Source organism: Orcinus orca, chromosome X (genome assembly GCF_937001465.1).
Source record: "Orcinus orca chromosome X, mOrcOrc1.1, whole genome shotgun sequence".
Taxonomy (NCBI): domain Eukaryota; kingdom Metazoa; phylum Chordata; class Mammalia; order Artiodactyla; family Delphinidae; genus Orcinus; species Orcinus orca.
The window spans coordinates 48,975,598-49,047,686 of record NC_064580.1 but is presented as its reverse complement, the minus strand read 5'-3'; the positions used below and the strand labels follow the sequence as shown (position 1 = coordinate 49,047,686).

Below are 72,089 nucleotides of genomic sequence, written 5' to 3'. Positions count from 1 at the left end.
ATATGTTCTGACCCGTTTTGTAGACTCAGTTCCATGGGCTGTCGGACTGTATATTTCTTGCTTGTGGTGTCTGCCCTCTGGTGAATGAGGCTGTTCTAGAGGCTTGTGTAGGCTTCCTGGTGGGAGGGGCCACTGCCTGCCGACTGGTGGCTGGAGTTGTGTCTTGGCTTTCCGGTGGATAAGGACACATGATGGGTCAAGTCTAGAGGTGGCTGTAGACTCAGGAATTCTTTAGGTAGCCTGTCTATTGATTAGTGGGACTGTGTTCCTGCCCTGTTGGTTTTATGACCTGATGCATTCCAACACTGCAGCCTGCAGGCTTTTGGGTGAGGCCAGATATTGGTGCTAATGTCCCAAGCAAGATGTCAGCCTTCAGATGAGTACTCCTGTATATGTTCACCAGCCACCTTTATGTCCCAAGAGAGAGCCACAGCTGCACCCACCCCTTCCATCGGAGACCCTTGAAGACCAGAAGGTAGGTCTGGGCCAGGCTCGTTTGAAGTCACTAATTTTGCCCTGGGTCGTGGTGCACATGAGAACCTGTATGCATCCTCCCAGTGTGGAATCTCTGTTTCCCCCTCTCCTGTGGAGCTCCTACAATTAAGATCTGCTGCCCTTCAAAGCCAAATGCTTTGGAGGCTCCTCCTTCTGATGCCAGACCCCCAGATTGGTGAGCCTGATGTGGGGCTCAGAACTCTCACTTCCATGGGAGAAGTTACACAATATAATTATTCTCCAGTTTGTTGGTTGCCCATTACAGGATATGGGATTTAATTATATCAAGAGTGCACCTCTCCTACAATATAATTTAATTTCTTCTTTGTCTTTTTATGTAGAATATCTTTTCCGATACATTCCAGTTCTTTTTCTTTTAATTGACGGTTGTTTAGCAGTTAGTTGTGATTTTGGTGTTCTCATGGGAAGAGGTGAGCTCAAGGTCTTCTACTCCACCATTTTGCCTTCTCTCCTCCTCCCCCATTTTTTTAAGAAAAGTTTTGTCAAATATAGAATTCTTGGTTAACAGTTTTATGTTTTAGAACTTTAAATACATCATCTCACTGGCTTCTAGCCACCATGGTTTCTGATGAGAAACTGGTTCTTATTCTTATTGGGAATCACTTCTACATTATGACTCACTTTGCTCTTGATACTTTAAACATTTTCTCATTGTCTTTGGCTAGAGTCAATATTAATGTGTATGAGGGTAGATCCGTGGGTATATCTATTTGGGTTCATCCTATTTTGAGTTTGTTGAGCTTTTAGATGTGCATCAAATCTGGGAAGTTTTTGACCATTATTTCTTTAAATATTTTATCTACCCCTTTCCCTTTCTTCTGTCCCTCTGTGACTCCCCATTATGTATATATTGGTATTCTTGATGATGTCCCATAGGTCTTAGCCTTGCTCATATTTTTTCCTCTCTGATTCTCAGACTGGATAATTTCAACTGTCCTATCATAAGGGTGTTTTTCCTTTTCAAATCTGCCGTTGAAACACTCTAGTGAAATTTTCACTGAAGTTATGATGCTTTTCTACTCAAAAATTTCTATTTAGCTCATTTTTATAATTAACATCTTACTATTAACATTCTATATTATTTCATATATATTTTCTTACTTCCTCTTAGTTGTTTTTCCATGGATCTACTTAGCTCTTTGAGCATATTTAGGACAGTTGATTTAAAGTCCTCATCTAGCAGGAGATATTTAAGATGGTGGAGGAGTAAGACATGGAGATCACCTTCCTCCCCACAAATACATCAAAAATACATCTACATGTGGAAAAACTCCTACAGAACACCTACTAATGTTGGCAGAAGACCTCAGACTTCCAAAAAGGCAGGAAAATGCCCACGTACCTGGGTAGGGCAAAAGAAGAAAGAAAAAGCAGAGACAAAAGAATAGGGATGGGACACACACCTCTGGGAAGGAGCTGTGAAGGAGGAAAATTCTCCACACACTAGAAAGCCCCTTCACTGGCCGAGATGGGGGGTGGGTGGGAGGGAAGCTTTGGAGCCATGGAGGAGAGTCCAGCAACAGGGTTGGAGAGAGCAAAGTGGAGAGATTCCTGCACAGAGGATCAGTGCCAACCAGCCTGAGACACTTGTCTGCTCACCCGCCAGGGTGGGTGGGGGCTGGGAGCTGAGGCTCGGGATTCAGAGGTGAGATCCTAGGGAGAGGACTGAGGTTGGCTGCATGAACAAAGCCTGAAGGAGGCTAGTGTGCCACATCTAGCCCGGAAGGAGTCCAGGAAAAAGTCTGGAACTGCCTAACAGGCAAGAGACCATTGTCTCACAGTGCAAGAGGAGAGGGGATTCAGAGCACTGCCTAAAGGAGCTCCAAAGAGAGGCACAAGCCACAGCTATCAGTGCAGATCCCAGAGACGAGCATGAAACTCTAAGGCTGCTGCTGCAGCCAACAAGAAGCCTGTGTGCAAGCACAGGTCACTATCCACACCTCCCCTCCCAGGAGCCTGTGCAGCCAACCACTGCCAGGGGCCCGTGATCCAGAGACAATTTCCCCGTGAGAACAGAGTGCACCTCAGGCTGTTGCAACGTCATGCCAGCCTCTAGCACCACAGGCTCACCCCATATTCCGTATACCTCCCTCCCCCCAGCCTGAGTGAGCAAGACCCCCCTAATCAGCTGCTACTTTAACTCCATCCTGTCTGAAAGAAGAACAGACGCCCTCGGGTGACTTACATGAAGAGACAGGGCCAAATCCAAACCTGAATATCAGGAGCAGTGCAAACAAAGAACAGAAAGGGAAATTTCTCCATGCAGCCTCAGGAGCAGGGGATTAAATCCCCACAATCGGAGCCGAGGGGAAGATGGCGGAAGAGTAAGACACAGAGATCACCTTGCTCTCCACAGATACACTGGAAATACATCTACACGTCGAACAACTTCTACAGAACACCTACTGAATGCTGGCAGAAGACCTCAGACCTCCCAAAAGGCAAGAAAGTCCCCATGTACCTGGGTAGGGAAAAAGAAAAAAGAATAAACAGAGACAAAAGGATAGGGATGGGACCTGCACCAGTGGGAGGGAGCTGTGAAGGAGGAAAGGTTTCCACACACTAGGAAGCCCCTTCACGGGTGGAGACTGCAGGTGGCGAAGGGGGAAAGCTTCGGAGCCGCAGAGGAGAGCACTGCAACAGGGGTGCAGAGGGCAAAGTGGAGAGATTCCCGCACAGAGGATCGGTGCCAACTGGGACTGACCAGCCCGAGAAGATTGTCTGCTCACCCGCCAGGGCTGGCGGGGCTGGGAGCTGAAGCTCAGGCTTCGGTTGGAGCGCAGGGAGAGGACTGGGGTTGGCGGCGTGAACACAGCCTGCAGGGGGTTAGTGCAGCATGGCTAGCCGGGACGGAGACCGGGGAAAAGTCTGGACCGGATGAAGAGGCAAGAGACATTTTCTTCCCTCTTTGTTTCCAGGTGCACGAGGAGAGGGGATTAAGACCTCTACTTAAAGGAGCTCCAGAGATGGGCGTGAGCCGCAGCTAACAGCGCAGACCACAGAGACGGGCATGAGACACTAAGGCTGCTGCTGCCGCCACCAAGAAGCCTGTGTGCGAGCACAGGTCACTATCCACAATCCCCTCCCAGGGAGCCTGTGCAGCCCGCCACTGGCAGGGTCCCGGGATCCAGGGACAACTTCCCCGGGAGAACGCTCGGTGCGCCACGGGCTGGTGCAACGTCACGTCGGCATCTGCTGCCACAGGCTCACCCCACACTCCGTACTGCTCCGTCCCCCGACCTGAGTGAGCCAGAGTCCCCAAAGCAGCTGCTCCTTTAATCATGTCCTGTCTGAGCGAAGAATAGATGTCCTCTGCTGACCTACATGCAGAGGCGGAGCCAGATCCAAAGCTGAGCCCCGGGAACTGTGAGAACAAAGAAGAGAAAGGAACTCACTCCCAGCAGCCTCAGAAGCAGCGGATTAAAACTCCACAAACAACTTGATCTACCTTGCATCTGTGGAATATATGAATAGACAACGAATCATCCCAAAATGAGGAGGTGGACTTTGAGAGCAAGATTTATGATTTTTTCCCCTTTTCCTCTTTTAGTGAGTGTGTATGTGTATGCGTCTGTGTGAGATTTTGTCCATATAGCTTTGCTTCCACCATTTTTCCTAGGGTTCTATCCATCCATTTTTGTTTTCTATTTTTTTAAAACAATTCTTTTTCTTAATAATTTTTTTTAATTTTAATAGCTTTATTTTATTTTATATTATCTTCTTTCTTTCTTTCTTTCTTTCCTTCCTTCCCCCCTTCCTTCCTTCTTCCCTCCCTCTCTCCCTCCCTCTCTCCTTTCCTTCCTTCTTTCTTTCTTTCTTTCTTTCTTTCTTTCTTTCTTTCTTTCTTTCCTTCCTTCCTTCCTTCCTTCCTTCTTTCTTTCTTTCTTTCTTTCTTTCTTTCTTTCTTTCTTTCTTTCTTTCTTTCTTTCTTTCTTTCTTTCTTTCTTTCTTTCTAATTTTCCTCCCTTTTATTCTGAGCCGTGTGGATGAAAGGATCTTGGTGCTGCAGCCAGGAGTCAGTGCTGTGCCTCTGAGGTGGGAGAGCCAACTTCAGGACACTGCTCCACAAGAGACCTCCCAGCTCCACATAATATCAAATGGCGAAAATCTCCCAGAGATATCCATCTCAACACCAGCACTCAGCTTCACTCAAGGACCAGCAAGCTACAATGCTGGACGCCCTATGCCAAACAACTAGCAAGACAGGAACACAACCACACACATTAGCAGAGAAGCTGCTTAAAATCATAAAAAGGCCACAGACACCCCAAGACACACCACCAGATGTACACCTGCCCACCAGAAAGACAAGGTCCAGCCTCATTCATCAGAACTCAGGCACTAGTCCCCTCCACCAGGAAGCCCACACAACCCATGGAACCAACCTTAGCCACTGGGGACAGACACCAAAAACAACGGGAACTACGAACCAGCAGCCTGCAAAAAGGAGACTGCAAACACAGTAAGATAAACAAAATGAGAAGACAGAAAAACACACAGCAGATGAAGGAGCAAGATAAAAACCGACCAGACCTAACAAACGAAGAGGAAATAGGCAGTCTACCTGAAAAAGATTTCAGAATAATGATAGTAAAGATGATCCAAAATCTTGGAAATAGAATAGACAAAATGCAAGAAACATTTAACAAGGACCTAGAAGAATGAAAGATGAAAGAAGTAACAATGAACAACACGCCACTGACATTTTTCACAGTAGTAGAACAAAAAAATTTCACAAAAGACCCCGAATAGTAAAAGCATTCTTGAGAACGAAAATCGGAGCTGGAGGAATCAGGCTTCCTGACTTTAGACTATGCTACAAAGCTACAGTAATCAAGACAGTATGGTACTGGCACAAAAATACTCTAAAAGGGATCAATAGCAGAATAACTGAGGCAGAAGAATGGATAAGTGTCCTGGCAGATAAAATAGTGGAAATAACTACTGCAGAGCACATTAAAGAAAAAAGAATAAAAAGAACTGAGGACACTCTCAGAGACCTCTGGGACAACATTAAATGCACCAACATTTGAATTATAGGGGTTCCAGAAGAAGAAGAGATAAAGAAAGGGACTGGGAAAATATCTGAAGAGATTATAGTTGAAAGCTTCCCTAATATGGGAAAGGAAATAGTTAATCAAGCCCAGGAAGCACAGAGAGTCTCATACAGGATAAATCCTAGGAGAAACACACCAGGACACATACTAATCAAACTGTTAAAAATTAAATACAAAGAAAACATATTAAAAGCAGCAAGGAAAAAACAATAATTAACACACAAGGGAATCCCCATAAGGTTAACAGCTGATCATTCAGCAGAAAATCTGCAAGCCAGAAGGGAGTCGCAGGACATATTTAAAGTGATGAAGGAGAAAAACCTGCAACCAAGATTACTGTACCCAGCAAGGATCTCATTCAGATTTGATGGAGAAATTAAAACCTTTACAGACAAGCAAAAGCTGAGAGAGTTTAGCACCACCAAACCAGCTTTACAACAAATACTAAAGGAATTTCTCTAGGCAAGAAACACAAGAGAAGGAAATGACCTACAATAATGAACCCAAAACAATTAAGAAAATGGGAATAGTAACATACATATCGATAGTTACCTTAAATGTAAATGGACTAAATGCTCCCACCAAAAGACACAGATTGGCTGAATGGATACAAAAACAAGACCCATATATATGCTGTCTACAAGAGACCCACTGCAGACCTAGAGACACATACAAACTGAAAGTAAGGGGATGGAAAAAGATATTCCATGCAAATGGAAACCAAAAGAAAGCTGGAGTAGCAATTCTCATATCAGAAAAAATAGACTTTAAAATAAAGACTATTAGAAGAGATAAAGAAGGACACTACATAATGATCAAGGGATAGATCCAAGAAGAAGATATAACAACTGTAAATATTTATGCACCCAACATAGGAACACCTCAATACATAAAGCAAATACTAACAGCCATAAAAGAGGAAATCGACAGTAACACATTCATAGTAGGGGCTATAACACCCCACTTTCACCAATGGACAGATCATCCAAAATGAAAATAAATAAGGAAACACAAGCTTTAAATGATACATTAAAAAAGATGGACTTCATTGATATTTATAGGACACTCCATCCAAAAACAACAGAATACACATTTTTCTCAAGTGCTCATGGAACATTCTCAAGGATAGATCATATATTCTTTCACAAATCAGGAAATGGTAAATTTAAGAAAACTGAAATTGTATCAAGTATCTTTTCTGACCACAGTGCTATGAGACTAGATATCAATTACAGGAAAAGATCTGTAAAAAATACAAACACATGGAGGCTAAACAATACACTACTTGATAAAGAAGTGATCACTGAAGAAATCAATGAGGAAATTAAAAAATACTTAGAAACAAATGACAATGGAGACACCATGACCCAAAATCAATGGGATGCAGCCAAAGCAGTTCTAAGAGGGATGGTTATAGCAATACAATCCTACCTTAAGAAAAAGGAAACATCTCGAATAAACAACCTAACCTTGCACCTAAAGCAATTAGTAAAGAAGAACAAAAAATTCCCAAAGTTAGCAGAAGGAAAGAAATCATAAAGATCAGATCAGAAATAAATGAAAAATAAATGAAGGAAATGATAGCAAAGATCAGTAAAACTAAAAACTGGTTTTTTGAGGAGATAAGCAAAATTGAGAAACCGTTAGCCAGACTCATCAAGAAAAAAAGGGAGAAGACTCACATCAATAGAACTAGAAATGAAAAAGGAGAAGTAACAACTGACACTGCAGAAATATAAAGGAACATGAGAGATTACTACAAGCAACTCTATGCCAATAAAATGGAAAACCTTGAAGAAATGGACAAATTCTTAGAAATGCACAACCTGACAAGACTGAATCAGGAAGCAATAAAAATATGAACAGACCAATCACAAGCACTGATATTGAAACTGTGATTAAAAATCTTCCAACAAGAAAAAGCCCAGACCAGATGGCTTCACAGGGGAATTCTATCAAATATTTATAGAAGAGCTAACACCTATCCTTCTCAAAGTCTTCCAAAATACAGCAGAGGGAGGAACACTCCCAAACTCATTCTACAATGGCACCATCACCCTAATACCAAAACCAGACAAGGATGTCACAAAGAAAGTAAATTACAGGCCAATATCACTGATGAACATAGATGCAAAAATCCTCAACAAAATACTAGCAAACAGAATCCAACAGCACATTAAAAGGATCATACACCATGATCAAGTGGGATTTACTCCAGGAATGCAAGGATTCTTCAATATACGCAAATCAATAAACGTGATAAACCATATTAACAAATTGAAGGAGAAAAACCAAATGATCATTTCAATAACTGCAGAGAAAGCTTTTGACAAAATTCAACACGGATTTATGATAAAATCCCTGCAGAAAGTAGGCATAGAGGGAATTTTCCTCAACATAATAAAGTCCATATATGACAAACCCACAGTCAACATCATCCTCAATGATGAAAAACTGAAAACATTTCCACTAAGATTAGGAACAAAACATGGTTGCCCACTCTCACCACTCTTATTCAACATAGTTTTGGAAGTTTTAGCCACAGCAAGCAGAGTCGAAAAAAAATAAAAGGAATCCAAATCAGAAAAGAAGTAAAGCTGTCACTGTTTGCAGATGACATGATACTCTACATAGAGAATCCTAAAGATGCTACCAGAAAACTACTAGAGCTAATCAATGAATTTGGAAAAGTAGCAGGATACAAAATTAATGCACAGAAACCTCTGGCATTCCTATCAGAAACCTCTGGCATTCCTATCACACTAATGATGAAAAATCTGAAAGTGAAATGAAAAAACACTGCCATTTACCATTGCAACAAAAAGAATAAAATATCTAGGAATAAACTTACCTAAGGAGACAAAAGACCTCTATGCACAAAATTATAAGACACTGATGAAAGAAATTAAAGATGATGCAAATAGATAGAGAGATATACAATGTTCCTGGATTGGAATAATCAACATTGTGAAAATGACTCTACTACGCAAAGCAATCCACACATTCAATGCAATCCCTGTCAAACTACCACTGGCATTTTTCACAGAACTAGAACAAAAAATTTCACAAAAGACCCCGAATAGTAAAAGCATTCTTGAGAACGAAAATCAGAGCTGGAGGAATCAGGCTTCCTGACTTTAGACTATGCTACAAAGCTACAGTAATCAAGAGAGTATGGTACTGGCACAAAAACAGAAAGATAGATCAAAGGAACAGAACAGAAAGCCCAGAGATAAACCCACGCACATATGGTCACCTTATCTTTGATAAAGGAGGCAGGAATTGTAGAGTGAAGAAAGGACAGCCTCTTCAATAAGTGGTTCTGGGAAAACTGGACAGGTACATGTAAAAGTATGATATTAGATCACTCCCTAACACCATACACAAAAATAAGCTCAAAATGGATTAAAGACCTAAATGGAAGGCCAGAACCTGTCAAACTCTCTGAGGAAAACATAGGCAGAACACTCTATGACATAAATCACAGCAAGATCCTTTTTGAACCACCTCCAAGATAAATGGAAATAAAAACAAAAATAAACAAATGGGACCTATGAAAGTTCAAAGTTTTTGCACAGCAAAGGAAACCATGAACAAGACCGAAAGACAACCCTGAGAATTGAAGAAATAATATTTGCAAATGAAGCAACTGACAAAGGACTAATCTCCAATAATTATAAGCAGCTCATGCAGCTCAATAACAAAAAAACAAACAACCCAATCCAAATATGGGCAGAAGACCTAAATAGACATTTCTCCTAAGAAGATATACAGACTGCCAACAAACACATGAAAGAATGCTCAACATCATTAATCATTAGAGAAATGCAAATCAAAACTACAATGAGATATCATCTCACACCAGTCGGAATGGCGATCATTAAAAATCTAGAAGCAATGAATGCTGGAGAGGGTGTGGAGAAAAGGGAACACTCTTGCACTGCTGGTGGGAATGTGAATTGTTACAGCCACTATGGAGAACAGTATGGAGGTTCCTTAAAAAAACTACAAATAGAACTACCATATGACCCAGCAATCCCACTACTGGACATATACCCTGAGAAAACCATAATTCAAAAAGAGTCATGTACCAAAATGTTCATTGCAGCTCTATTTACAATAGCCCGGAGATGGAAACAACGTAAGTGCCCATCATCGGATGAATGGATAAAGAAGATGTGGCACATATATACAATGGAATATTACTCAGCCATAAAAAGAAATGAAATTGAGCTATTTGTAATGAGGTGTATGCACCTAGAATCTGTCATACAGAGTGAAGTAATTCAGAAAGAGAAAGACAAATACCGTATGCTAACACATATATATGGAATTTAAGAAAAAAATGTCATGAAGAACCTAGGGGTAAGACAGGAATAAAGACACAGACCTACTAGAGAATGGACTTGAGGATATGGGGAGAGGGAAAGGTAAGCTATGACAAAGCGAAAGCATGGCATGGGCATATATACACTACAAAACATAAAATAGATAGCTAGTGGGAAGCAGCCGCATAGCACAGGGAGATCAGCTCGGTGCTTTGTGACCAACTAGAGGGGTGGGATAGGGAGGGTGGCAGGGTGGGAGGGAGATGCAAGAGGGAAGAGATATGGGAACATATGTATATGTATAACTGATTCACTTTGTTATAAAGCAGAAAGTAACACCATTTTAAAGCAATTATACTCCAATAAAGATGTAAAAAAAAAAACAACCCACATTCATCTTTATGAACCCTGCATCTGTGGAGAACCTGAATAGAAAATGAATGTTCCCAAACTTTAGACAGTGGGCTTTGGTAGCAACTGTAGAGTTGAGGTTTCCTGTCTGGGACTGATATATATCTGATTTTATGTTTATCTTAGTTTAGTGTTTAGCACTTGTTATCATTGGTGGATTTGTTTATTTGTTTGGCTGCTCTCTTCTTTTTATTGTTATTTTAATTTTTATTTTAATAGTTTCTTTATTTTTCCTCCCTCCTCTACTGAGCCGTGTGGCTAACAGTGTCTTGGTGCTCTGGCCTGGTGTCAGGACTAGCCTCTGTGGTGGGAGAGCAGAGTTCAGGACATTGGACCACAAGACACCTCCCAGCCCCAAACAATATCAATTGGCAAGAACCCTCCCAGAGATCTCTATCTCAACACTAAGAACCCTCTACCCAATGGCCAGCAAACTCCATTCCTGGTTGCCCCATGCCAGACAAGAACAAAACAAAACCCATTAGAAAAGAGGCCATCTAAAATCATACTAAGTTCACAGACACCACAAAACTTACCACTGGAAGTGGGCCTGCACACCAGAAAGACAAGATCAAGCCCCACCCACCAAAATACAGGAACCAGTCCCCTACACCAGTAATCCTACACAATACACTGAAACAACCTCACCCACTGAGGTAAGACACCAAAAAAAAAAAAAAAAAAAAAAACCAGGAACTACAAACTTGCAGTCTGTGAAAAGGAGACCCCACACAGTAGGTTAAACAAAATGAGAAGAGGGAAAAATATGCGGCACATGAGGGAGCAAGGTAAAAACCCACAAAAACAAACAAATGAGGAGGAAATAGGCAGTCTACCTGAAAAGGAATTCAGAGTAATGATAGTAAAGATGATCCAAAATCTCGGAAGTAGAATGGAGAAAATACAAGAAATGTATAACAAGGACCTAGAAGAACTAAAGAGAAAACAATGATGGACAACACAATAAATGAAATTTTAAATTCTCTGGAAGGAATCAATAGCAGAATAACTGAGGCAGAAGAACGGAAAAGTGACCTGGAAGATAAAATAGTGGAAATAACTCCCAAGAGCAGAATAAAGAAAGATGAATGAAAAGAATTGAGGACAGTCTCAGAGACTTCTTGGACAACATTAACCGCACCAATATTCGAATTATAGAGGTCACAAAAGAAGAGAAAAAGAAAGGGAATGAGAAAATATTTAAAGAGATTATGGTTGAAAACTTCTCTAACATGGGAAAGGAATGAGTCAATCAAGTCCAGGAAGTGCAGACCATCCCATATAGGATAAATCCAAGGTGAAACACACCAAGACACATATTAATGAAACTTTGAAAAATTAAATGCAAATAAAAAATATTAAAAGCAGCAAAGGAAAAGCAACAATTAACATAAAAGGGAATCCCCATAAGGTTAACAGCTGATCTTTCTGCAGAAACACTGCAAGCCAGAAGGGAGTGGCAGGACATATTTAAAGTGATGAAAGGGAAAAATCTACAATCAAGATTACTCTAACCAGTAAGGATCTCATTCAGATTCGATGGAGAAGTAAAAACCTTTACAAACAAGCAAAAGTTAAGAGAATTCAACACCACCAAACCAGCATTACAACAAATGCTAAAGGAACTTCTCTAGGTAGGAAACACAAGAGAAGGAAAAGACCAACAAAAACAAACACAAAATAATTAAGAAAATGGTAATAGGAACATACATATTGATAATTACCTTAAATGTAAATGGATAAAATGTCCCAACCAAAAGATACAGACTGGCTGAATGGATACAAAAACAAAACCCGTATGTATGCTGTCTACAAGAGACCAACTTCAGAACTATGGAAACATACAGAGTAAAAACGACGGGATGCAAAAAGATATTCCATGCAAATAGAAATCAAAAGAAAGCAGGAATACCAATACTCATATCAGAAAAAAATATATGTTAAAATAAAGACTATTACAAGAGACAAAGAAGAACATTACATAATGATCAAGGGATCAATCCAAGAAGATATAACAATTGTAAATATTTATGTACCCAAATAAGAGCACTTCAATACCTAAGGCAAATGCCAACAGCCATAAAAGGGGACATTGACAGTAACACAATCATAGTAGGGGACTTTAACACCCCACTTTCACCAATGGAGAGATCAACCAAAATGAAAATAAATAAGGAAACACAAGGTTTAAATGACATATTAGACAAGATGGACTTAATTGATATTTATAGGACATTACATCCAAACACAATACACTTTCTACTCGAGTACTCATGGAACATTCTCTAGGATAAATCATATACTGGGTCACAAATCAAGCCTATCTTAAGAAAATTGAAATCATACCAAGTATCTTTACTGGCCACAACGCCATGAGACTAGATATCAATTACAGGAAAAAATCTGTAAGAAATACAAACACATGGAGGCTAAACAACACACTACTTAATAACCAACAGATCACTGAAGAAATCAAAGAGGAAATCAAAAAATACCTAGAAACAAATGACAATTAAAACACAGTCACCCAAAACGTATGGGATGCAAGAAAAGCAGTTCTAAGAAGGACGTTTATAGCAATACAACCCTACCTAAAGAAACAAGAAACATCTCAAATAAACAACCTAACCTTACACCTAAAGCAATTAGATAAAATAGAACAAAAAGCCCCAAAGTTAGTGGAAGGAAAGAAATCATAAAGATGTGATCAGAAATAAATAAAAAGAAATGAAGTAAACAATAGTAAAGATCAATAAAACTAAAACCTGGTTCTTGAGAAGATAAATACAACTCATAAACAATTAGCCAGACACATCAAGAAATAAAGGGAGAAGACTCAAATTAACAATATTAGATATGAAAAAGGAGAAGTAACAACTGACACTGCAAATATAAAAAGGATCATGAAAGATTACTACAAGCAACTATATGACAATAAAATGGACAATCTGGAAGAAACGGACAAATTCCTTGAAAAGCACAACCTTCTGTGACTGAACCAGGAAGATATACAAATGATAAACAGACCATTCACAATCACTGAAATTGAAACTCTGATTAAAAATCTTCCAACAAACAGAAGTCCAGGACTAGATGGCTTCACAGGAGAATTGTATCAAACATTCAGAGAACAGCTAACACCTATCCTTCTCAAACTCTTCCAAAATATAGGAGAGGGAGGAACACTCCCAAACTCATTCTATGAGGCCAGCATCACCCTGATACCAAAAACAGATAAAGATATCACAAAAAAAGAAAATTACAGGCCAATCTCACTGATGAACATAGATGCAAACATCCTCAACAAAATACTAGGAAACAGAATCCAACAGCACATTACAAGGATCGTACACTATGATCAAGTGGGGTTTATCCCAGGAATGAAAGGATTCTTCAATATATGCAAATCACTCAGTGTGATACACCATAATAACAACTTGAATGATACAAGCGATATGACAATATCAATAGATGCAGAAAAATCTTTTGAAAAGTTCAACACCCATTTTTTAAACTCTCCAGAAAGTAGGCATAGACAGAACATCCCCCAACATAATAAAAGACATATATGACAAACCCAGAGCCAACATCATTCTTAATGGTGAAAAACTGAAACCATTTCCTCTAAGATCAGGAACAAGAAAAGGTTGCTCACTCTCACCACTGTTATTCAACATAGTTTTGGAAGTTTTAGATAGGGCAATCAGAGAAGAAAAAGAATTAAAAGGAATTCAAATTGGGAAAAGAAGAAGTAAAACTGTCACTTTTTGCAGATGACATGATACTACACATAAAGAATCCTAAGGATGCTACCAAAAACTACTAGAGCTAATCAATGAATTTAGTATAGTAGCAGGATAGAAAATTAATGCACAGAAATCTCTTGCATTCCTATACACTAACAAGGAAAAATCTGAAAGAGAAATTAAGGAAATACCCCCATTTACCATTGCAACAAAAAGAATGAAATACCTAGGAATAAACCTATCTAAGGAGACAAGAAACCTGTATGCAGAAAACTATAAGACACTGATGAAAGAAATTAAAGATGATACAGAGGGAGTGATATACGATGTTCTTGGATTGAAAGAATCAATATTGTGAAAAAGACTGTACTACCCAAAGCAATCTACAGATTCAATGCAATCCCTATCAAACTACCAATGACATTTTTCACAGAACTAGAACAAAAAAGTTCACAATTTGTATGGAAACACAAAAGACCCCAAATAGCCAAAGCAAACTTGAGAAAGAAAAAAGGAGCTGGAGGAGTCAGGTTCCCTCACTTCAGACTATACTACAAACTACAGTAATCAAGACAGTATTCTACTGCCACAAAAACAGAAATATAGATCAGTGGAACAGGATAGAAAGCCCAGAGATAGCCCCATGCACATATGGTCACCTTATTTTTGATAAAGGAAGGAAGAATATACAATGGAGAAAAGACAGCCTTTTCAATAAGTGGTTCAGGGAAAACTGGACAGCTACATGTAGAAGAATGAAATTAGAACATTCTGTAACACCATACACAAAAAATAAACTCTAAATGGATTAAAGACCTAAATATATGCCAAACACTACAACACTCTTTGAGGAAAACACTCTATGACATAAATCACAGCAGGAACTTTTTGACCCAACTCCTAGAGAAATGGAAATAAAAACAAATGGGACCTAATGAAACTTAAATATTTTGCGCAGTAAAGGAAAATATAAACAAGACGAAAAGACAACACTTAGAATGGGAGAAAATATTTGCAAATGAATCAACAGTCACAGGATTAGTCTCCAAAATGGATAAACAGCTCATGCAGCTCAATATTAAAAAAACAACACAATCAAAAAATGGGCAGAAGACCTAAACAGACATTCCTCTAAAGAAGACATACAGATGGCCAACAAACACACGAAAATATGCTCAACATCACTAATCATTTGAGAAATGCAAATCAAAACCACAATGAGGTATCACCTGACACTGGTCAGAACGGCCATCATCAAAAAATCTACAAACAATAAGTGCTGGACAGGGTGTGGAGAAAAGGGAACACTCTTGCACTGTTGGTGGGAATGTAAATTGATACAGCCACTATGGAGAACAGTATGGAGGTTCCTTAAAATCCAAAAATAGAACTACCATACGACCCAGCAATCCCACTACTGGTCATATACCCTGAGAAAACCATAATTCAAAAAGAGTCATGTACCACAATGTTCATTGCAGCTCTATTTACAATAGCCAGGACTTGGAAGCAACCTAGGTGTCCATCGACAGATGAATGGATAAAGAAGATGTGGCACATATATACAATGGAATATTTCTCATCCATAAAAACAAATAAATTGAGTTATTTGTGGTGAGGTGGATAGATCTAGAATCTGTCATACAGAGTGAAGTAAGTCAGAAATTGAAAAACAAATACTGTATGCTAACACATGTCTGTGGATTCTAAAAAAAAAAAAAAAAAGGTCTGATGAACGTAGGGACAGGACAAGAGTAAAGATGCCGTTGTAGAGAATGGACTTGAGGATATGGTGATGGAGAAGGGTATGCTGGGACGAAGTAAGAGAGTGACATGGACATATATACACTACCAAATGTAAAATAGATAGCTAGTGGGAAGCAGCTGCATATCACAGCAGATGATCTCAGTGCTTTGTTACCACTTAGATGGGTGGGATAGGGAGGGTGGGAGGGAGATTCTAGATGGAGGGGATATGGGAATATATGTATACATATAGCTGATTCACCTTGTTTTACAGCAGAAACTAACTCAACTTTTTAAAGCAATTATACTCTAATAAAGATGTTAAATAAATAAAAAATAATAAATAAAAAACAGTTGCATTAAGGAAAAAAATAATAATAAATCCTCATCTAATAAGTTGAATGTTTTGTTTTCAGCAATGAATTTTATGTATTTTTTTGTGTGTATGGATCAAACATACTTTCCTGTGTCTTTGTAATCTTGTGTTTTTTTCCATTGAAAGTTGGAATTTTTAATATTATAATGTGGGAACTCGGGAAATAAGTTTCTCCTCCTTTCCAAGGTTTGCCATTGCTGAGGGCTGCAGTCATCCATTTGTTTAGTGACTTGTACAAGCTGTATTTGCAAAGATTGTGGGGATTTTTGTCATGTATTTTGCCTAAAGTGTTTCTTCTATTATCTTAGCAGTCATCTAGCGACCTGACAGATAATTACCTAAATGCTTGGGACCCCCCTCCACAAAAGAAATAGTTCTTCTTGTTTTGAAGATTGGCTCTGAACTGAGGCACTCCTTCAGTGTTAAGCAAGGCTGCCTATGATTTTGTCTTGGCATTTACCTCCTGCTTGTGTGGAGCTCACAGAGTTGCAAACCTAGGATCCTCTCATGATTTTTCTAGACATTCATCCCAGCCCTGGAAATGACTGTTGCTCTCAAGGTACCTCAGTATACATGGTAACAATTTTCTTTTTGTTAGCTCCTGGTGCCATAGCAAATACCATAGACTGGGTGGCAGAAATTCATTTCTCCCAAGTCTGGAGGCTGAGAAGACCAAAATCAAGGTGCCTGCTGATTTGGTTCCTGATGAGAACCATCTTCCTAATTAGCAGATAGATGCCTTCTTGCTGTATCCAAACATCATGGAGAAATAATCTGTCTCATGTCTTTATCATAAGGGCACTAAGCCTATTCATGAGGGCTCCATCCTCATGTCCTAATGACGTCCCAAAATCTCCACCTCTAAATACCATCACAATTGGATTAAATATAAAACATATAAACTTTGAGAGAACACATTCAGTCCATAGCACACTTCAAATCTCTTCAAAATTTCCCCCAAATCTTCCTCCTCATTTCCTCCTTCCCAGTCTTTTGGATATGTCTGCTGCCTCCCCCATCTACTCTCCCTTGCCCCATGCAGCTACACGTAATATGTCCTTAAAGGTTTTTGACAGATGTCACTGCCATCTGGAAAGCCACTCCAGCCCTGGGTGGGAGAGAGGGGCGTAGGAGGTGTAGGAACAATGTCAGCCTCTGAGCCAGTCCCTTAGGGAACTTTCAGACAGATCAAAATACACAACCACAAGCTTTTGATAGCAAGGTTCTTATTGCTCCACTGACACCAACAACCTGCACCAGGAATGCAGGCCTCCATCCTCCCAGCTACTGATTAACTGGAAACTGAGGATGTTAAATGGGTAAGCCCAAATGCCACAATACTTTCTTACCAAAATTTGTCAACCCCCCCCGAAATGGTGTAGTTTTGTTTGTTTTTATTTTTTTTGATTCCAGAGTTCTGGGAAAAAAATTGATTCTGTCATTTTTGCCAGGTTAATGATTGCTTCAGTGGAGGGCCTGGTTTTTGAGTTCCCTACTTTTCCATTTTCCATAATATTACTCTATTATCCTTGTCCTAAATTTTTTACTGTAATTAACTGGAATTCTTACCATCTGTGCTGCTGTGGACAGAGATTAGTTGACACCTGTGACTGTATTTGTTCCCTGATATATAAACAAGAGTTAGGAAACACTTGCATCAGATTTCCAGAAACTTGAGACTTCACAAGAAAATGGTCAACCCACTCTTGGACCTCACAAGGATTTAGCTTGTCTAGACAAACCAGGGTTCAGGTATCATTAGCTTCCACAAAGAGGTGAGTGTTATTAAGCAATAATGCCATACATTTCATCATATTCTTCCAGGTGTCTTGCCAGCCTGGACAAGATAAATCATTTCTGGGTTATAGACAACTTACCTGGGAATGTTACTGAACCTTTGACACCCCACTGGTTTATCTCTGCCTCTCTTGCCACCAGGAATGAGTGTTAGAAGCCTAGGGTGCCACATTGGATGGCACTGGTGAAGGAAAGAAGAAAATGATGCTCCTTATAAGATGAGCATTCATTCAACTGGTCTTTGGGTCCTCTGAGAGACACAGAGAGGCTGTAAATTATTGTTATGGGCACACTTAAGTGAGAGGGATTGGGCTTTGACTCTTTCCAGGTTCTAACTCTCATGAACTGTGTGCCTTTTGTTACCGAACCATGTTTGTTTTGCCCAATACACAGTAAGCCAAAATGCTGAGACTCTGATGTTTGCAGCAAAGAGAGTATTTGTTTGCAAGGTAGCCAAGGGAGGAGACTGGAGAACATATCTCAAATCTGCCTCCCTAAAGGTAAGGGCTTGGGTTATTAGTGGGATAAAGTATAAAGGAGCAGGACAGTCAGAGGCATGGGGAGTGTGAGGAAAGCTGATTTGAAAAAGATGTGGTAATCGCTGTTCTGTGCATACATACCTGGGATACCGGCCTCCGCACGTTCTGAGGGTGGCCCTTTGATATCATAAACTGACCAAGCTGACCCTCATGCATGACCAGTTGAAGGGTCAGTGGTCCTGTAACCAAGCAGGACTCTATAGGGTCTTCTGCAGTCAGACCTCTCCACCTGACTCTTGTTTGTGGAGAAATTCTAGCCTTCTAGACCCTCCCTTAGTTCCAAAGTGCAGATTAAATCAGAGAAGCGAGGAAATGCAGAAACAAAGGAAAACAGTCAAGTAAGACAAAATAATTGTTTAGCCATTAAACAAAGTCAAAGACCTTTAGTTCCCCCTCAAGGGCTATAGATAATATCCTGAGTCATATCCTTGAGCTGTTTTGCAGATACTGAAAACCCCACCAGGTGGAAAAAGCTAACTGCATATTGAGCACAAACTCATAGTCCACAGACCAATTGGAAACAGAGGGTTGGTGATGTTGACTCCCGAATACCTCACCACCAACCAATCAGAAGAATGTCCACAAGCTCATCATGCACCCCACTACCCTTCCCTTACCCTGTCTTTTAAAACCTTTCTCTGAAAGCCAGCAGGAAGATCAGGTCTTTAAAGCATTATCTACCAGTACTCTTTGTTTGGCCTTTCAATAACTGTTACACTTTCCCTCACCACATCCCGGTGTCAGTAGATTGGCTTTAGTGCATGTGGGTGAGCAGACACAAGTTTGGTTCGGTAGCAGTCCTATCCAGTCTTTACAAGCCCAGCTCAAGCTAGATGCAGCTGACCCCAAATTCCTGAAAAATAACCTGGGCAAATATTTTATTGTTTAGGTGACTTGCCACTTGGAGAACGTGCAAGTCTTAAAATGACCTTGATTAGAGAAGGCAAGTGAAATGGATTTAACCTGCGCTTTCACCTTGGGCAAGTCTCCTAACCTCTCTGAGTCTCCAATTCTCTCATCCATTGACTGTGGCTACTTTTCTGCCTCACCGGGCTACTGTGAGAATAAATGCAAAAAATTAGGTAACAAATATGAATATTTACTATAGATTCAGAGCCTTCCTATGGCCAGGCTCTTTGATCAAACAATTTCTATTCTTGAGGTTATTTCATCCTCATGAAAACCCATGAAGCAAGTGGTGTTGTCCCTCTTGCAAACTAAAGATCAGACAACTGAAGTAACTTGCCTAGTGTTACACAGTAAGTATAGAGCCTAGACTAAAACCCAGGCCAATCTGTTGAAAGGTTTAAAAATGAGATGGTGAACATGAAGACTGTTGATCTCATGAGCCTCAGGAGGCCTCCCAGCCTATGTTCCAGGATCTATGAGAAAGTCCCCCACCCAGTTAATGCTAACACTGACTGGGGTTGGCTTTATGCTGCATATTATTTTATATCACCTCACCCCTCCCCTGCGTGGTAGATATTACTATCATTATCCTCATTTTAGAGACAAGAGAACTGAGGCACAGAGAGATCTAGTGACTCACCCATGGTTACATAGCTGGCAAACAGCAGTTCTAGGAAGTGGACTCAGACTCCAGGAAAAGGTGTCTCATCTTTACAACATGCTGTTTCATCTTCATGCAACGTGTTTTCTTACCCAGGATCTGGGGTAGGTACATTTCCTGCCTGCCAAGTTCTCCCAGTCATAAGCACTCAGCCCAATCCCTGACATGTGGTGATGCTTCTCTGCTCTACCAGGCCAAGACATTGTGATTCAACTCAGGTTCTCCCCTATGCCTCTGCCTTCTTCCTCTCCCTGCTACTTCCCTGTGAAAAGGCCAATGACAAAAATAATTCACAGGGCTTCCCTCTGTCTTTGGTAACTACCCTGTGACAAGTCAAGAGTGCTAGTGCCTGACAAACACCACTGTTTGATAAGGAAACAAATATGGAAGAAAGGGACAGGGCAAATCCTTCCAAGGTTTGGGTGAATACTCCAAGTCTCCCAGCATTTTTCTCTGTTTTTTCTTTGCCCTACCCAGGTACCTGAGGAGTTTCTTGCCTTTTGGGAAGTCTGAGTTATTCTGTCAGCATTCAGTAGGTGTTCTATAGGAGTTGTTTCACATATAGATGCATTTCTGATGTATTTGTGGGGAGGAAGGTGATCTCCACGTCTTACTCCTCCTCCATCTTGAAGGTCTATCCTATCTCACATCTTTATCTATTCATCTGTTGATGGACTCTTAACTTGCTTCCATATACTGGCTATGCTAAATGATGTTGCTATAAATATTGGGGTGCATATATCTTTTCAAATTATGGTTTTCATGCACTGTGGATATATTCCCAGGAGTTGAATTGCTGGATCATGTAGTAGTTTTATTTTTATATTTTGGAGGAAACTCCATACTGTTTTCTAAAGCGGCTGCACCAATTGACATTCCCACCAACACTGTACTAAGGTTCTCTTTTGTCTACATCCTCAACAACATTCCTGATTTGTTGGGTTTTTTTTATGATAGTCATTCTAACAGGTGTGAGGTGACATCTCATTGTGGTTTTGATTTGCATTTCCCTGATGATTAGTAATGTTGAGCACATTTACATGAGGCTGTCTTTTCACTTGTCTGATGGTTTCCTTTGCTGTGCAAAAGTTTTTAAATTCAATTGCATCATTTTGTTTATTTTTTAAATTTTCTTTTCCTTGCCTGAGGAGACAGATCCAAAAGAAAAGTTTCTAAGACTCATGTCAAAGAATTTATTGCCTATGTTTTATTTTAGGAGTTTTATAGCTTCCAATGTTACATTTAGATCTTTAAACTATTGGGGTTTATTTTGTATATGGGGTGAGAAAATGTTCTAATTTCATTCTTTGACATGTAACTGTCCAGTTTTCACAACCCCACTTATTGAAGAGACTTTTTTTTCCCATTGTATATTTTTGCCTCTTTTGTCATAGATTAATTGACCCCATGTACGTGGGTTAATTTCTGGTTTCTCTATTCTGTTCCATTGCTCTATGTATCTGTTTTGGTGCCACTACAATACTGTTTTGATTAATGTACTTTGAAGTATAGTTTGAATACAAGGAGTGTGAAACCTCCAGCTTTGTTCTTTTTTCTCAAGATTGCTTTGGCTATTCAGGGTCTTTTGTGGTTCCATAAATTTTTTAGGATATCTTGTTCTAGTTCTGTGAAAAATATCATGGGTATTTTGATAGGGATAGCCTTAAATCTGAGATTGCTTTGGGTAGTATGGACATTTTAACAGTATTATTGTTCCAATACATGAACATATGTTATCATTCCATTTAATTGTATCATCTTTAATTTCCTTCATCAGTATCTTATAATTTTCAGCATACACATCTATCAACCCCCTTGGTTAATTTTATTCCTAGGTATTTTATCCTTTTGATGTGATTGTAAATGGGCTTGTTTTCTTTCTTTTTCTTTCTGATAGTTCATTATTAGTGTATAAAAAAGCAACTAATTTCTGTATATTAATCTTGTATCCTTCAACTTTACTGAATTAATTTATTACTTATACTTTTTAGGCAGAGTCTTTAGTGTTTTCTACTTTTAGTGTCATGTTATCTGCAAATAGTGACACTTGTACTTCTCTTTAAGTTTGGGTGCCTTTTACTTCTTTTTCTTATCTGATTGCTGTGGCTAGGATTTCCGATATTATGTTAAATAGAAATGGAGAGAATGGGCAACCTTGTCTAGTTCTCAATTTTAGAGGAAAAGCTTTCAGTTTTTCACCATTGAGTATGATGTTAGCTGTGGGTTTGTCATAGATGTCCTTTATTATGTTGAGATATATTCCCTCTATAACAACATTCTTGTGAGATTTTATAATGAATCGGTGTTAAATTTTGTCAAATTATTTTTGTATATCTAATGAGATGATCATGTGATATTTATCCCTTGTTTTGTTGATGTGGTGCCTCACATTGATTTGCAGTTACTGAACAATACTTGCATCCCTGAAATAAATCCCACCTTCTTATGGTGCATGATCCTTTCTATTTATTGTTGAATTATGTTTCCTCATATTTTGTGAAGGATTTTTCATGTTTATTCATCAGAGATATTTGACTGTAACTTTTATTGTAGTGCCTTTGTCTGGTTTTGGTATCAGTGTGATGAGTGGTTGCCTCTAGAATGAATTTGTGAGTGTTCACTCATCTTCCCTTTTTTACAATAGTTTGTTAAGAATAGGTATTAACTCTTCTTTATATGTTTGGTAGAATTTGGCTGTAAAATTTTTCAATTCTGCACTACTGTTGGCAGTTTTTTAAACTATTGATTCAACTTCAATAATGATAATCTGTCTGTACAGATGTTCTATTCTTTCCTGATTCAGTCTTGGAACATGATATGTTAATAAGAATTTAACCATTTCTTTAGGTTGTCCAATACATTGTCATGTAACTATTTGTATTATTCTGTTACAATTGCATTTCTGTATTATCAATTGTAATTTCTTCTGTTTCATTTCATATTTTGTTTATTTGGGTCCTTGTTCTTTCTTAAAGAGCCTGCTTAAAAGTTTATCAATTTTGTTTATCATTTCAAAAAAAACCCCCCAGATCTGGTTTTATTGATCTTTTCTATTATATTTTTTTGATTTCTTATTTATTAGTGCTCTGATCTTTATTATTCCATTCCTTCTGCTGACTTTGAGCTTTGTTAGTTCTTCTTTTTCTAATTCCATTAGATGGTTTGTTAAGTTATTTTGTTTGTTTGTTTGTTTTCCTGCTTCTTGAGGTAGGCCTGTGTTGCTATAGACTTCCTTCTTAGATCTGCTTTTGCTGCATCCCATTGAATTTGGAAAGTTGTGTTTTAATTTGCATTTTTCTCAAGTTACTTTCTAATTTTTCTTTAGATTTCTTTGAAGATCACTTGGTTTTTCAGTAGCATGTTGTTTTATCCCCTATTTGTGTTTTTCTCATTTTTCTTTCTGTAATTGATTTCTAGTTTCATACTGTTCAGGTTGGAAAAAATGCTTGATATAATTTCTATCATCATAAATTTGTTGAGACTTGTTCTACTGTCTAAGTGATCTATCCTGCAGATTTTTCCATGTGCACTTAAAACAAGTGTATTCTGCTGAGTTTGGATGGAATGTTCTATATATATCTAATAGGTCCAACTGTCCTAATGTGTAATGTAAGGCCAATGTTTCCTCACTATTTTCTGTCTAGATTATCGGTCCACTGATGTAAGTGGAGCTGTTAAAGTCCCCTATTATTATTATTTGGGGGTTGTGGTGGCAGTGCCATACGGCTTGCAGGATCTTAGTTCACTGACCAGGGATTAAACCTAAGCTCCAGCTGTGAAAGCACTGAATTCTAACCACTGGACCACCAGGGAATTCCCTAAAGTCCCCTATTATTGTTGTATTATTGTTAATTTCTTCCTTTATGTCAGTTGATATTGGCTTTACATATTTAGGTGCCCCTATTTTAGGTGCATATATGCTTACAAATGTTACATGTTCTTCTTGAATTGTTCCCTTTATAATTGTATAATATCCTTCTTTGCCTTTTTTTAATACACTTTGTTTAAAAATATCCATTGTCTGTTATGAGAATTGTTACTTCAGCTTTATCTTCTTTTAAAGACACAGTCACTGTCTGTGTGTCTTTAGCTCTGAAGTGAGTCTCTTATAGGCAGGATATAGATGTGTCTTCTTTTTATCCAATAAGCTAACTTATGTCTTTTGATTGCAGCATTAGTCCATTGGCATTTAAAGTGATTATTGATAGGTATATGCTTATTGCCATTTTGTACTTGTTTTCTGGTTGTTTTTGTAGTTCATCTCTGTTCTTCTTTTCTTAGTTTCTTCCCCTGTAGTTTGACAATTTTAGTTAGGGTTATGGTGTTTTCTTTTCTTTGAAGTTTTTGTGTTTTTGTTGTAGGTTTTTGATTTATGGTTACCATGGAGCTTATATATTTCAATTTATAACTATATCTACTTGTTTTAAACTGATAATCCTTTAGGTTCAAACACATTCTGAATGCTCTACATTTTTATCCCACACACAGTTTTTGTGTTGTTAATGTCATATTTTTTATCTTCATCTCTACCCCTTGACTGTTTATTATACTTATAGATGATTTTACAATTTTTGTCTTTTAAGCTTGCTATAAGCTTAAGTGGTTGATACACAGCCATTACTATACACTTGCTTTTATCAGTGAGGAGTTTGCCTTCCTGTAATTTTTTATTTCTTTTTGTATCCTTCTCTTTTTCATTTAAGTAAACCCTTTAACACTTCTTGAAAGATCAGTTTAGTATTTATGAACTCTTTTAGTTTTGGCTTCTCTGGGAAACTCTGTCTTCTCTCCATCAATTCTGAATAACTTTGCTGGGTAGAGTATCCTAGGTTGTAGGGGTTTTTTCTTTTCTTTTCTTTTCTTTTAGAACTTTGAATATATCATGACACTCCCTTCTGGCCTGCCAAGTTTCTGCTGAAAAATCAGCTGATGGCCTTCACCTGGGGGTTCACCTGAATGTGACCTCGTTTTTCTATTGCTGCCTTTACAATTCTCTCTTATCATGAACTTTTCCCATTTTATTTATCTGTCAGTTTGAGTCTCTTGGGTTTATATTGTTTGAGACTCTCTGTGCATCCTGTTCCTGAATATCTGTATCCTTCTTCGGTGTAGGAGGTTTTCAGCCAAAATTTCATCAAATATATTTTTGACCTATTGTTCTTCTCTTCTCCTTCTAGAACTACATACTGTGAATGTTAGTATGATTAATTGTCCCAGTGGCACCTTAAACTATACTCATTTTTTTAAAATGTTGGGTTTTTTGTTGTTGATTTTGTTTTGTTTGTTTTTGCTTTTTTTTGTTTTTTTCTGCAGTTCTGGTTAGTTGATATCCATAATTCTATTTCCCAGATTGCTTATGTGTAAGAAGAGATACAGAAGACTGTGTCAATCAATCTCCTCTTGATTCCCTTTAGTGTAGTTTTCAATTCAGTTATTGCATACTTCAGCTCTGATTGGTTCCTTTTTATAGTTTCTAGTTCTTTGTTAAAATTCTCACTGTGTACATCTCTTCTTATCACATTTTCAGTTAGCATTCTTAGTACTATTGCTTTGAATTCTTTTTAGGTAAGTTATTTATCTCTGTTTCATTAGGGTTTTTCCCACAGGTAATTTTTTCTTGTTTTCCAATTAGAAACATATTCTTTGGTCTTCTCATTTTGTTTAGTTTTCTCTGTTTCTATGAAATTAGGTGAAACAGTTACATATCCTGGTCTTACAATGTGTGTTCTTTTGTTGGAGCATCCCTGCGCAGGTTGTGTGTGCCCAGTGGCTTTGGTGGGAGAACTGTATCTGAAGTAGGCATGGGCTGAATCTTCCCCGAGGGTGTGCTGGCAGCCAGGTGCCTTGGTGGGAGGTCACACTGGAGTTGGATGGGCTAAAGAAAGGGTCATGTTCAAGCTGGGACATCTGCTCTGCTCAATGGTTCTCACTGCCCTATTAGGATAAGGGCAGATCCTGAGGTGCTGTAGCAGAAGGCCTGAGGTACTTGGGTTTCTTCCAGGTTTGACATCAGTCTTTCCTTTGCTTGGGGTCATAGCTGGGACATGAGAGCTTGTGACTACCCTTTTATGGTGGTTTCATACACCCCCTCACCCCCTACGTGGTGTGCCTGCCTTGGTTAGAGGCTGGGTTGGGGCTCAAAGGATCGTTGTCAGAATTTTTTTTTATTTTAAGGAAGTCCAATTTATCATTTTTTCTTTGATTGCTCTGATTTCAGTGTCATATCCATGAAGTCTGCCAAATCCAATGTCTAAATCTTCTCCCATATGTTTTCTTATAAACTTTCTTTCTTTATAGTTTTTTCTCTGAAATTTAGATCTTTGATCCATTTTGAATAAATTTCTGTATATCATGTAAGATGGGGTCCAAATTCATTGTTTTGCATTTAGATATTCTCTTTTCACAACATTATTTTTTCTGAAAAATCTGTCTTCTCTTTTTGAAAATCATTTAACCATATATTTCAGGGTTTATTTCTGACTTCCCTATTCTATTCTATTCCATTGGTATATATGTACACTTTTATGTGCCATTACTACACTGATTTGATTACTCTAGCTTGGTAAGAAGTTTTGAAATCAGGAAGCATTGAGAACATATAAATTTCTTCTTCTTTTTAAATTTGTTTGGGCTATTCAGACTTCCTTGTCATTCCATATGAAGTTGAGGATGGATATTTCTATTTTTGTAAAAAATGCCATTGGGGGCTTCCCTGGTGGCGCAGTGTTGAGAGTCCGCCTGCCGATGCAGGGGACACGGGTTCGTGCCCCGGTCCGGGAAGATCCCACATGCCGCGGAGTGGCTGGGCCTGTGAGCCATGGCTGCTGAGCCTGCGCGTCCGGAGTCTGTGCTCCACAGTGAGAGAGGCCACAGCAGTGAGAGGCCCGCATCCAAAAAAAAAAAAAATGCCATTGGGATTTTGATAGGGGTTACATTACATCTGTAGATTTCTTTGTGTGGTATTGATATCTTTACAATATTAAGTTGTGATCCAATCCATGAACATGGGATATCTTTCCATTTATTTACATCTTCTTTACTTTCATTGAGCAATGTTTTGCTTTCAGTGTACCACTTTCACATTTTCTGTTAAGCTTATAACTAAATATTTTTTGACACTATTGTACATGGAATTTTCTGAATTTCCTTTTTGGATTATTGTTAGTGTGCAGAACACGACTGAGTTCTTTGCATATTAATTTTGTATTAATTATTTGCAACTCACCTGAATTCTTTTATTTGTTCTAATCGTCTGTGTGTTTATGTGTGTGTGTGTGTGTGTATATAATATCTACGGTTTTCTATATATGATATCTTTTTGTCAGTGAACAGAGATAATTTTACTTCTTCATTCCCAATTTGGATGCCTTTTTTTCCTGCCTAATCACTCTGTCTAGGACTTACATTGCAATCTTAAATAAAAGTGGCAAGAGAAGGCATCTTTGTCTTATTCTTGATCTTAGAGGAAACTGTTTTGACCTTTCACAATTGGATACAATGTTATCTGTAGGCTTTCCAACAAGGATTTTAGTATGTTGATATAATATCCCTCTATGCTGAGAATGTTCATTGTGATTATCATGAAAGTTTGTAGAATTTTATCAAGTGTTCCTCTGCATCAATTGAAATGATCACGTGGATTTTTTCTTTCATTCTGTTTATGTGCTGTAGCATTGGTTGATTTTTCTATGTTGAACCATCTTTGCTTTGCAGGAATAAATACCACTTGGTAATGGTGTACAATCTTATTAATGTGCTGTTCAAGTTTGTTTGCTAGTACTTTGTTGAGGAGTTTTGCATCAATATTCACCAAGGATATTTGTCTGTAGTGGCTTTCTCTGGTTTTGGTATCAGGGAAATGCTGGCCTCATAGAATAAGTTCAGATTAATTCCTTCTTGTTTGGGAAGAGGTTATTTTTTTTAAATGTTTGTGGAAGAATCATGTTAATTTTTCTATAAATGTTTGGGACAATTCAGAAGTGAAGTAAATTGATTATGGGCATTTTTGGGGGGAGATTTTTAAGCATACGTTCTTAAATTTTATTGACGTATAGTTGATTTATAATGTGTTTATTTCTGCTGTATAGCAAACTGATCCAGTTGTACACACACACACATATATATACATATGCATATTCTTATTACATTCTTTTCCATTATGATTTTATCACAGGACATTAAATTATAGTTTCCCATACTATAGTCTAGGACCTTGTTGATTATCCATCCTATATATAACACTTTTCATCTGCTAAACACAAACTCCCATTCTGTCCCTCCCCCTCCCCACTCCCCATTGGCAACCACGAGTCTGTTCTCTATATATCTCTCTGATTCTGTGTCATATGGAAAAGAAGAAGTAAAACTGTCACTCTTTGCAGATAACATGACAATATACATAGAAAATCCTAAGGATGGCACCAGAGAGCTACTAGAGCTAATGAATGAATTTAGTAAAGTATCAAGATACAAAATTAATACACAAAAATTTCTGTATTCCTATACACTATGAATGAAAGTTCAGAATGAGAAATTAAGAAACAATCTCATTTACAGTTGCAATAAAAAGAATAAAATACCTAGGAATAACCCTACCTAAGGGGGCAAAAGGCCTGTATGCAGAAAACTATAAGACACTGATGAAAGAAATCAAAGACAACACAAACATATGTAGAGATATACCATGTTCTTGGATTGTAAGAATCAACATTGTGAAAAAGACTATACTACCCAAAGCAATGTACATATTCAATGCAATCCCTATCAAACTACCAATGGCAGTTTTCACAGAACTAGAACAAAAAAAATCACAATTTGTATGGAAACACAAAAGACCATGAATATCCAAAGCAATCTTGAGAAAGAAAAATGGAGTTGGAGGAACCAGACTCCCTGACTTCAGACTATACTACAAAGCTACAGTAATCATGACAGTATGGTTTGCAGAGGTTTTTGATTGCTGATTCAGACTATTTGTGATCAGTCTTACTGAGTTGTGTGTTTCAAAGAATGTTTTCATTTCATCAAGGTTATACAATTTGTTGGCACAAAACTGTTTATACTACACTTTGATGACTTAAAAAATACAGAATGTGAGAATTGTGAGTTAAGTTTTATTTGGCAGAAAATGAGGACTATAGCCCAGGAGCCAGCAACTCAGATCACTTTGAGAAACTGTTCCATAAAGGTGGGGGGAGGTCAGTTTTTTTGTGTGATTTTGTTGAAGGGGGAGTACATGCAATCAAACACATATTTTTTGCCTAAGGTTTTGCTAGTCTTGGGAACGCACTACTAGTCATGAGGAGCAGACGTCAGCATAAAGGATTGTAGGGCTTGTCTAGATACAAAGAGATACAAGAATTGGGCTCATTAAGTCATCTCCTGAAAACATCAAACTATCTGAAGACTGGTTCTGCCAGTTTATTCCAGGGCACAGAGTGCCTCATTTCTGCTCTTCAACCTGTACTTCTTTCAGGGGGTGTTGAAAGTCAGCAGCTGTATCAGCTCATGATTTAATCTTTGTAGAGGTAGACGGCAAGTTCCATTGGCAAGTGCCAATTGTCATTGACATCTTTTATAACCCTCTTAATTTCTGTAATATCAGATGTAATTTGAGTCTTCTCTCCTTTTTTTTTAGTAAACCTAGTTAAAATCTTGTCAATTTCATTTATCTTTTCATAGAACCAACTTTTTATTTGATGGATTTTCACTTATTTTTAGATTCCCTATTTTCTTTATCTCTGCTGTTATATTTATTGGTTTCTTCCTGGAAAAACTTAAGTTTGCAAAACACGGGCAGTTTTGAAAAGAGAGGACAAAGAGAAGTGGAGCCTGAGAGTCCTAGAGATCCAGTCAACTCTGTGCGAAGCATCCTCTGAGAAACGTTGCAATTCATCCTACTCCCTAGAGTTGCTGAGGATGGTCATGTTGAAAAACAGTATTGGAATTACCAACAGAGGAGACAGCTAAGAGAAAAATAAATTAGAAATGAATCCACTGTAAAACATAAAACTATAAAATTCTTAGAAAAAAACAAAGAGGGTAATCTTCATGACATTTTACTTGACAATGTGTTCTCGGGTATAACAGCAAAAGAAGACAATAAAAGAAAAAGTAGATACATTGGATTTTATAAGAATTTAAAACTTTTGCTTATGAAAGAACAGTCTAAGAAAGTTAAAAGACTCTGAAGAATTAGAGAAAACATTTGTAAATTATATATCTGATAAGGAATTAATATTAGAACTTCTGGCTAATATCTAGATTAAAGAATTCCTACAACTGAACAACAGTAACAAAACACAAATAAAAACTGGGTAATTGCCTTGAATAGACTCTTCTTCAAGGAAGACATGTAGATGACCAATAAACACATGAGAAGATACTCCACATCGCTAATCATTAGGGAAATGCAAACCAAAACCACAATAAAATACTATTTTGTGCTCATTAAGGTGGCAATTATATCTTAAAAAATCAAAATAATAAATGTTGGCAAGCGTATGGAGCAATTGGAACCCTAAATATTGGTTGTGGGAATGTAAAATAGCTCCTCCTCTGTGGAAAATAGCTTTGTGCTTCCTCAAAACAGCTAAAACTAGAGTTACTATATAATCCAGCAAATCTAACTCTAAGGCCTATACTCTTAATTGAAAGCAGGGACTTAAAAACATACTTTTACACCAATGTTCATAGTGCCACTATTCACAATTGTTGAAAGGTGGAAATAATACAAATGTGCACAAACAGATGAATGGATAAAGAAGATGTGGCATATAGATAGATAGATAGATAGATAGATAGATAGATAGATAGATAAATAGATAGATATACACACACACACACATACATACACACAGAGATACTTGTTACACAATGGATGAACCTTAAAACATTGTGCTCAGTTAAGTAAGTCAGAAACAAAAGAACAATTCTTGTATGATTTCACATTTTAAGAGTTACCAATAGGAGGCAGATCCATAGAGACAGAAAGTAAGCTAGTGGATACCAAAGGTTGGGTGGAGCAGAGAAATGGAGAGTTATTGCTTAAATGGTACATAGTTTTTGTTTTGGATGAGAAAAGTTCTGTAAATGGATAGTTGTGGTGGTTGCACAACATTGTGAGTGTGCTTAATGCCATTGAATTGTATCCCTAGAAATGGTTAAAGTGGTAAAATTTATGTTATGTATATGTTACCACAAAATCCTTTTGATATATAGTTGTAATTCAGCGTATCATAGTCAACTGAATCACAAATAAAAACTGATTCGTTTGATTTTAGCAAGTAAATAATTTGGATATCTAAGTCGGAACCTTGCTGGGAAAGGGAGCAATATGTTGATTCAAGAGAAAACTGAAAACTTCAGGCCAAAAGTGTTTCTCAGTCTCTGGATGCTATTGGACTGTGAGCATGATTCTGGGCTGAATGGAAGTCACTGGATTCTTACCTGTCTGCAGCTCAGAAGTCACCTCCACTGGAAGCCTTCCCCAGATCCAGCCAGAGGGCATCATTACCTTCTCTGTGTCACCTCTGTTCCTCTGTGTACTTCCATCATTACGCCTTTCACAGTGAGCTGTTGCTTCTCTGTTTACAGGTCTGAATCTGTGACTTGGAAGCTTCTGGTAGTCAGGGGTCTGGCTTAATTCCTGTGCCAACCCAAGGTGTGTGTGTGTTAGGAAAGCATGTCTCAGAATATACAGCTGCCAAAGGAATGAATGGATGCATGAATAGACAGACAGGTGAGCAGATAGGTAGGTAGATGAATAAATGAATAGATGGAGAGATGCTTAAACATCTCTTGAACATCTCTTTTCACTGGCTTGAAAAAAGGCCAATCAATGTTTCCTTGGCTATTGCAATAACTTTTAAACATGAGACTCCAGACCATTTTCTAACCTCCCAACCCTTATTGCCACCACCCCCAGCAAAAAGAAAATTTTCTTTTAATCCAAAGAAGCAAGCAATGACTGATGCCCACAAGATTCCCCTGTCTCCCCATCACCCTGAAACAGTTGGCCTCAGATATCATGGAGAGGCCACCTGAAGACCCCAGCCAAGAGAAACATTGTGACAGATAGGGATGCTGTCTTATAAGATGAAGTGTGTGCCTGGACCAAGGGGCCACCATATGGAGCTCCTTGCACAGCCAGAATATGTGGACATGGGAACCAAGATGTGGAAAACTGGGTGGTACCTCTCACAGTTACATCCTATACCAATTAACAGAATTTCCATCCCAGGGACTGATAGTAGAAAGCGAACCCCTAAGGATTAATGTTTCTACAAGTGGCCACAGTAATGGTTCTGCTGCACTGGCGTCTGAGATCGCCACCTGTCCACTACCACTGAGGAAACAGGCAAAGAGAGCATGAAGATAGTGGCCAAATATTTGAACCTGCTTACCAGGGGTAAAAGGATTGCTGCCTGACAGTGGGGCAAGGAGGATTGTAGACAGAGCTCAGAGGCTCTTATGTTACCATGATTCCCAGTGGAAGAACCACAGCAACATCCAGATGGGACCACCAAGCTCCAAGACCCTCAGGAATGAGGGTGTGGGCCACTCCACCAATGAAAGACTACCAAGAAGTTGAAGTTGAATATACAGGTAATTGTGGCAGATTTCAATTTTGAGAAGTGGTCACTTTGCTGCTGCTTTATCAACAACTGGAAAGTATTTCCTTTCCTTTGAACCTGGGTGGGCTTGTGACTGCTCAGACCAAAAGAATACCAAGGAGGTGATGTTATGTGACTATGTCATAAAACAGATAATTTCTTCCTGGTTCTCTCTTTCTCTTGGAATGCTCATTTGGGATACAAGGTGCCATGTTATGAGGAAGCCTAGGACACATGGAAAGGATATATAGGTGTGACAACTAACAGCCCTAGCACAGGTCTCAGCTGACAGCCAGCAACTACTAGCAGAAATATGATTGATTGAGACTTCAGATGATTCCAGCCTCTAGCTTTTGAACAACCCCAGCTGAATCCAAGAGGGGCAGAAGTGAGCTGTACCTAAAGCACCCTGCCCACATTTCATATTTAGAAGCAAAATAAATGTCATTGCTTTAACTCACTATGATTTTGGATGGTTTGTTACACCGTAATATTAACTGTAACAGAAATTATTACTTGTATTTATGTTATTTACTGTAAATTTTATTAATCCTCTCCATTTATTTCTACTACCGGGCCCTTTCACACCCTAGTATTACATAGGCTGTGTTAAAGGTGACTCATTTTGTTGCTTAAGTACATAAGTTGTAGAATAATAAAGAGGCCTGGCACAACACTAGAAGAGGAATAGGCATCATCTGGATGTCTTATATTAATAGCTAGAGTGTATAACAGATGAAACTTGGGGCTGCATTCCTTTTAAGGAGATAGAAAGTGCTTTTCTGGTTTTGGATTGTTTCGTTTATTTAGCTATTGTGTGGAGATGAGGTATTATTGAAAATGTATATATTTTAAAGAGTATATATGGGAAGATGAGTGTATGTAGATATCAGGCAGTCAAATTGTGTACAGGCATACCTTGAAGTTATTGCAAGTTAGGTTCCAGGCTGCCTCAATAAAGTGAATATCGCTAAAACGAATCACACAAATTTTTGTTTTCTCAGTAAATAGAAAAGATGTGTTTACACTATACAGTAGTCTATTAAGTGTGCAATAGCATTATGTCTAAAAATATACATAACTTAATTTTAAAACACTTTATTGCTAAGAATGCTAATCATAATCTGAGCCTTCAGTGAATCATAGCTTTTGGTTTGTGGTTTTGGTTTTGAGGTTTTTGTTTGTTTGTTTTTCTTTTTTCTTCTGGTGAAGAGCTTGAAATATTGGCAGAATTGCCAAAATATGACACAGAGATGAAGTGAGCAAATGCTGTTTAAAAAGAATGGCTCTAATAGATAATCTGATGTAGGGTTGCCACAAATCTTCACTTTGGAGAAAATGCATTTTCTGAGGACCTTCAAGATGGTGGAGGAGTAAGACGTGGAGATCACCTTCCTCCCCACAAATACATCAAAAATACAACTACATGTGGAACAACTCCTACAAAACACGTACTGAATGCTGGTGCAAGTCCTCTGACTTCCCCAAAGGCAAGAAAATCCCCACATACCTGGCTAGGGCAAAAGAAAAAACAGAGACAAAAGAATAGGGACAGGAGCTGTACCTGTGGAATCGAGCTGTGAAGGAGGAAAAGTTTCCACACAGTAGGAAGCCCCTTAACTAGCGGGGAAGGTAGTGGGCAGGAGGGAAATTCCAAGCTATGGAGGGGAGTGCAGCCACAGTGGGGAAGAGGGTAAAGTGGAGAGATTCTCACACAGAGGATCAGTGCTGCCTGGCACTCACCAAACTGAGATGCTTGTCTGACCACCCAACAGGCTGGGTGGGGGCTGGGAGCTGTGGCTCAGGCTCCAGAGGTAAGACCCCAGGGAGAGGAATGGGGGTGGCTGCATGTAAACAACCTGAAGGAGGCTACTGTGCCACAGATAGCTGGGAGGGAGTCCAGGAAAAACTGGACATGCCAAAGAGGCCAGAGACCGTTTTTTTGGGGTGCACAACGAGAGGAGATTCATGCTCCATGTGCCCACAGAAGGCAGAGCACCACTGAAGCAAGCTCCAGAGACAGGTGGAAGCCATGGCTATTAGCTTGGACCCCAGAATGGGCATTAACCTCTACCATCACCACCACTGCCACCAAGAATCATGTGTGGAAGTGCAGGTCACTATCCACACCACACCAGGATCCTGTGAACCATGCCACTGCCAGGGTCCCATGATCCAGGGACAACTTCCCCTGGGAGAAATCATGGCGCCCCTCAGGCTGTTGCAATATCACGCTGGCCTCTGCCACTGCAGCCTCACCCCACATTCCAATTGTGACTACAGTAACCCTCCCTCTTGCTGGCCTGAGTGAGCAAGAGAGCCCTAATCAGCTGCTGCTTTAATCTCCTCCAGTCTGAGAAGGGAACAGATGTCTGAGGGTGGCCTAGATGTAAAGGCAGGGCCAAAATCAAAGCCTAACCTGAGGAGCTGTGTGAACAAAGAAGAGAAAAGGAAATTTCTCAGTGCAGCCTCAGGAACAGCAGATTAAATGCCCACAAAGAACTTGAAAAACCAGCATTTGAAGAATACCTGATTAGACAGTGAATGTTCCCAAAGACGAGGCAGTGGACTTTAGGGGCAACTGTAGACTTGGGATTTGCTTTCTAGATCTCATTGGTTTCTGGTTTTATGTTTATCTTAGTTTAGTTTTTAGTGCTTGTTATCACTGGTGGATTTGATTATTGGTTAGGTTGCTCTCTTCCTGTTTTTTAAAATTTAATTTAATTTTTATTTTTTTAATTCTTAGTATTTTTATTTTATTTTAATTTTTTTGCCTTTTTCTCTTTTTGTGAGTGTGTATGTGTATGTTTCTGTGATCTTGTCTGTTTAGCTATGCTTTTACAATTTTTCCTAGGGTTCTCTCTGTTCATTTTCATTTATTCATTTATTTTTTGGTTTGTTTCTTTGTTTTCTTTTTGTGAGAGTGTGTGTGTATGTTTATTTCTGTGATTATGTCTGTTTTGTATTGTTATTACCATTTGGTTTTGTGTTCTATCTGTTCATTTTTTTGTCCTTCCTTTTCTTGTAAGCCATGTGGCTGGCAGTGTCTTGGTGTTCCGGCCAGGTGTCAGGCCTTAGCCTCTGAGGTGGGAAAGCCAATTCCAGGACATTAGACTACTAGAAAACTCCTGATCTCACATAATCTCAATAAGCACAAGCTCTCCCATCGACCTCCGTCTCAACACTAAGAGCCAGCTCCACCCACTGGCCAGCAGGCTTCTGTTCTGGAGGCCCCAGGCCAAAAAACAAGCAGGAGAGGAACACAACCCCACCAATTAGCAGAGGTGCCTAAAGTCATACTAAGTTCAGAGACACCCCAAAACACACCACCCGATGTGGTCCTGCCCACCCAAAATACAAGATCCAGCCACACCCACCAGAACACAGGAACCAGTCGCCTCCATGGGGAAGCGTACACAAGCAACTGAACCAACCTCACCCACTGGGGGAAGACAACAAAAATAACGGGAACTACAAACATTAAACCTGTGAAAATTAGAACACAAACACAGGAAGTTAAACTGAATGAGATGACAGAGAAAATATGCAGCAGATGAAGGAGCAAGGTAGAAACCAAAAAATTAAGAGGAAATAGGCAGTCAACCTGAAAAAGAATTCAGACTAATGATAGTAAAGATTATCCAAAATCCCGGGAATAGAATGGGGATGGTATAAGAAATGTTTAAAAAGGACCTAGAAGAAATGAAGAGCAAACACACAATGATGAACAACAAAATAAATGAAATGTAAAATACTCTAGAAGGAATCAATAGCAGAATAACCGAGGCAGAAGAATTGATAAGTGACCTGGAAGATAGAAGAGTGGACATAAATGCCATAGAGCAGAATAAAGAAAAAAGAATGAAAAGAATTGAGGACAGTCTCAGAGACTTCTGGAACAACATTAAACACATGAACATTCGAATTATAGGGGTCCCAGAAGAAGAAGAGAAAAAGAAAGTTTCTGAGAAAATATTTGAAAAGATTGTAGTTGAAAACTTCCCTAACATGGGAAAGGAAATAGTTAATCAAGTCCAGGAAGCATAGAGAGTCTAATAAAGGATAAATCTAAGGAGAAACACGCCGAGACACATATTAATCAAACTATGAAAAATACAATACAAAGAAAAAATATTAAAAGCAGCAGGGGGAAAGCAACAAATAGAATACAAAGGGATCCATATAAGGTTAATAGCTGATCTTTCAGCAGAAACTCTGCAAGCTAGAAGTGAGTGGCAGGACATATTTAAATTGATGAAAGGGGAAAACCTACAACCAAAATTACTCTACCCAGCAAGGATCTCAATCAGATTCTATATAGAAATTAAGATTTTTACAGACAAGCAGAAGTTAAGAGAATTCAGCAACACGAAAACAGCTATAAAACAAATGCTAAAGGAACTTCTCTCAGCAGGAAACACAAGAGAAGGAAAAGAACAACAAAAGCAAACCCAAAACAATTAAGAAAATGGTAATAAGAACATACATATCAATAATTACCTTAAATGTAAATGTATTAAATGCTCCAACCAAAAGACATAGACTGGTTGAATGGACACAAAAAAGAGACCCATATATATGCTATCTTCAAGAGACACACTTCAGACCTAGGTACATATCCAGACTGAAGGTGAGTGGATGGAATAAGATATTCCATGAAAATGGAAATCAAAAGAAACCTAGAGTGGCAATATGCATATCAGAAAAAATACACTTTAAAATAAAGACTATTACAAGAGACAAAGAAGGACACTACCTAATGATCAAGGGATCAATCAAAGAAGAAGATATAACAACTGTAAATATTTATGCACCCAACATAGGAGCACGATAATACATAAAGCAAATGCTCACAACCATAAAAGGGGAAATCAACAGTAACACAGTAATAGTAGGGGATTTTAACACCTCACTTTCACCAATGGGCAGATCATTCAAAATGAAAGTAAGTAAGGATACACAAGCTTTAAGTGACACAGCAGAGCAGATGGACTTAACTGATATTTATAGGACATTCCAATCAAAAACAACAGGATACACTTTCTTCTCAAGTGCTCATGGAACATTCTGCAGCATAGATCATATCTTGGGTCACAAATTAAGCCTCCGTAAATTTAAGATAATTAAAAATATATCAAGTATCTTTTCCTACAACAACACTATGAGATTAGATATCAATTACAGGAAAAAACTGTAAGAAATAGAAACACAAGGATGCTAAACCATACGCTACTAAATAACCAAGAGATCACTGAAGAAATCCAAAAATACCTAGATACACTACCAAATGTAAAATAGATAACTAGTGGGAAGCAGCCGCATAGCACATGGTGATCAGCTCAGTGGTTTGTGACCACCTAGACGGGTGGGATAGGGAGGGTGGGAGGCAGGGAGACACAAGAGGGAAGAGATATGGGAACATATGTATATGTATAACTGATTCACTTTGTTATAAAGCAGAAACTAAAACACCATTGTAAAGCAATGATACTCCAATAAAGATGTTAAAAAAAAATGTCATGCACAGCACTAAGCACAGAGGGGATACAAGGTGGCCCAGACACAGCCCTCACTCGTCAACACAGCACATGTGATTGAGCCTCTGCCCTTTCTGGTCCAAGTTCTTCCCTCATCACAGGCCTGGGTCTCAGGTTGTTGATTCCACAGAGGAGTTTTCCACCATGGGCTTGAGTATCAGAACTGTCAGAGCAGGTCCTTTAGCCAGAGACACCCCCCAAGGTTCCTATCAGCTCCTTCCCCTTCCTGCTCTGCACCCTCCTACCTCCCATTTACTGTGTGCCAGGTGCTGTGCTAAGTACTTTACATGGACGAGCCCCCACTTGAACGTCCTGGACCTTCCTCTGCTGGGCCCTGCCCTCCCCACACACCCCCAGGGAGAGGGATTGGAGTGGAATTCAACTTTGCTTTAAACAGATGTGGTTTCATGTGCTGGTTCTACCTTGTCCTAGCCACATGACCCTGGGCTAGTCATTCCACCTACCTGAGCCTTTGTTCCCTCATCTGGTAAAGAAAATTCCACTGGTACCTACTTCACAGGGTTGTTGGGATTACCAAGGGGGCTAATACATGTAAAGTGCTTAGCGTAGCGCCTGGCACACAGTGAATGGTAGTGACAATGGTTCAAATGGCCCAGATATACATTAATTTAAATTTCATAGGGAAAGGTCTCAAAAAAAAAAAAAAAACACCTAGAAACCAGTGAAAATTAAAGCACGATGACCCAAAACCTATTGGATGCATCAAAAAAAGTTTTAAGATGGAAGTTTATAGCCAAACAATGCTACCTCAAAAAACAAGAAAAATCTCAAATAAACAACCTACCTTACACTAAAGCAATGAGAGAAAGAAGAACAAAATACCCCCAAAGCTAGTAGAAGGGAAAAAAAATCATAAAGATCCAATCAGAAAGAAATGATAAACAAATGAATGAAACAATAACAAATATCAATAAAACTAAAAGCAGGTTCTTTGAGAAGGTAAACAAAATTGATAAACCTTTAGCCAGACTCATCAAAAAGAAAACAGAGAAGACTCAAATCAACAGAATTAGAAATGAAAGAGAAGTAACAACTGACCCTGGAGAACTACAAAGGATCATGAGAGATTGCTACAAGCAAATATATGTGAATAAAATGGACAACCTGGAAGAAATGGACAAATTCTTAGAAAAGTAAAACCTTCTGAGATTGAACCAGGAAGAAACATAAAATATAAACAGACCAATCACAAACACTGAAATTGAGACTGTGATTTAAAATCTTCCAACAAAATAAAATGCCCAGGATCAGATGGCTTCACAGGCAAATTCTATCAAACATTTAGAGAAGAGCTAACACCTATCCTTCTCAAACTCTTCCAAGATATAGCAGAGGGAGGAACACTCCCAAACTCATTCTATGAGGTCACCATCAGCCTGATACCAAAACCAGACAAAGATGTCACAAAGAAAGAAAACTACAGGGCAATATCACTGATGAACATAGATGCAAAAATCCTCAACAAAATACTAGCAAACAGAATCCAACAGCACATTAAAAGGATCATACACCATGAGCAAGTGGAGTTTATCCCAGGGATGCAAGGATTCTTCAATGTATGCAAAGCAATCAATGTGATACACCATATTAACAAATTGAATGATACAAAACATATATAATCTCAGTAGATGCAGAAAAAGCTTTTAACAAAATTCAACACCCATTTATGATAAAAACTCTCCAGAAAGTGGGCATAGAGGGAACCTACTTCAACATAACAGAGACCATATATGAAAAACCAACAGCCAAAATCATTCTCAATGGTGTAAAATTGAAACAATTTCCTCTATGATCAGGAACCAAACAAGGTTGCCAACTCTCATGGGTATTATTCAAAATAGTTTTTGAAGTTTCAGCTGCAGCAATGAGAGAAGAAAAAGAAATAAAAGGAACCCAAATTGGAAAAGAAAAAGTAAAACTATCACTGTTTTCAGATGACACGATAATATACATAGAGAATCCTAAAGACTCTATCAGAAAACCACTAGAGCTGATCAATGAATTTGGTAAAGTAGCAGGATACAAAATTAATGCACAGAAATCTCTTGCATTCCTATACACTAATAATGAAAAGTCTGAAAGAGAAATTAAGGAAACTCTCCCATTACAATTTCAACCAAAAGAATAAAACACCTAGGAATCAACCTACCTAAGGAGACAAAAGACCTGTATGCAGAAAACTATAAGATGAAAAAAACTAAAGATGGTACAAACAGATGGAGAGATATACCATGTTCTTGGATTCGAAGAATCAACATTGTGAAAATGATTATACTACCCAAAGCAATCTACAGATTCAGTGTAATTGCTATCAAATTATCAATGGTAGTTTTCACAGAACTAGAATAAAAAAATTTCACAATTTTTATGGAGACACCTAAGACCCTGAATAGCCAAAGCAATCTTGAGAAAGAAAAAAGGAACTAGAGGAATAAGGCTCCTGGATTTCAGACTATACTACAAAGCTACAGTAATCAAGACAGTATGGTACTGGCACAAAAACAGAAATATAGATCAATGGACAAGGATAGAAACCCCAGAGATAAACCAATGCACATACGGTCACCTTATCTTTGATAAAGGAAGCAAGAATATACAATGGAGAAAGACAGCCTCTTCAATAAGTGGTTCTGGGAAAACTGGACAGCTACATGTAAAAGAATGAAATTAGAACACTCTGTAACACCATATGCAAAAAATAAGCTCAAAATGATTAAAGATCTAAATGTAAGGCCAGAAACTATAAAACTCTTAGAGGAAAAAAGAAGGCAGAACATTCTATTACATAAATCACAGCAAGATCCTTTTTGGCCCACCTCCTAGAGAAAGGACAATAAAAACAAAAATAAACAAATGGGACCTAATGAAACTTAAAAGCTTTGGCACAGCAAAGGAAACCATAAACAAGACAAAAAGACAACCCTCAGAATGAGAGAAAATATTTTCAAATGAAGCAACTGACAAAGGATTAATCTCCAAGATATACAAGCATTTCATGCCACTCTATATCAAAAAAACGATCAACCCAGTCCAAAAATGGGTGGAAGACCTAAACACACATTTCTCCAAAGAAGATATACAAATGGTCGACAAACACATGAAAGGATGCTCAGCATCACTAATCATTAGAAAAATGCAAATCAAAACCACAATGAGGTATCCCCTCACTCTGGTCAGTATGGCCGTCATCAAAATATCTGCAAACAATAAATGCTGGAGAGGGTGTGGAGAAAAGGGAACCCTCCTACACTGTTGGTGGGAATATAAATTCATTTATCCACTATGAAGAACAGCATGGAGGTCCCTTAAAATAGTAAAAATAGAACTACGATATGACCCAGAAATCCCTCTACTGGGCATATACCCTAAGAACAACGTAATTCCAAAGAGACATGTCCCACAACGTCCATTGCAGCACTATTTACAGCAGCCAAGATGTGGAAGCAACTTAAATGTCCATTGATAGATGAACGGATAAAGATGATGTGGCACATATATACAATGGAATATTACTCAGGCATAAAAAGAAATGAAATTGAGTTATTTGTAGTAAGGTGGATGGACCTAGAGTCTGTCATACAGAGTGAAGTATGTCAGAAAGAGTAAAACAAATACAGTATGCTAACACATGTATATGTAATCTAAAAAAAAAATGGTTCTGAGAAACCTAAGGACAGGACCTGAATAAAGGCTCAGACCTAGAAAATGGACTTGAGGACACAGGGAGGGGGAAGTGTAAGCTGGAATGAAATGCAAGAGTATCATTGACATATATACACTACCAAATGTAAAACAGATAGCTAGTGGAAGCAGCTGTATAGCACAGGTACATCAGCTCAGTGCTTTGTGACCACAGAGAAGGGTGGGATAGGGAGAGTGGTAGGGAGGCACAAGAGGGAGGGTATATGGGGATATATGTGTACATATAACTGATTCACTTTATTATATAGCAGAAACTAACACAACATTTTAAAGCAATCATACTCCAGTAACGGTGTTAAAAAAATACATCTACATGTAGAGCAATTGTCACTGAAAACTACCTGGACACCATCAGAAAAAATCTTGTACAACCAAGGCTATAATAAAGATCCACACAAAATCAGATTGGAAGGGAAGAAAAGCAATCAGGATGCGACCTTTACCCCTGGAATGGGACAAAGAAGAAGAGGGGGATCTTCCCTGGGGAGTGTGCTGTTAGAGTCACATATTGGTTGCCTAACATCTGGGGTCTGACACTGGGAAGCCAAGTTCCCTTAGATGGTTAGAAAACAAGTTGGACCAGCAGAAGAGCTGTAGGAATCCTAGACTCTGCTTGTGAAGAGCGTGCACATACTCATTTACTCCTGAAAATAAATGGATCTCTCTCTTCTCCTTCTTTCTTTCCTTCTGCTACATGTGTGGTACTACAGTTTTCTGGGTCTTTTAAAAAACTTAATTGTATATCATTAACAGTTTTCAAGTTAATATGGTCTTCTTTTAAAAGGTTCCATATTATTCCAATAAAAAAATAAGATGGAGAAAGTAGATTGAAACTGCATCAGACTCTGCCCATCTCCCATGACTGCCTCACAATGCACCCCAACCCGAGCCAAGTGTCTGCTCTGGCCCTGCTTGCTTTATAGCACAGCTCCACACTAGGGAAAGGGCTGCTCAGGGCAAAGAAGAGTTCAGTTGTATGGGACAGAATGGATGCAGACTTGGAATGGCATCTGAATGGGGACAATGGTAGCCATTACTGGTGCTTAAAGAGGCAGCACATCAGGAGTGGCTTGGGATTCTGACTGGGGCTGGGACCGAGGCTGCAACAGCCAGTGCCCAGATCCATGCAGAACACATGCTCAAGAACCACTTGCCCCAGCACTGCTTCCTTCTGGGGCAAAGGTGCCAGTGTTTCAAGGTGGGGAGAGCACACACTTAGAGGGAAGGGAACCAGCTCAGACCTGACCCACAGGTCTTCTGATTCAACAGCTTGGGACCAACCCAAATAGGGTGGTGTTGGTCACTGAGCAGTGCAGAAGTTCCAGCTCACATTTGGCTCTGGCTGTAGCTTCACTATCTCCAGACATAGCTCCTACCAAGGTGTTAGTTGTTAGAACACCCTGGGGAAAGATGTGACTCATGCTCATGTCAGATCCAGTTCTCCCACCAAACCACTGGGCACACAGATTGTATAAGGATTCTCCCACACAAGCACACCCCTTCAAGATACTAATAATGAAACATCAGAAAGATAAATCAACGAGTGATCAAGATGGCAGAGGAGTAAGACGATTCACACAGAACATCTACTGAATGCTGGCAGAAGACCTCAGACTTCCAAAAGAGCAAGACAACTTCCATGTAAATGGGTAGGACAAAAGGAAAAAAAAAGAGAGAGAAAGAAAGGAATCTAGATGGGACCTGCTCCCCAGGGAAGGAGCTGTGAAGGAGGAAATGTTCTCACACCTGGGGAAGTCACCTCATTGGTGGGAAGATCAGCCTGGAGGGAAGGGGAGTTTTGGAGTCTTGGAGGAGAGTGCAGCAACTGGTTTTCAGTAGGCAAAACGGAGACCGACCAGCACAGATAGTGGGTACCATCGCCCTGTACTCCCCAGACTGAGACACTTGTCTGCCAATGTGGGCAGGGGCTAGATGGTGAAGCTCGGGCTTCAGAGGTCAGACCCAGGGACAGGACCGGGGTTGGTTGTATGGAGACAGGTTGAAGAGGCTGGAGTGTGGCAACTGAGGTATACTCGGAAGAAGCCTGGGCCCGGCTAGAGAGGCAAGGCTCCATTTTTGGTGTCCCACAAAGAGAAGGGTGAGACCACCATAGGCACTTCTTTCCCTTTGCATGCTCTCAGGTAACAGGACACTGCCCACACGTGCTCTGTGAGTGGGCATGAGACAGCACCACCATTCTGGGCCACTAATATGAGACCTGCAAGCAAGGGTCAAGTGCTGCACCCACAGTCTCCAGAGTGTGCGGGCCACTGCTGCTGCTAAAAGACCTGCGAGCAGGCACCAAGTGCTGCCCTTGCTGTACAGGAGGACACCGTCCCCCTCCCCCACTAAGACACCTATGAATATGAGCCAAGTGCTGCCACCACTGTACCAGGAGAGCACACGTGCCATGACCAGGCACTAAATGCTAGCCCTGCTGTTGCAGGAGTGCATGGGCCACTGCTGCTGCTAAGAGACCTGGGAGCAGGTGCCAATCGCTGCTCCCACTGTCTGGGAGTGGGCAGACCACAACTGCTGCTGGGACACCTGTGAACATGCAGTAATCACTGCCCCTGCCATCCTGTGAGTGTGCAAGGGCCGCTGCAACTGCACACCCCATATCAAGGGGATAATGGCCAGCACACACTGAGGAAAGATGCAGCAAGCATCCAAACTAAAAGAAGCCCTTCAATTACAGAAAAGATGACTGAGTAGAAGGACTTGAGCTCACCTCCTCCCACAAAAACATCAAAGTCACAGTTACCTGCTGAACAACCATCAACAAAAAAGACTGGAACATACCAAAAAAGATATTTTGCATCCAACAATAAAGGAATCACGAGATGGTAGGATGGGCACTTTCACAATATAATCAAATACCATACCCACCAGGTGGGCAACCCACAAACTGGAAAATAAGTATATTGCAGAGTTTCTCCCCCAGGAGTGAGAGATCTGAGCTCCACGTCAAGCTCCGCAGCCTGAGAGTCTGGCATTGGGAGGAGACCCCAGAACGTTTGGCATTGAAGGCCAGTGGGGCTTGAGTACAGAAGTTACACAGGACAGGGGGAAACAGAGACTCCATTCTTGGAGGATGCACACAAAGTTTGACATGCACTGGGACTCAGCATAAACCTCTGACTCCATAAGAGCCTGGGCTGGACCAGCCTGTGGGTCTTGGAAGATCTCCTGGGGAGACAGGAGTTGGCTGTGGCTCCCTGAGGGGTCAAGCAAACTGGTGGAAAGACCCCAGGGAATATTGATTGAGCTCTCCTGGAGGTTGCCATTTTGACACCAAGACCTGGCCACAGCCTGCAGGCTCCAGTACTGGGACACCTCAGACCAAACAACTAGCAGGGTGGACACACAGCACCACCCATCAGCAGACAGCCTGTCTAAAGTGGTATGAGCTCACAGACACCTTTAAACACATCCCTTGACATGACCCTGCCAACCAGAAGGATAAACCCAGCTATAACCACCAGTGGGAAGGCAACAGTCCCTCTCACCAGGAAGTTTGCACAAGTCCCTGGACAAACATCACCCAACAAGGGGCAGAAACCAGAAGTAAGAGGAACTACAACCATGTAGCTGGCAGAAACGAGACCACACACATAGAAATTTAGACAAAATGAGACAGCAGAAAAATATGTTCCAAACAAAGGAACAAGATAAAAACCCAGAAGAACGACTAAGTGAAGTGGAGATACAAATTCAGAGTAATGATAATAATGATGATCCAAGATCTCAGAAAGAGATTGTAGGCACAGACCGAGAAGATACAAGAAATGTTTAACAAGAAACTACAAGATTTAAAGAACAAACACACAGAGATGAACTATATGACAACTGAAATGAAAAATACACAAGAAAGAATCAATAGCAGAATAAATGAGGAAGAATAACGAATAAGTGAGGTAGAAGACAGAGTGGTGGAAATTGCTCCTGCAGAACAGAATTTTAAAAATATGAAAAGAAACAAGGGCAGGGCTTCCCTGCTGGTGCAGTGTTTAAGAATCCTCCTGACAATGCAGGGGACAGAGGTTCGAGCCCTGGTCAGGGAAGATCCCACATACCGTGGAGCAACTAAGCCTGTGTGCCACAACTACTGAGCCTGCACTTTACAGCCCACGAGCCACAACTATTGAGCCTTCACACCACAACTACTGAAGCCTGCGTGCCTAGAGCCCATTCTATGCAACAAGAGAAGCCACCAAAATGAGAAGCTCGTGCACCACAACGAAGAGTAGCCCACACTCACGACAACTAGAGAAAGGCCGTGTGCAGCAAAGAAGACCCAATGAAGCCAAAAATAAATTTAAAAAAAAAGAAACAAGAGAACTCTCAGAGACCTCTGCGACAACATTAAACATGCCAATATTCACATTATAGGGTTCCTAGAAGAAAAAGAGACAGAGAAAGGGGCTGAAAAAATATTGGAAGAGATTATAGTGGAAAACTTCCATAACATGGGAAAGGAAACCTTCACTCAGGTAAAGGAAGTGCAGAGTGTCACATACAGGATAAGCCCAAGGGGGAACATGCTGAGACACATATTAATCAAACTGACAAAAATTAGAGACAAAGAGAAAATACTAAAAGCAACAAGTGAACAGTAACAAATAACATACAAGGGAATCCCAATAAAGTTATCAGCTGAATTTTCAGCAGAAACTCTGCAGGCCACAAGGGAGTGGCTTGATATATTTAAAGTGATGAAAGGGAAAAACCTACAACCAAGAATATTCTACCCAGCAAGGTTCTTGCTTAGATTTGACAGAGAAAGCAAAAGCTTTACAGATAAGCAGAAACTAAGGGAGTTCAGTACCACCAAACCAGCTTTACAACAAATCCTAAAGGAATTTCTCTAGGCATAAAAGAAAAGGACACACCTAGAAACAAGAATATTATGAATGGGAAAGGTCACCAGTAAAAGCAGTAAAAGCAAATATACAGTAAAACAAATATACAGTAAAGGTAGGAAATGATTCAGACACAAATATGATATCAAAACCAGCAATGGTGAGAAGAGGTGAGTAAAAATGCAGGATATTGGAAATTGTAATTAAGACACCAAAAACTTTAAAAGCTCTTGTAAATATATATATATATATATACACACACATATATATATATATATATATGGAGAGAGAGAGAGAGAGAGAGAGAGAGAGAGACTACTTTATCAAAACCTCATAAGAACCACAAACCAAAAATCTAAAATAGGCATATACACAGAAAAAGAAAAAGCAATCCAAACACAACATTAAAGATAGTGATCAAAGCACAAGAGAACAAAAGAGGAAGGGAAGAAAAGCAACCTACAAAAACAAGCCCAAAACAATTAATAAAATGACAATAAGAACATACATTTTTTTCTATTTTTTTGTTTGATTTTTTATACTGCAGTTTCTTATAGTCATCAATTTTATACACATCTGTATATAAATGTCAATCCCAATCGCCCAATTCAGCACACCACCATCCCCAGCCCACCGCGGTTTTCCCCCCTTGATGTCCATACGTTTGTGCTCTACATCTATGTCTCAACTTCTGCCCTGCACACCAGTTCATCTGTAACATTTTTCTAGGTTCCACATACATGCGTTAATATACGATATTTGTTTTTCTCTTTCTGAATTACTTCACTCTGTATGACAGTCTCTAGTTCCATCCACGTCTCAACAAATGACTTAATTTCGTTCCTTTTTATGGCTGAGTAATATTCCATTGTATATATGTACCACAACTTCTTTATCCACTCATCTGTTGATGGGCATTTAGGTTGATTCCATGGCTATTGTAAATAGTGCTGCAATGAACATTGGGGTGCATGTGTCTTTTTGAATTATGTTTTTCTCTGGGTATATGCCCAGTAGTGGGATTGCTGGATCATATGGTAATTCTATTTTTAGTTTTTTAAGGAACTTCCATACTGTTCTCCATAGTGGCTTATCAATTGACATTCCCACCAACACTACAAGAGGGTTCCCTTTTCTCCACACCCTCTCCAGAATTTGTTGTTTGTAGATTTTCTGATGATGCCCATTCTAATCGGTGTGAGGTGATACCTTGTTGTAGTTTTGATTTTTTCCATTTCTCTAATAATTAGAGATGTTGAGAAGGTTTTCATGTGCTTCTTGGCCATCTGTATGTCTTCTTTGGAGAAATGTATACCTAGGTCTTCTACCCATTTTTGGATTGGGCTGTTTGTTTCTTTAATATTGAGCTACATGAGAAGTTTATATATTTTGGAGATTAATCCTTTGTCCATTGATTCGTTTGAAAATATTTTCTCCCATTCTGAGGGTTGTCTTTTCGCCTTGTTTATGGTTTCATTTGCTGTGCAAAAGCTTGGAAGTTTCAATAGTTTCCCATTTGTTTATTTTATTTTTATTTCCAATGCTCTAGGAGGTAGATCAAGAAAGATCTTGTTGTGATTTATGTCAAAGTGTGTTCTTCCTATGTTTCCTCTAAGAGTTTTATAGTGTCTGCTCTTACATTTAGGTCTCGAATCCATTTTGAGTTTCTTTTTGTGTATGGTGTTAGGGAGTGTTCTAATTTCATTCTTTTACATGTAGCTGTCCAGTTTTCCCAGCACCACTTATTGAAGAGACTGTCTTTTCTCCATTGTATATCTTTGCCCACTTTGTCAGAGATTATTGACCATAGGACCATAGTGTATCTTTGGGCTTTCTATCTTCTTCCATTGGTCAATGTTTCTGTTTTTGTGCCAGTACCATGTCTTGATTACTGTAGCTTTGTTGTATAGTCTGAAGTCAGGGCGTCTGATTCCTCCAGCTCTGTTTTTTTCCCTCAAGACTGCTTTGGCTATTCGGGGTCTTTTGTGTCTCCATACAAACTTTAAGATGATTTGCTCTAGTTCCATAAAAAAAGCCATTGGTAATTTCATAGGGATTGCATTGAATCTGTAGATTGCTTTGGGTAGTATAGTCATTTTCACAATATTGATTCTTCCAATCCAAGCACATGGTATATCTCTCCATCTGTTAGTATCATCTTTAACTTCTTTTATCAGCGTCTTATAGTTTTCTGCATACAGGTCTTTTGTCTCCTTAGCTAGGTTTATTCCTAGGTATTTTATTCTTTTTGTTGCAATGGTAAATGGGAATTTTTCCATAATTTTTCTTTCAGAATTTCATCATTAGTGTAGGGGAATGCAAGAGATTTATGTGCATTAATTTTGTATTCTGCAAATTTACCAAATTCAATGATCAGCTCTACTACTTTTCTGGTGGCATTTTTAGGATTCTCTATGTACAGTATCATGTCATCTGCAAACAGTGACAGTTTTACTTCTTCTTTTCCAATTTGTATTGCTTTTATTTATTTTTCTTCTCTGATTGCCATGGCTAGGGCTTCCAAAACTATGTTGAATAATAGTGGTGAGAGAGGACATCCTTGTCTTCTTCCTGATCTTACAGGAAATGCTTTCAGTTTTTCACCATTGCGAATGATGTTTGCTGTGGGGTTGTCATATATGGCCTTCATTATGTGGAGGTAGGTTCCCTCTATGCCCACTTTCTGGAGAGTTCTTATCATAAATGGGAGCTGAATTTTGTCAAAAGCTTTTTCTGCATCTATTGAGGTGATCATATGGCTTTTGTTCTTCAATTTATTAATATAGTGTATCACATTGATTGATACGCGTATATTGAAGAACCCTTGCATTCCTGGGATAAATCCCACTTAATCGTGGTATATGATCCTTTTAAGGTGTTGTTGGATTCTGTTTGCTAGTATTTTGTTGAGGATTTTTGCATCTATATTCATCAGTGATATTGGTCTGTAATTTTCTTTTTTTTGTAGCATCTTTGTCTGGTTTTGGTATCAGGGTGATGGTGGCCACATAGAATGAGTTTGGGAGTGTTCCTTCCTCTGCAATTTTTTGGAAGAGTTTGTCTAAAAGTTTGACAGAATTCACCTGTGAAGCCATCTGGTCCTGGACTTTTGTTTCTTGCACGATTGTTAATCACAGTTTCAATTTCATCACTTGTGATTGGTCTGTTCATATTTTCTGTTTCTTCCTGGTTCAGTCTTGGAAGATTATACCTTTCTAAGAATTTGTCTATTTCCTCCAGGTTGGCCATTTTATTGGCATAGAGTTGCTTGTAGTAGTCTCTTAGGATTCTTTGTATTTCTGCGGTGTCTGTTGTAACTTCTCCTTTTTCATTTCTAATTTTATTGATTTGAGCCCACTCCCTCATTTCTTGTTGAGTCTGGCTAATGCTTTAATAATTTTGTTTATCTTCTCAAAGAACCAGCCTTTAGTTTTATTGATCTTTGCTATTGTTTTCGTTGTTTCTATTTCATTTATTTCTGCTCTGATCTTTACGATTTCTTTCCTTCTGCTAACTTTGGGCTTTGTTTGTTCTTCTTTCTCTACTTCCTTTAGGTGTAAGGTTACATTGTTTATTTGAGACTTTTCTTGTTTCTTGAGGTAGGCTTTTATAGCTATAAACTTCCCTCTTAGAAATGCTTTTCCTGCATCCCATAGATTTTGGATCATCGTGTTTTCACTATCATTTGTCTCTAGATATTTTTTTATTTCCTCACTGATTTCTTGGTTATTTAGTACCGTATTATTTAGCCTCCATGTGGTTGTATTCTTTACGTTTTTTCCCTGTAATTCACTTCTAATCTCATAGCATTGTGGTCAGAAAAGATGCTTGATATGATTTCAATTTTCTTAAATTTACTGAGGCTTGATTTGTGACCCAAGATGTGATCTATCCTGGAGAATGTTCTGTGCACACTTGAGAAGAAAGTGTAATCTGCTGTTTTTGTATGCAATGTCCTATAAATATCAATTAAATTATTCTGGTCTATTGTGTCATTTAAAGCTTCTGTTTCCTTATTTATTTTCATTTTGGATAATCTGTCAATTGGTGTAAGTGAGGTGTTTAAATACCCCACTTGTGTTGTGTTACTGTTGATTTCCTGTTTTATAGCTGTTAGCAGTTGCCTTTTGTATTGAGGTGGTCCTATGTTGGGTGCATATACATTTATAATTGTTATATCTTCTTCTTGGATTGATCCCTTGATCATTATGTAGAGTCCTTCCTTGTTTCTTGTAACATTTTTTATTTTAAAGTCCATTTTATCTGATATGAGTATAGCTACTTGAGGTTTCTTTTGATTTCCATTTGTATGGAATATCTTTTTCCATCCCTTCACTTGCAGTCTGTATGTATCCCTAGGTCTGAAGTGGGTCTCTTTTAGACAACATATATATGGGTCTTGTTTTTGCTTCTGTTCAACAAGCCTGTGTCTTTTGGTTGGAGCATTTAATCCATTCATGTTTAAGGTAATTATCAATATGTATGTTCCTGTGACCATTTTCTTAATTATTTTGGGTTTGTTTTTGTAGATCTTTTTCTTCTCTTGTGTTTTCCACATAGAGAAGTTCCTTTAGCATTTTTTGTAGAGCTGGTTTGGTGGTGCTGAGTTCTCTTAGCTTTTGCTTCTCTGTAAAGCTTTTGATTTCTCCATCGAATCTGAATAAGATCCTTGCCGGGTAGAGTAATCTTTGTTGTAGGTTCTTCTCTTTCATAACTTTAAGTATATCATGCCACTCCCTTCTGGCTTGTAGAGTTTCTGCTGAGAAATCAGCTGTTAACCTTATGGGAATTCCGCTGTATGTTATTTGTCATTTTTCCCTTGCTGCTTTCAATAAATTTTCTTTGTCTTTACTTTTTGCCCATTTGATTACTATGTGTCTTGGTGTGTTTCTCCTTGGGTTTATCCTGCCTGGGACCAACTGTGCTTCCTGGACTTGAGTGGCTATTTCCTTTCCCATGTTAGGTAAGTTTTCGACTATAATCTCTTCAAATATTTTCTCAGGTCCTTTCTCTCTCTCTTCTCCTTTTGGGACCCCTGTAATGCGAATGTTGTTGCATTTAATGTTGTCCCAGAGGTCTCTTAGTCTGTCTTCATTTCTTTTTATTCTTTTTTCTTTGTTCTGTTCCACAGCAGTGAATTCCACCATTCTGTCTTCCAGGTAACTTATCTGTTCTTCTGCCTCAGTTATTCTGCTATTGAGTCCTGCTAGTGTAGTTTTCATTTCAGTTATTGTATTGTTCATCTCTGTTTGTTTGTTCTTTATTTCTTCTAGGTCTTTGTTAAACATATATTGCATCTTCTCGAATTTTGCCTGCATTGTTTTTCTGAGGTCCTGGATCATCTTCACTATCATTATTCTGAATTCTTTTTCTGGAAGGTTGCCTATCTCCACTTCATTTCATTGTTTTTCTGGGGTTTTATCTTGTTCCTTCATCTGGTACGTAGCCCTGTTCCTTTTCACCTTGTCTCTCTTTCTGTGAATGTAGTTTTTGTTCCACAGGCTGCAGTATTTTAGTTCTTCTTGCTTCTTCTCTCTGTCCTCTGGTGGATGAGGCTATCTAAGCGGCTCAATCAAGAACATACATATTGATAATTACCTTAAATGTAAATGGATTAGTTGCTCCATCCAAGAAAACAGACACGCTGAACAGATACAAAAACAAGAACCGTATATATGCTGTCTACAAGAGGCCCACTCCAGATCTAGGGACACATGCAGACTGAAAGTGAGGGGATGAGAGTAAGAGTATTACATGCAAATAAAAATCAAAAGAATGCTGGGGTAGGAATACTCATATCAGACAAAATAGAGTTTAAAATAAAGACTGTTACAAGAGATAAAGAAGGACACTACATAATGAACAAGAGATCAATCCAAGAAGAATATATAATAATTGCAAATATCTCTGCACCCAACATAGGACCACCACAATATATAAGGCAAATGCTAACAGCCATAAAAGAAGAAATCGACAGTAACACAATAATAGTAGGGGAATTTAACAACCCATTTACATCAATGGACAGATAATCCAGACAGAAAATCAATAAGGAAACACAGGACTTTAAATGACACATTAGAGCAGATGGACTTAATTTACATTTATGGAACATTCCAACTGAAAGCAGCAGAATACACATTCTTCTCAAGTGCACGTGGAACCTTCTCCAGGATAGATTAGATACTCAGCCACAAAGCAAGCCTCAGTAAGTTTAAGAAAGTTGAAATCATATCAAGCATCTTATCCAACCACAACACAATGAGATTAGAAATCAACTACAAGGAAAGAAAACTGTAAAATCACAATCACATGGAGGGTAAACAATATGTTACTAAACAACGAATGGATCACTGATGAAATCAAAGAGGAAATAAAAACATAACTAGAGACAAATGACAACAAAAACATGATGATCCCATACCTATGGGACATGGCAAAAGCAGTTCGAAGAAAGCAGTTTATAGTGATACAATCTTACGTCAGGTGAAAAAAAATTCAAATAAACAACCTAACCTTACTAAGGCAAGTAGAGAAAAAAAATGCAAAAATCAGTTAGCAGAAGGAAAGCAATCAGAAAGATCAGAGCAGAAATGAATGAAGTAGAGATAAAGAAAACATTGGAATAGATCAATTAAACTAAAATGATTCTTTTAAAAGATAAACAAAATTGATAAACCTCTAGCCAGCCTCAACAAGAAAAAATGTGACAGGGCTCAAATCAATAAAATTAGAAATGAAAAAGACGTAAAAACAGACACCACAGAAATATAAAGCATCTTAAGAAACTAACTACAAGTAACTATATGCCAATAAAATAGACAACCTAGAAGAAATGGACAAATTCTTAGAAATGTACAACCTTCCTAGATGGAATGAGGAAGAAAAAGAAAATATGAACAGAGCAATCACAAGTACTGAAATTGAAACTGTGATTAAAATTTTCCGAAAAACAAAATTATAGGACCAGACTGCTTCAAAAGCAAATTCTATCAAACATTTAGAGAAGAGTTAACACCTATCTTTTTGAAACTCTTCCAAAAAATTGAAGAGAAAGGAATAATCCCAAACTAATTTTGTACAGCCACCATCACCTTGAAACTGAAATCAGAAAAAGATACCATGAAAAAGGAAAATTATGGAAAAATATCACTAATAAACATAGACACAAAAATTCTCAAAAAAATATTAGCAAACCAAATCCAACAATAAATTAAAATGATCAGACAGCATACTCAACTGGGATTTATCCTAAGGATGCAAGGATTCTTCTATATCTGCAAATCAATAAATGTGATATACCACATTAACAAACTGCAAAATAAGAACCATATGATCACGAGGGGAAGATGGCGGAACAGTAAGACACGGAGATCACCTTCCTCCCCAAAGATACACCAGAAATACATCTACACGTCGAACAACTCGCACAGAACACCTACTGAACGCTGGCAGAAGTCCTCAGAACTCCCAAAAGGCAAGAAGGTCCCCACATGCCTGGGTAGGGCAAAAGAAAAAAGAAAAAACAGAGACAAAAGGATAGTGACAGGATCTACACCAGTGGGAGGGAGCTGTGAAGGAGGAAAGGTTTCCACACTAGGAAACCCCTTCAAGGGCAGAGACTGTGGGGGGAGGAGGGGGAAAACTTCAGAGCTGTGGAAGAGAGTACAGCAACAGGGGTACAGAGGGGAAAGGAGAGAGACTCCGGCACAGAGGATCTGTGCAGACCTTCACTCACCAGCCCAAGAAGCTTGTCTGCTCACCCGCTGGGGTGGGCGGAGCTGGGAGCTGAGGCTTGGGTTTCAGTAGGAGCACAGGGAGAGGACTGCGGTTGGTGGCATGAACACAGCCTGCAGGGGATTAGTGCACCACGGCTAGCCGGGAGGGAGTCCGGGGAAAACTCTGGACCTGCTGAAGAGGCAAGAGACTTTTTCTTCCCTCTTTGTTTCCTGGTGCGTGAGGACAGGGGATTAAGAGTGCTACTTAAAGGAGCTCCAGAGATGGGCGCAAGCCGCGGCTAAAACCGCGGACCTCAGAGACGGGCATGAGACAATAAGGCTGCTGCTGCCACCACCAAGAAGCCTGTGTGCGAGAGCAGGTCACTATCAACACCCCCCTTCCGGGGAGCCTGTGCAACCCATCACTGCCAAGGTCCCGGGATCCAGGGACAACTTCCCCGGGAGAACGCATGGTGTGCCTAAGGCTGGTGCAATGTCACGCCGGCATCTGTCGCTGCAGGCTAACCCTGCACTCCATACCCCTCCTTCGCCCCGGCCTGAGTGAGCCAGAGTCCCCGAAGCAGCTGCTCCTTTAACCCCGTCCTGTGTGAGAGAAGAAGAGACGCCCTCCAGCGACCTACACACAGAGGCGGGGCCAAATCCAAAGCGGAGACCCTGGGAGCTGTGAGAAAAAGAAAAAAAAGGGAAATCTCTCCCAGCAGCCTCAGAAGCAGCGGATTAAAGCTCCCAAATAAACTTGATGTACCCTGCACCTGTGGAATACATGAATAGACAACGAATCATGCCAAATTGAGGAGATGGACTTTGAGAGCAAGATTTATGATTTTTTCCCCTTTTCATCTTTTTGTGAGTGTGTATGGGTGTGCTTCTGTGTGAGATTTTGTCTGTATAGCTTTGCTTCCACCATTTGTCCTAGGGTTCTCTCTGTCTGTTTTTATTTAAATGTTTTTCTTATTAATTATTTTTTATTCTAATAACTTTATTTTATTTTATCTTACTTTATTTTACTTTATCTTCTTTCTTTCTTTCCATCTTTCCCTCCCTCCTTCCATCCTTCCTTCCCTCCCTCCCTCCCTCCCTCCTTTCTTTCCTTCTTTCTTTCTTTCTTTCTTTCTTTCTTTCTTTCTTTCTTTCTTTCTTTCTTTCTTTCTTTCTTTCTTTCTGTTTTCTTTCTTCTTATTCTCACTTTTATTCTGAGCCATGTAGATGAAAGGCTCTTTGTGCTGCAGCCAGGAGTCAGTGCTGTGCCTCTGAGGTGGGAGAGCCAATTTCAGGACACTGGTTCACAAGAGAACTCCCAACTCCACATAATATCAAATGGCAAAAAACTCCCAGAGATCTCAATCACAGCACCAGCACCCAGCTTCACTCAACCATGAGCAAGCTGCAGTGCTGGACACCCTATGCCAAACAACTAGCAAGACAGGAAAACAACCCCACCCATTAGCAGAGAGGATCCCTAAAATCATAATCAATCCACAGACACCCCAAAACACACAAAGAGACATGGACGGGCCCAGCAGAAAGACAAGATCCAGCCTCATCCTCCAGAACACAGGAACTAGTCCCCTCCACCAGGCAGACTACATAACCCATTGAACCAACTATAGCCATTGAGGACAGACACCAAAAACAACGGGAACTACGAACCTGCAGCCTGCAAAAAGGAGACCCCAAACACAGTAAGATAAGCAAAATGAGAAGACAGAAAAACACAAAGCAGAAAAAGGACCAAGATAAACATGCACCAGACCTAACAAATGAAGAGGAAATAGGCAGTCTACCTGAAAAAGAATTCAGAATAATGATAGTAAGGATGATCCAAAATCTTGGAAGTAGAATAGACAAAATGCAAGAAACATTTAACAAGGACCTAGAAGAACTAAAGATGAAATAAGCAACGATGAACAACACAATAAATGAAATGAAAAGTACTCTAGATGGGATCAATAGCAGAATAACTGAGGCAGAAGAACAGATAAGTGACCTGGAAGATAAAACAGTGGAAATAACTACTGCAGAGTAGAATAGAGAAAAAAGAATGAAAAGAACTGAGGACAGTCTCACAGACCTCTGGGACAACAGTAAACACACCAACATTCGAATTATAGGGTTTCCAGAAGAAGAGGAGAAAAAGAAAGGGACTGAGAAAATATTTGAAGACATTATAGTTGAAAACTTCCCTTATATGGGAAAGGAAAGAGTTAGTCAAGCCTAGGAAGCACAGAGAGTCCCAAACAGGATAAATCCAAGGAGAAATATGCCAAGACACATATTAATCAAACTGTCAAAAATTAAATACAAAGAAAATATATTACAAGCAGCAAGGGAAAAACAACAAATAACACACAAGGGAATCCCCATAAAGTTAACAGGTGACCTCTCAGCAGAAACACTGCAAGCCAGAAGGGACTGGCAGGACATATTTAAAGTAACGAAGGAGAAAAACCTGCAACCAAGATTACTCTACCCAACAAGGATCTCATTCAGATTTGATGGAGAAATTAAAATCTTTACAGACAAGCAAAAGCTAAGAGAGTTCAGCACCACCAAACCAGCTTTACAACAAATGCTAAAGGAACTTCTCTAGGCAAGAAACACAGGAGAAGGAAAAGACCTACAATAACGAACCCAAAACAACTAAGAAAATGGGAATAGGAACATACATATAGATAATTACCTTAAATGCAAATGGATTAAATGCTCCCACCAAAAGACACAGATTGGCTGAATGGATACAAAAACAAGACCTATATATATTCTGTCTACAAGAGACCCACTTCGGACCTAGAGACACATACAGACAGAAAGTAAGGGTATGGAAAAAGATATTCCACGCAAATGGAAACCAAAAGAAAGCTGGAGTAGCAATTCTCATATCAGACAAAATAGACCTTAAAATAAAGACTATTAGAAGAGACAAAAAGGACACTACATAATGATGAAGGGAGTGAAACAAGAAGAAGATGTAACAATTGTAAATATTCATGCACCCAACATAGGAAGACCTCAATACATAAGGCAAATACTAACAGCCATAAAAGGGGAAATCGACAGTAACACATTCATAGTAGGGGACTTTAACACCCCACTTTCACCAACGGATATATCATCCAAAATGAAAATAACTAAGGAAACACAAGCTTTAAATGATACATTAAACAAGATGGACTTAATTCATATTTATAGGACATTCCATCCAAAAACAACAGAATACACACTTTTCTCAAGTGCTCATGGAACATTATTCAGTATAGATCATATCATGGGTCACAAATCAAGCCTAGGTTAATTTAACAACATTGAAATTGTATCAAGTATCTTTTCCAACCACAATGCTATGAGGCTAGATATCAATTAGAGGAAAACATCTTGAAAAATTACAAACACATGGAGGCTAAACAATACACTACTCATTAGCGAAGTGATAACCGAAGAAATCAATGAGGAAATTAAAAAAATACCTAGAAACAAATGACAATGGACACATGACGACCCAAAACCTATGGGATGCAGCAAAAACAGTTGTAAGAGGGAAGTTTATAGCAATACAATCCTACCTTAATAAACAGGAAACATCTCGCATAATGAATATAAACATGCACCTAAAGCAATTAGAGAAAGAAGAACAAAAAAACCCCAAAGTTAGCAGAAGGAAAGAAATCATAAAGATCAGCTCAGAAATAAATGAAAAAGAAATGAAGGAAACGATAGCAAAGATCAATAAAACTAAAAGCTGGTTCTTTGAGAAGGTAAACAAAATTGAGAAACCATTAGCCAGACTCATCAAGGAAAAAAAGGAGAACACTCAAATTAATAGAATTAGAAATGAAAAAGGAGAAGTAACAACTGACACTGCAGAAATACAAAAGATCCTGAGAGATTACTACAAGCAACTCTATGCCAATAAAATGGACAACCTGGAAGAAAGGGACTAATTCTTAGAAATGCACAACCTGCAAGGACTGAATCAGGAAGAAATAGAAAATATGAACAGACCAACCACAAGCACTGAAACTGAAACTGTGATTAAAAATCTACCAACAAACAAAAGCCCAGGAGCAGATGGCTTCACAGGTGAATTCTATCAAACATTTAGAGAAGAGTTAACACCTATCCTTCTCAAACACTTCCAAAATATAGCTGAGGGAGGAACACTCCCAAACTCATTCTACGAGGCCACTATCACATTGACACCAAAACCAGACAAGGATGTCACAAAGAAAGAAAACTACACGCCAATATCACTGATGAACATAGGTGCAAAAATCCTCAACAAAATACTAGCAACCAGAATCCAACAGCACATTTAAAGGATCATACACCATGATCAATTGGGGTTTATTCCAGGAATGCAAGGATTCTTCAATATATGCAAATCAATCAAGGCGATAAACCATATTAACAAACAGAAGGAGAAAAACCATATGATCATCTCAATAGATGCAGAGTAAGCTTTCAACAAAATTCAACACCGATTTATGATAAAAACCCTGCAGAAAGTAGGCATAGAGGGAACTTTCCCCAACATAATAAAGGCCATATATGACAAACCCACAGCCAACATCATCCTCAATGTTGAAAAACTGAAAGCATTTCCACTAAGATCATAAACAAGACAAGGTTGCCCACTCTCACCACTCTTATTCAACATAGTTTTTTGGAAGTTGTAGCCACAGCAATCAGAGAAGAAAAGGAAATAAAAAGAATCCAAATCGGAAAAGAAGAAGTAAACCTGTCATTGTTGGCAGATGATATGATACTATACATAAAGAATACTAAAGATGCTACCAGAAAATTACTAGAGCTAATCAATGAATTTGGTAAAGTAGCAGGATACAAAATTAATGCACAGAAATCTCTTGCATTCCTATACACTAATGATGAAAAATCTGAAAGTGAAATCAAGAAAACACTCCCATTTACCATTGCAACAAAAAGAATAAAATATCTAGGAATAAACCTACCTAAGGAGAAAAACGACCTGTATGCAGAAATTTATAAGACACTGATGAAATAAAGTAAAGATGATACAAATAGATAGAGAGATATACCATGTTCTTGGATTGGAAGAATCAACATTGTGAAAATGACTGTACTAACCAAAGCAACTTAGAAATGCAGTACAATCCCTATCAAATTACCAATGGTATTATTCACAGGAGTAGAACAAAAAATTTTTAATTTGTAGGGAAGTACAAAAGACTCTAAATATCTGAGAAAGAAAAATGGAGCTACATGAATCAGGCCCCCTGACCTCAGAATATACTACAAAGATATAGTCATCAAAAGAGTTTGGTACTGGCACAAAAACAAAAATATAGATCAATGGAAAAGGATAGAAATCCTAGAAGTAAACCCATACATCTATAGTCAATTAATCTATGGCTAAGGAGGCAAGAATATGCAATGGAGTAAAGACAGTCACTTCAATAAGTGATGCTGGGAAAATTGGACAGCTACATGTAAAACAATGGAATTGGAACACTCCCTCACACCATACACTAAAATAAACTCAAAATGTAGGAAACACCTAAATGTAAGACCAGACACTATAAAACTCTTAAAAGCAAACAAAGGGAGAGGACACTTTTTGACATAAATTGCAGCAATATCTTTTAGCATCCACCTCCTAGAGTAAAGAAAATGATAACAAAAGTAAACAAAATGGACTTAATTAAACTTAAAATATATTGCACATCAAAGCACACCATAAACAAAATGAAAAGACAGCCCACAGAATGGGAGAAAATATTTGCAAACAAAGTGACCAACAAGGGATGAATCTCCAAAATATAAACAGCTCATGCAGCTCAATATCAAAAAAGCAAGCAACCCAATAAAAAAATGGGCAAGATACCTAAACAGACATTACTCTAAAGAAGATACATTGCCAAAAATCACATGAAAGGATGCTCAACATCTCTAATCGTTAGAGAAATGCAAATCAAAACTACAATGAGGTATCACTTCACACTAGTCAGAATGGCTATCATCAAAAACTCTACAAACTTTAAATGCTGGAGAGGGTGTGGGAAAAGGGAACCCTCCTACATTGTTGGTGGGAATGTAAATTGGTAAAACCACTATGGACAACAGTATGGAGGTTCCTTAAAAAACTAAAACTAGAACTACCATATCATCCAGCAATCCCTCTCCTGGGCATATATCTAGAGAACATCATAATTCAAAAAGATACATGCACCCCAATGTTCATAGATGCACTATTTACAATCACCAAGACATGGAAGCAACCTAAATGTCCACTGACAGAGGAATGGATAAAGAAGATGTGGTACATATATACAAGGGACTACTACTCAGCCATGGAAAAATGAAATAATGTCATTTGCAATAACATGGATGGACCTAGTGATTATCATATTAAGTGAAGTAAGTTGACAGAGAAGGCCAAATATCATATAATATCACTTACATGTGGAATCCAAAAGAAATGAAGCAAATGAACTTATTTAGAAAACATAAATAGGCTTAGAAATCAAACTTATGGTTACCAAAGGGGAAAGTTGGGGGCAGGGTTAAATTAGGAGTTTGGGATTAACATATACACATGACTATGCATATAATATATAGTCAATAAGGTCTTACTGTATAGCACAGGGAACTCTACCTAATATTCTGTAATAATTCATGAGGGAAAATAATCTTAAAACTAAGGGATATATGTATCACTGAATCACCTTGCTGTATACCTGAAACTAATGCAACATTGTAAATCAACGATACTCCAGTATAAAACAAACATTAAGTTAAAAAAATAGGTCCTGTGACAAACTATAATGGAAAAGAATATGAAAACATTTATATACATACATAAATATATACATATATATATATATATAAAACCGAGTCACTTTGCTGTACAGAAGGAATTCACACAACGTTGTAAATCAACTATACTTCAATAAAACTTAAAAAAATTAAGCAGAATAATAATTTTAAAAATGAAAGAGAAATTAAGGAAACAACCTGAGGAATAATACTGAGGAATAAACTTAGCCAAGGAAGTGAAAAACCTATAATTTGAAAACTATTAAAAAATAGATGTTAAATAAGATGATGCAAAAAAATGGATTTGTAGCCTGTCATCATGGACTGGAAGAATTAATGTTAAAATGTCCATACTATCAGAAGCAGTCTACAGATTTAATGAACTCACTATTAAAAATACCCTTGGCATTTTTCACAGAACTAGAGTAAATAATCCTAAAATGTATATGGATTTATGAATTACCAAAGCAATCTTGAGCAAAAAGAACTGAGCAAGATGTAGATAGCTTCCTGATTTCCAAATATACTACAAAGCCACAGTGATCAAAACAGTATAGTAGTATCAAAAATACAATATATAAATCAATGGAACAGAATAGAGAACCCAGAAATTAACCCACGCAATTATGGTCAATTAATCTATGACAATGAAATTAGAATATTTTCTCACACCTATAGAAAAATAAACTCAAAACAGATTAAAGGCCTAAATGTAAGACAAGCAACCATAGAATTCTTAGAAGAAAAGGTAGGGAGAACACTCTTTATCATAAACGTTAGCAATTTTTTTTGGATATATCTCCTAAGGCAAAAGGAACAAAAGCAAAAATAAATAAATGATACGTAATTAAACTTAAAAGCTTCACACTGCAAAGGAAATCAAGAACAAGCTGAAAACACAAGCTACTGAATGGGAAAACTATATTTGCAAATGATATAACCAATATGGGCTTAATATCCAATATATTTATTCAGCTCATAGGGCTCAATATCAAAACAAAAAAAACTTGATTAAAAATTGCCAGACCTGAATAGACATTTTCCCCAAGAATATATACAAATGACCATAGGCACATGAAAAAATGCCCAACATTGCTAATTCTCAGAGAAATGAAAATCAAAACCACAATGAGATATAACCTCATACATATCAGAAAGGTTATCCTCAAAAACTCTACAAATAACAGATATTGGTGAGGATGTGGAGAAAAGAGAGCCCTAGTATATCTTTGGTTGGAATGTAAATTGGTGCAGCTGCCATGGAAAACTATGGATGTTCCTCAAAAAACAAAAAATAGACCTACCATATGATCTAGCAATTCCACTGCTGGGTATATAACTGGAAGAAAAATGAAAACAGTAATTTGGAAGTATACATACACCGCAATATTCATAGAAACATTATTTACAATAGCAAAGACATAGAAGCAACTCAAGTGCCAATCAACAGACAATTGGATTAAGAAGATGTAGTATATCTCAATACATACAATGGAATATTACTTGGGCATAAAAAATAATGAGGTACCGCCATTTGCTGCAATGTGGATGGACCTAGAGAGTATTATGCTTAGTGAAATAAATCAGATAGAGAAAGATAAGCATGATACCCATTATATGTGGAATCTAAAAAATAATAGAAATGAATGTATATGTGAAACCGAAACAACTGAGAGATAGAGAACTAACTAATGGTTATCGATAAGGAGAGGGAAGGGGAGGGGCTAAATAGAGTGGGGAATTAAGAGACAATCTACCTTTTATAAAATAAGTGAGCAGCATACATCTATTGCACAGCACAGGAAAATATAGACATTATTTTTTAATAATTTTAAATGAGCATAAATAATCTATAAAAATATTGAATCACTTCTTTGCACACCTGGCACTAATGTAATATTGTAAATCCTTCATTTAAAAAATTGTTCCATGAGGTTAATATAAAAATCATTAAAAATGGCATTTTCCCCTAAATAAACTTGTAAGTTATATGCAATACCAGTTAGTATCTCAATGGGAATATTTTGGATAAGATGACAATGTTCATCGGAAAGAAAAGAGTGCTAGAAAATCCAGGGGAAGTAGAAGTAATGAGAGGGAGTATTAGTGCTTCAAATATAATTAATCTATAGCCATTAAAATAGGATGGTAGTGGTACAAGTATAGACAAAGAGTGAAATGGAAGAAAATTGAAAGGAGTGAATTACAGAATGAACGGGAATGTGGACGACAATGAAAGAGCCATTTCAAATCTGTGGGAGAAATGAGGGTTGAAGAAATTATGGTTAATCCCTAACTCTACTTTGTCCAGGTCAATCAAGGGTTTGAATACACAATAATGCAACCAAAAAAGACTAATTGTGTCTATTCTATTGGAGTGGGCAAGCTCATTGCAAGCATGACAGAAAACTCAAGCAGCAGTAAAGGAAATTATTGAATAAAGCATGTCTAAAAGAGGTATTAAAATCCTTAATATTTATTTCTATCACGGTGGATTTTTCTAAGGCACATCCTTCCCTAAGAGCAGCCTGGGGCTGATCTTCCCCAAAGTTACTGGACATGGAAGAAAGGTTGGTAGGAAAAACAAAAGTTCTTTGAAGTCCATTTTGGTCCTTACGAGGGCTTGAACTTCCAGGTCTCTCTGTAGCAGTGGGAAATCCTCAGGCTGTGCCACACAAGACCTACTCCCTGTGCATGCACACTGCTATGCATGCATGTTTTTGTGAACGTCGTTTGTGGCTCAAGCTTGTCCGTTGACACGCATGCGCCTTGCCGTCCATCTTCTGTGTCAATTGCTGTGCCAGCAGAGGTCTTCGCTGAGTGAAACTCAGCCAGTACTCATAGCAGTATTCCCTGGAGTTAGGGGTGAGTGTGAGGGGAAGCCAGTGGGCTTCCTGTGAGTTGAATGGTGTGATCTGTAGCATCTGTGGAGGAAGGTCCTCGAGGTCATCGTCCATCTCCTCATAGGTGTCGTGGCTGCCATGGCTCTCATACTGGTGGCGGGAGAGGGAGGGTGGTGGGTGGTGGAAGGCAGAGGGTCAGATGAAAGAGGGGTGAGTCTTAGGGGTGCTATTTGAGGTATCTTTGTTCTGGTGGCCCTGAAACTGACGACAGAGCACAGAATCCGGTGTCTGCAGTGGCGCCCCAGGCAGGAGGCAGGGCAGACGGTAAAGGAAAGGCCTAGAAGTCGGACCACTGTGGGGTTGTGACTGCATACCGAGATTTGTAGTGCCCTGAACAGGGTGCCAAGGGAGAACTGGGCAAGTCGTTCTTTGAGAAAGCAGCCACAGGCATTATGTAAAAGAATTAACCTGTCTATGCTTTCCCACAAAAGTTTATTTGGGGGTTGCAGGCATGTGCATAGTAAATGTGGTATGGCAAAACCAGTATTCACTCAAGTTCTAATTCTCTAGTGTTTTCATGATGAGTCCAGTTGTGAAATGAAACCTCATTAGGAAAGCCCCCATTTTTTACCATGTGTCTTAAAGTGATTTCTATGCCTGTTTGTTGCTACACACATAAACAAAGGCTTATTTGGTATTAAATACAAATAAGCATTTTGTCATAGTGTTCATATATAGCTATCCTCTTACGTGTAGTTTTCAAATTATAATATTTCTTTTTCAGTGAGAAATATGAGTGGGCATGTAAGAAGAAGATCCAAATCTGCAGGAAGAAGAGAGTCTTCCCAGGTTGTTGGGCCTCTGGTTGTGAGTGCTTCAACATTTAATGTTTTCCATTACCAGAATCAATTTATTTATTGTTGTTGAACTAGTATATATACATTCATATTGTCTTCCTTATTGATAAAAAATGATAATGGAATCTCATGAAAAAAACATTGACCCAGGACGATTAAACTCTGTTCTTGCCTGGATGGGTGTGCTCTTAAGTTTCCTACCTGTTGTCCTATACTAGTCAATAATGGATTACACACATCCATTTCAGTGTAGATTAAAACAGTTTGTGTCTGCGAGAAGAGTAACAATTTTATTAAGAAAAAAATTGTGTGTGTGTGTCTGTGTGTGTATTACTGTTGGAAAATATATTTAGACTTATGATTAAATATATGTATGTATTATATACATTCATAAATTATTGATTTTTAAAATTTGTGAACAAAATCACACCCCTAGGCTCAGCAGCCCAGTGATAAACCACCTCAACTAGAGGAACCACCGTCTGAGAATCAGGATACTATATCTGCTCAGGACATTGAAGGTGAAGGAGCACCTTTGGCTCAAGTTGAAAAGAGAGGGAATAAGAGTCCTTGTGGGTCTATGGGTGGTGGAGTTGTATTTGTACATCATGCATTATGACCCACTGGAAACAAGAGGAAAGAAACATTAGAAAAATATTTCAAACAATTCTTGCTACTACTCTGGGGAAAATGTGGAGTGAAGACAAGTAAAATTGTCAGAAAACGTTCCTAGCCTTCAGAAAGTGGCTTTTTCTTGATTGGGCTTTCATACGTTAACCTTTGAGTGCATTACAGAGCTCCTATATAGTTTGTTCAGCCAGTTTCTGAGTGCTTCTTTTTTATGTTTCTATGGGAGAATGAAATTGTGGGACTACCAAACCTGCCGTTTTGCTGATATCTTCATTTTTTAAAGACTTTTTCCCACACAACATTTATTAGTGCCTGCTCATGCCATGTAATGTACTAAGTGCTTGGAGTCTCAGTGCCAAAGAGAGACCTAATTTCTGTCTGAAACTTATAATCTAGTCAGAAAGACCCTAACAAATCACTGATTTACTACACAAGTACAATAACAGCTAAGTACAAAAGGGACAATTTAGTTTTCTGGGGGTAGCCTGGAGTAAGGAAGGAAAGGGTAATGTTTGAACAACTTGTTTTCCTTTTTTCTGGCAAGAGACTCCTGAAGCTAATGCTCTTGGGATACTTATGCAACATATTTATTACCATACGAGTATATAGGCTTTTATGTCATAATGATGAGGGAATGACTATTATTTCCTTATTCATATTTCATGGTTTTACTTCTTAAAAAGTGACCTTTTTATTTTTAAGGGCCTGCTATGGAAGCTGATCAACAGGAACTGGCTCTGCTGAAGACTGTGGATAAGCCTGGGGATGGTCCTGATGTGAAGGGTGAGATTCTACCAAGTCTAGAGACCATTGAAAAGCCAGAAGCAGGTTGGTTATCCATTAAGATGCAAATTATGGGGTTTCTTTTTTCTACAATATTATATATTTTTTAACATAGAGGTAACATTACGGCTATTTTAATAACAGACTTCACATACAAAGTTTATTAGAAAGGCAGTTCAGACCACAGTGACCGTCATATTAAGTCATCAAAGATGGGAACAAATTGGGTCAAATTTATATTGCGTTATAAGAGCCAAAAGTATTTTCTCACTTTGGAGTATAAGTCATTTAGTCAACAACTAATAATTTTCAGATATTTTATAAAGGCCTGCTTTTCACATAACCCATTATAATAAACATCAGTTTATATTTTGATGTCACCTATGGTGGTAATGGTTTAAAACTAGTGTGGACATGTGATTTTTTTGGTGTAAATGGAAATGCTTTTAATTGTGTAGAGCCAACAGTTTGGGTGATAATGGGGACAAATGTTTACCCTACTTAAAACAGCTACATAAAGACTAAACTATCCCAAAGAAACATTTTTGCATTTTTCCACAATAGAGACAAAACAAATGCAATAATGGCCTTTCTGTTTACTTTGCTTAGGTAGTTCCAAGCACATCTTATATTCAAAATATTATTTCACGTGAAAACATTGAAAACATATTTTTCCTTAGGTTTTTTGTTTGGTTGGATTATTACTGAAAGTATGTTATTTTTCCCTTTCTACCTATACCTACCTTTAAATAATTTAATTTGATTAAATTTGCACTGAACTGGAACAGTCCCCTTGTTTACTTATTGCACTAAAAATTGATGTGATTCAAATTGCTGTTTATATGACTAAAAGTTTACCTTCAATATCTCTACAGAGGTTAACTGGATGTAAGCCAAAGGGTCACCCCTAGGGACTGGCTTTAATCCATCAAAACTGTAGTGTCCTGTGTATAGCTATAGTCATCTAAATAAAGTTCTGCAAAGTAATTTGCCTCGATTTTCTTTTTATTATAGGTGAAGGGCAACCACGGATTTAAACAAAGGTAGACTGAAGCTAAGTACGCTGTCCCTATGTTGGAAATTTGACTGTTCACCATCTCTCAATAAAGTTTTACAACTTTCTTCAAAGAATTCTTGCATAATATTATTAAATGTATTCCTAGGTATTTGATGTTTTTGAAAATTGTATCTGTTTTGCAAGTTTTTAAGTATTTGAGACTGTACATAGAGAAAAAATGTGAACTGACTTATTGTCCAGCAACTTTGCTAAATATGCTTATTAATTCCAGAAGCTTATCTATTGATCCTTTTGGATTTGAAAAATAACACAATCATATCATCTTTGAATAATGTTCCGGTTTTGCCATTTTAAAGACTATACCTTTACTTTCTTCTTCTCATTTATGGTATTGGACAGGACCATCCAATACTATTTACTAATGGATATCCCTGTCTTTATCCTAATCAGAAATGGAAAATTTTTCACATTTCAATATAATGTTTACAGTGCCTTCTCATAGGTACCCTTTATCAAAATAAGGAAGTTCCATTCTGTTCCTGTTTTGCTAAGTATACTAAACTTGAATATATGTAGAATTTCATCAAACACTTCCAGTGCATCTCTTGAAATCATAGGACTTTATTCCTCCATTAATTGGTTAATGTGATAAATTACATTAAGTTTTCACATTACATCTCTGAGCCCCTTACACTTCTGCAACAAAGTATAACATTCAAAATCCACTCTGCTTATGGAATGGCAGGGGATTATAAACAGCAACTATTCCTCCCTCTTACAGAAGTTAAAAAATATTTCCCTGAACCAAAAAAGGAATGAAAATCTGTGGTCCATTTGAAAAATGAGTAGAAATTTAGAGTATCCTAATTTGCCACAAAATACGTGAGACGTTCCTAGGTTGTAGAACTGGCTGAAAGGACTAGGTAGAAAAAAAGTGAAATGAACAAGAGGGACCTGCTGAGGGAAAATTACTTGGGTCCTACCAACTCCGTCTCCATAAAGGCTATGGCATGAACTAGCCATTGGTTTCAATCCTGGCTCTGACATACTGGCTGTGTGATGATGGAAAATACTTAAATTCGTTGGGTGTATTTATCTATTTCTAAAATAGAAATTATAATATAATATTTACAGTAGAGTACTGCCATGAAGAAAAAGTGAGTTCACACACACACACACACACACACACACGTGGAGAGAGAGAGAGAGAAGGAGTTACAGTACAAATGGATATGATCCATTAATTATATTCTGTGTTTTTGTTTAATTTTTCATGTTTTTTACTTTTTGCAGTTACATCTGTAGCAAATGATATGGCTTTTGAATTTCAAGTTGGGATAAGAAGTTAACTTTATAAATGAATTAGAGCTAAGGAAATGATTTGATTTAAATGTTATGTAGTTATCAGACATGGCATCAATTTTAAAGTTGTTTTACAAATGACAGAGGCCTGGCAAATGCTGCCTTAAAGTCCTGCTATGGGCTTAAGTTTGTGCTCCACACAACTCAATACCACAGTCTCTGTCAAGTGGTTAGGCATTCCTTAAACAGCACTGTGGTGGCTAACAGGGTCATAAAGGGCACTACTGAAGTTTTTAGATTGAGTTACCACATGTCCATTGATTTGACTGGTAAGGAGACAACTACCCCAAATAGATCTAAAAAGTTTCCTATGGCAGCAAAAGCAAGATCAGCATTGTATCAACTCCCTATGTCCCTAGTCCCACAGCATGATGCAGAATCGGAGATGCTCAGTGATAGACACCCCAGGTGGTGAGTCTCTCTGCTGGCGCGGAGCCCACAGCTGTACCCTAAGGCACTGAGCAGTTCTGTAGGCCACAGCTGTACTCTAAGGTGGAGCAAGGAGGAACATCCTGTACTCAACTGAAAAGAGGGAGATGGATGAATAAGGACCATATGTCAGGGATGAGGGGAAGATGACGGAAGAGTAAGACGCGGAGATCCCCTTCCTCCCCACAGATACACCAGAAATACTTCTACACGTGAAACAACTCCTGCAGAACACATACTGAACGCTGGCAGAAGACCTCAGACCTCCTGAAAGGCAAGAAACTCCCCACGTACCTGGGCAGGGCAAAAAAAAAAAGAATAAACAGAGGCAAAATGATAGGTACAGGACCTGCACCAGTGGGAGGGAGCTGTGAAGGAGGAAAGGTTTCCACACACTAGGAAGCCCCTTCGTGGGCTGAGACTGCGGGTGGCGGAGGGGGAAAGCTTTGGAACCACGGAGGAGAGCACAGCAACAGGGGTGTGGAGGGCAAAGTGCGAGATTGCCGCAGAGAGGATCAGAGCCGACCGGCACTGACTAGCCTGAGAGGGTTATCTGCTCACCCTCCGGGGACCGCGGGGCTGGGAGCTGAGGCTCGGGCTTCGATCGGGGCGCAGGGAGAGCATGGGGTTGGCAGTGTGAACACAGCCTGCAGGGGTTAGTGCACCACGGCTAGCTGGGAGGGAGTCTGAAGAAAAGTCTGGACGTGCCAAAGAGGCAAGAGATGTTTTCTTCCCTCTTTGTTTCCTGGTGCGCCGGGAGAGGGGATTAAGAGCGCTGCTTAAAGGACCTCCAGAGACGGGTGCGAGCCGCAGCTAAAAGTGCAGACCCCATAGACGGGCATGAGACACTAAGGCTGCTGCTGCCGCCACCAAGAAGCCTGTGTGCGAGCACAGGTCACTATCCACACCCCTCTTCCAGGGAGCCTGTGCAGCCCGCCACTGCCAGGGTACCGGGATCCAGGAACAACTTCCCCGGGAGAACGCACAGTGCGCCTCAGGCTGGTGCAACGTCTTGCTGGCCTCTGCTGCTGCAGGCTCGCCGCGCTCGCCATGCCCCTCCCTCCCCGCGGCCTGAATGAGCCAGAGTCCCCTAAGCAGCTGCTCCTTTAACCCCGGCCTGTCTGAGCGAAGAACAGTCGCCCTCTGCTGACCTACACGCAGATGCAGGGCCAAATCCAAAGCTGAGCCTCTGGGAGCTGTGAGAACAAAGAGAAAGGGAAATATCTCCCAGCAGCCTCAGAAGCAATGGATTAAAGCTCGACAATCAACTTGATGTACCCTGCATCAGTGGAATACATGAATAGACAATGAATCATCCCAAATTGAGGAGGTGGACTTTGAGAACAAGATTTATAATATTTTCTCCTTTTCCTCATTTTGTGATTATGTATGTGTATGCTTCTGTGTGAGATGCTGTCTGTATAGCTTTGCTTCCACCATTTGTCCTAGGATTCTATCCGTCCTTTTTTTTTTCCTGATTTTTATTTTTTCTTAATAATTACTTTTTACTTTAGTAACTTTATTTTATTTTACTTTATCTTCCATCTTCCTTTCTTTCCTTCCTTCCTCCTTTAGACAACGAATCATCCCAAATTGAGGAGGTTGACTTTGAGAAAAAGATTTATAATTCTTTTCCCCTTTTCCTCTTTTTGTGAGTGTGTATGCGTATTGTTCTGTGTGAGATTATGTGTGTATAGCTTTGCTTCCACCATTTGTCCTAAGGTTTTATCAGTCCACTTTTGTTTTTTTTTCATTTTTTTCTTAATAATTAGTTTTAATTTTAATAACATTATTATATTTTACATTATTTTATTTTACTTTTTCTTCTTTCTTTCTTTCATTTTTTTCTTCCTTCCTTCCCTCCTTCCTTCCTTCCCCATTTCCTCCCTCCCTCCATTTTTCTTTCTTTCCTTCTTTCTTTCCTTCTTCTTTCCTTCCTTCCTTTCTTTCTTTCTTTCTTTCTTTCTTTCTTTCTACTTCTACTAATTTTTTCCTTCTACTTTTTCTCTCTCTTATTCTGAGCCACGTGAATGAAAGGATCCTGGTGCTGCAGCCAGGAGTCAGTGCTGTGCCTATGAGGTGGGAGAGCCATATTCAGGACACTGGTCCACAAGAAACCTCCCAGCTCCACATAACATCAAATGGCAAAAGTCTCCCAGAGATCTTCATCTCAACACCAGCACCCACTTCACTCAACAACCAGCAAGCTACAGTGCTGGACACCCTATGCCAAACAACTAGCAAGACAGGAACACAACCCCACCCATTAGCAGAGAGGCTGCCTAAAATCATAAGAAGTCCACAGACACCCCAAATTACACCACCAGACGTACACCTGCCCACCAGAAAGACAAGATCCAGCCTCATCCAGCAGAACACAGGCACTAGTCCCCTCCACCAGGAAGCCTAGACAACCCACTGAACCAACCTTAGACACTGGGGACAGAAACCAAAAACAACGGGAGCTATGAGGCTGCAGCCTGAAAAAGGAGACCCCAAACACAGTAAGATAAGCAAATGCGAAGACAGAAAATCACACAGCAGATGAAGGAGCAAGATAAAAACCCACCACCTAACAAATGAAGAGGAAATAAGCAGTCTACCTGAAAAAGAATTCAGAATAATGATAGTAAAGATGATCCAAAATCTTGGACATAGAATAGACAAAACGCAAGAAACATTTAACAAGGACCTAGAAGAACTAAAGGTGAAACAAATAATGATGAACCAGACAATAAATGAAATTAAAAATACTCTAGATGGGATCAATAGCAGAATAACTGAGGCACAGGAACGGATAAGTGACCTGGAAGA

General features: G+C 38.8%; 1 protein-coding gene across 1 annotated transcript; it reads left to right on the top strand.

The window, feature by feature from the left end:
* The first annotated feature begins 19,944 nt into the window (after positions 1 to 19,944).
* On the top strand, positions 19,945 to 67,591 carry LOC101279679 (putative G antigen family E member 3). Its single transcript, XM_033410200.2, has 5 exons — positions 19,945 to 20,508; positions 64,981 to 65,063; positions 65,490 to 65,574; positions 66,386 to 66,511; positions 67,481 to 67,591. The coding sequence occupies exons 2-5, from the start codon at positions 64,989 to 64,991 to the stop codon at positions 67,501 to 67,503; spliced, it is 309 nt and encodes a 102-aa protein (XP_033266091.1). The 5' UTR covers positions 19,945 to 20,508; positions 64,981 to 64,988; the 3' UTR covers positions 67,504 to 67,591.
* Positions 67,592 to 72,089: the final 4,498 nt, after the last annotated feature.

Excerpts from the sequence above, each read along its gene's own strand:
- LOC101279679 (XM_033410200.2), top strand. The coding sequence starts at position 64,989 with ATGAGTGGGCATGTAAGAAGAAGATCCAAATCTGCAGGAAGAAGAGAG. Across the intron at positions 65,064-65,489 it reads AGGTTGTTGGGCCTCTGGTT|GCTCAGCAGCCCAGTGATAA; the intron begins GTGAGTGCTTCA and ends TCACACCCCTAG. Across the intron at positions 65,575-66,385 it reads ATCTGCTCAGGACATTGAAG|GGCCTGCTATGGAAGCTGAT; the intron begins GTGAAGGAGCAC and ends TTTATTTTTAAG.